At 54.5% G+C, this 55,025-nt stretch overlaps 4 protein-coding genes across 5 annotated transcripts in view; all 4 read right to left on the bottom strand.

Annotated features, from left to right (window-relative positions):
- Nucleotides 1–3,543: 3,543 nt before the first annotated feature.
- NOL12 (nucleolar protein 12) lies at nt 3,544–9,781 on the bottom strand. The gene is made up of 6 exons (XM_032416879.1): nt 9,657–9,781; nt 8,182–8,287; nt 7,793–7,841; nt 7,124–7,266; nt 5,763–5,860; nt 3,544–5,328 (listed from the first exon to the last, which is right to left on the bottom strand). Exons 1-6 carry the CDS (start codon nt 9,734–9,736, stop codon nt 5,163–5,165), a joined length of 642 nt encoding a protein of 213 aa, XP_032272770.1. The 5' UTR covers nt 9,737–9,781; the 3' UTR covers nt 3,544–5,162.
- Nucleotides 9,782–24,948: 15,167 nt separating this feature from the next.
- Nucleotides 24,949–28,172, bottom strand: LGALS1 (galectin 1). The gene is made up of 4 exons (XM_032416520.1): nt 28,065–28,172; nt 26,731–26,810; nt 25,451–25,622; nt 24,949–25,150 (listed from the first exon to the last, which is right to left on the bottom strand). Exons 1-4 carry the CDS (start codon nt 28,071–28,073, stop codon nt 25,004–25,006), a joined length of 408 nt encoding a protein of 135 aa, XP_032272411.1. The 5' UTR covers nt 28,074–28,172; the 3' UTR covers nt 24,949–25,003.
- A 9,286-nt stretch (nt 28,173–37,458) lies between these two features.
- PDXP (pyridoxal phosphatase) lies at nt 37,459–43,903 on the bottom strand. The gene is made up of 2 exons (XM_032416767.1): nt 43,314–43,903; nt 37,459–38,880 (listed from the first exon to the last, which is right to left on the bottom strand). The coding sequence occupies exons 1-2, from the start codon at nt 43,885–43,887 to the stop codon at nt 38,564–38,566; spliced, it is 891 nt and encodes a 296-aa protein (XP_032272658.1). The 5' UTR covers nt 43,888–43,903; the 3' UTR covers nt 37,459–38,563.
- Nucleotides 43,904–45,739: 1,836 nt separating this feature from the next.
- Nucleotides 45,740–55,025, bottom strand: part of SH3BP1 (SH3 domain binding protein 1) — a 13,299-nt gene continuing 4,013 nt past the window's right edge. Inside the window, exons 7-19 of one of the 2 annotated variants that reach the window (XM_032416897.1) lie at nt 54,719–54,863; nt 54,130–54,198; nt 53,879–53,969; nt 53,302–53,447; nt 52,430–52,541; nt 51,985–52,066; nt 51,815–51,895; nt 51,016–51,132; nt 49,990–50,087; nt 49,305–49,458; nt 47,963–48,057; nt 47,266–47,287; nt 45,747–45,994 (exon numbers count right to left, since the gene is read on the bottom strand). In XM_032416897.1, the coding sequence (XP_032272788.1) occupies nt 45,877–45,994; nt 47,266–47,287; nt 47,963–48,057; nt 49,305–49,458; nt 49,990–50,087; nt 51,016–51,132; nt 51,815–51,895; nt 51,985–52,066; nt 52,430–52,541; nt 53,302–53,447; nt 53,879–53,969; nt 54,130–54,198; nt 54,719–54,863 (1,330 nt within the window). In that variant the 3' untranslated portion in view covers nt 45,747–45,876. Of the gene's footprint in view, nt 46,673–47,265; nt 47,288–47,962; nt 48,058–49,304; nt 49,459–49,989; nt 50,088–51,015; nt 51,133–51,814; nt 51,896–51,984; nt 52,067–52,429; nt 52,542–53,301; nt 53,448–53,878; nt 53,970–54,129; nt 54,199–54,718; nt 54,864–55,025 lie in introns of both variants that reach the window. The other variant, XM_032416896.1, reaches the window with a different exon arrangement.

Below are 55,025 nucleotides of genomic sequence, written 5' to 3'. Positions count from 1 at the left end.
TTTTTTTTTAAGATTTTATTTATTTATTTGAGAGAGAGAGAATGAGAAAGAAAGAACACATGAGAGGGGATAGGGTCAGAGGGCGAAGCAGACTCCCTGCCGAGCAGGGAGTCTGATGCGGGACTCGATCCAGGGACTCCAGGATCATGACCCAGGCACCCTGATTTGGTTTTTGCCTCAAAAAATTGGGTAAACACTCAGAATTATTCCTCTCCACAGAATTCTTTTTTTTTTTTTTTTTTAAGATTTTATTTATTTATTTGAGAGAGAGACTAAGAGAGAGCATGAGCAGGGGCTGGGACAGAGGGAGAGGGTGAAGCAGACTCTCCACTGAGCAGGGAGCCTGATGCAGGACTCGATCCCAGGACCCTGAGATCATGACCTGAGCCGAAGGCAGATGCTCAACCGACTGAGCCACCCAGGCACCTCTGGTCAAACTGTTTTTAAATACTCTGTGAATAAAACGAAGCTAATGTTCAGGCCTTCTAGCCTATGCAGTGTCTCTGAAATGGTAAATCACAGATTTTTTCATTCTCTTAGTGATAGCTTAAATGGCACCCCCTCCAGGAAGCCCTCCCTGGCTTCCCCAGCCTTAAGTAAGGGCTCACTGTGCTGAGCTGAGATCCTGTGCAGGACTCGCATGGCTCCTGGGGTTTCTTTCACATTATGCACCTTGAGTGCACCCCTTGAAGGTAAGACTCAGCTTGTTCAGCCAGTCAGGCAGTATTAATGTCTGTACTTGCTTCCTGAGGGGGCCACCTCAATGTACCTCAACTGCAAAATGGGCTTAATGGAATTGCCTAGACTGTGGGGTTACTATGAGAACTCAATGAGTGGTATACAGTAAGTGCTCAATAAATGCTACTATCATCATCTCTCCTCCACTCAGTCCCTACAGCTACAGCTCATGAAATATAAGTCACTGGAGGGCAGGGACCACCCTCTCTTGTTCACCAATGTATCCCCAGTGACTGGGACTTCATAGGTGCTCAATAAATGCTTGGCGAGAGAGTGAATGGGTGCCTGCATGAGAGGAGGGCCTCCCTGCCTCCCCGGAGTAACTACAACAGGGTCTTGGAGGCTCCAGGACTCCCGGTGCAGCCTCCACACTACCCCTAGGGAGATCTCTCTAAAACAATCACTGACTTGCCCCTGGCAACTCCCCAGCCCCACCTCAGGGGCTCCCATTGCCCACAGGATAAGGGTCCAGGTCCTCAGCTCAAGTTTGAGGCCCTTCAGGGTCTGGGGCCCAAGGGCCTCTGCAGCTGCTTCCCCTCTGGCCGCTCCCCACCTTTGCTGACCAGGGCCCTCTACCTGCCCATCCCCTCCCTCAGCTGCCTGGCCAACCCAAGTCATCTTTCAAGATTCACATCAAGGATCACCTCCTCTCGGAAGCCTTCTTGGATGCCCTCCTCTCTGCCCTCTGGGCTGTAAGGATGTCTGCCCTCTAACACTTTGTCAAAACCCTGACCTCCAGAGGGACGTCCATGTGTCTGCCCCCTCCGAGGGATGCAAGGACCATGTCTTACTAGCCATGACAGGTAACTTCTGACATTATGTAAGCGGTGACTCGGTTTTCTCCCCTGTCAAATGGAGCTAATTCCCACTTTGCCATGCTGCTGTGAGTTAATGTGACTGGCACATGAGAAGTGCTCGATAAATTACTTTCCCATCCGATTTCTTTTGGTTGTTATTTGGCAATCATGCTGGCTAGGGGGCGAGGACCTAGCAGCATGATTGCCAAATAACAACCAAAAGAAATCGGGTGACGGGGAAGGTTTCAGTGGAGGCCCAAGAGAGATGGATATGGTGACGGGAAGGAGAAAAAAAAGAAACAGATTCGGAAATTTGCAGACAGGCAAACATGGCAGTAGGGCCAAGAAAATTCTAGAACAATTATTTCAAGGGCCATTGGGAGCACCTGTGGGGAGAGGGATTGGGTCCCATGTAATTCAGCCAGGACTGACTCAGGACCTATGGTGAGATGGGCCCTGTGCCAGGGGCAGAAACAGCAATTACTGACACAACTTCTCACTCAGAAGGCTCATGGTCTGCTAGTGGGGACAGAGGTCACTAGGTTACAATGTGTTCAGTGGTTACAAGAAGGAAACACAAAGTGTCATTAGGCCCATGTGGGGAGGGGGGAAGGCTGGAGGAGGTGGCTCACAGAGCAAGAAAGGCGTGAGCAGCCTGTGAACATCTAAAGGGCGCCTCCAACATCTGGAAGATGTCAGCTCTGGGGGTTCCAAGCCTCTGAGGCCCAGGGGACTTTGGAGAGGAAGAAAGCCTCGGCTTCCCTGGCATGGAACCTTCTCCTCTACAGCTCCCAGCCCAGGTGGGCAGCTCCAGCAGGCCTGCCCACCTGTCCCCCTAGGGAGGGCTCAGCCGCCCCAAAACACATCCTACCGGGAGAGTCTTTCCTCTACTGAGCTGAGAGGCCTTGCTCCTTCTGCTAGCATCGGGGAAGTTCACCGCAGTAACCCAGGAACAGAAAAGCAAGCGTCTGCTGTGGCTTTGGTCCCATACAGTTGGATCCTCTCCTGACAGCCCTTTCCTTATACACCCGCCTTCTGTGGGAGACTCTGCTGCTTGTATCCACAATTTTTATTTGAGAGAGACAGAGAGAGAGAGCGCCATGAGAGAGCGAGCACAAGCAGCGGGGAAGGGCAGAGGGAGAGGAGGAAGCAGACTCCCTGGGGCTCAATCCCAGGACTCTGGGGATCATGGCCCGAGCCACCCAGGTGCCCCGCACAATCCTCAATTCTTATTCGGGCACATGATTCTCCAGAATGAACCACAGGACCCAGCCTTCCCTACAGCCAGGAGCTCCCTCTTCCTCCTGTCCCTTGCCTTTGCCTTCTGCCCAACCAATGGCACAGGACAAGTGTCAAATGTTCTTAAAAGGAGGGAGGGACATGTTCTTCAACTTTTCCTCCTTCCTGCTGGCTGAAAGGCAAGTATGATGGCTGAAGCTCAAGCAGCCATCTTGGACCATGAGGTGGAAGCCATGTGTTGAAAATGGCACAAAACAGGGCGCCTGGGTGGCCCAGATGGTTAAGCATCTGCCTTCGGCTCAGGTCATGATCCCAGGGTCCTGGGATCGAGTCCCGCATCAGGCTCCCTGCTCAGCAGGGGGCCTGCTTCTTCCTCTCCCTCTGTTGCTCCCCCTGCTTGTGCTCTTTCGCTCTGTCAAATAAATAAAATCGTTTTTTTTTTTAAGCTTTTTATTTATTTATTTGACAGAGAGAGAGACAGCAAGAGAGGGAACACAAGCAGGGGGAGTGGGAGAGGGGGAGTGGGAGAGGGAGAAGCAGGCTTCCTGCCGAGCAGGGAGCCCAATGCGGGGCTCGATCCCAGGACCCTGGGACCATGACCTGAGCCGAAGGCAGACGCTTAATGACTGAGCCACCCAGGCACCCCAATAAATAAAATCTTAAAAAAAAAAAGAAAGAAAGAAAATGGCACAAAACAAAAAGCTAAAAGCCTCCCATCCCAGCCCCCCAGCCCCACCCCACCCCGGCTCCAGCCTAGTTATCTCCCTGTTAACCGCCTCTTATACAAGCCAGTTGTTTTTCAATTTTGTTTTCTATTATATGCAGCTAAACCTAATCCTTTAAGCCCCAAACCCAGGAGGCCCACCAGATGGAGAGCGGCAGGGAAAGAATCCAGGCGTGGAGCATGGAGAGAGGGGTTCTGGGGAGAAAAGGCAAGTTCTCCAGGGCGTTCTGATTCCATCACTTCTGATCCCAAGATGGGCAAAATCGCTGACTCAATCTCCTTGGTTTGCTGTAAGAACTGATGGCGCACATGGAAGAGAGAGGATGAGAATACTTGTAAACATCACGACATGTAGGTCTAAATGGTAAATGACCCCCCATGGCACCGGGGACAGGAGAAGAGACGTGGGTCAGCGGTCACAGGGGACAGCAGCAGCCGGGACCCCAGCCTGCAAGTGCACCTGCGGCTCACGTCAGCCTCAGGGCAGCCCGAGGAGGTGGGTGTCTTGACATCTGACCCATGAGGTCAGCACAGCAAAGCGCTCACACGGAGGCCAAGTAGCAGAGTTAGGATTCAAACCCAGGCCCTGCTGTGTGCGCTAACGCCTGGGGCCCAGGATGTGTTCCGCTCCCGGGGGGCCCGTGAGGGCAAGGCTCACACTCACGGCCCTGGGATAAGCACTAGAACCACCTGCAGAACTTGCTAGCAGGCCCCACCCTCTGCCCAGGATGGAGGCAGCCCAGCAGAGCGAGTCACCCCACCCCCAGAACAGGGAGGCAGCAGGAAGAGCAGGTGAAGGAGCTGAAGAGCCAGGTCACAGCGCTTCCCACCCATAAGCCCCAAGCTTTGCGTTCCCATGTCCAGGTGTGGCCCTCAGATAGGCACCAGATGGCGGGTCCGGAGGGTGACATGGGAGCGTGCCAGTCGCCCCCAAACACGGCCTAACGGAACCCCTGTTCCTGAGCCTGCCCGGTGGCACTTGCGGCTGCTCCTGGCACTGCACTCTCCTGTCACCCTGTCCATCTCTCACTGGTCCTGAGCTGGGTGGGGAATGCTCTGGAACTCATCCGCTTCCACCACTTCAGTTTCAGCTGAGGAGACCAATGAGGCCAAGAAGGGACAGACCCAAAGTCTCAGCCAGTAAAGAGCGGAGTCCAGCGCCACTCACCCCCCTGGCCCAGCAGCCTGCTTTTCAGAGCAGCTGGATGACTCTGGATTCTTCCAATGTTATGCTGGTCTGCAATCCGGGTTGGGGGGCCCAGACCTAACACTACCTGTCTCATCCCCACAGGGAAAACTGCTGGACGGGGAAGATGGACCCACCCGCCTGACGGTTTCCACCACCTCAGAAGCCTGCCCTTGGCAAGCGGCATCAGGGTCAGGGACAAACAGACCACAAGTGCACTCAGTTTCAGAAATCTGATGAAGGCTCAGTGGGGGAGACATTTGGGAAGATGCCCCAGGTTCGGCTCTGAAGGCTCCTCCTGGGGGGAGCCACCTCTCAGCTGCCTGCCCCTGCCAGGGTCCAAGCTCTGGGCCAGAGGTGCTGGCCTCCCCGCGGTGGGCCGCAGAGTCCCCACCTCGGCGCTGGGTCACTGGGCCAGCCAAGCGGAGACAGCACAGGCCCTTACAGCCCAGGCTGGGCACGGCCTGCTTCTCGGGGCTCACTCTCCGCTGTGCCGGGCTTTGCCCGTCAGCCGGCGGCGCTGGGTCTTGCTCGTACGAGTGGCACTCGGGGGCTTCTTGGTGGAGTCTTGGGCCCGTCGGGGACGCTTCCTCTTGGTCTTTTTGCGACTGTGCGCGTGCAGTGATGCCGTGAGAACGGAGATCCTGTAGGAGGTGGAAGGCTGGTGAGGCTGGGGCCGCATTTACTGTGGGGAGCAGGGCCTGGGTGCAAAGCTGGGTTCGGGGGTGACCGGCTGCCTGGCTCACAGAGAAAAGTCGGTACAGGCCTTGAATGCTGGGAGTACCAAATCCATGCCAAAGGCAGCCTGCTCTGACCCCAGAGGGCCTGCCAGTTCCTCCACTCATAAAAAGGCCCTTACCCCGGGCACTAAGGACGCCCAGGCCTGGCCACTGTCGGGGAGTGGGGGTGGGGAACGGGGAGGAGGGACACTCGATAGGCAGAGCGGAGTGGCTGCTCCAGGCCCCACACCTGCCCCATGCCACCCGCCACAGGCCGGCGAGGGGCGGCTCCACAGGCCCCATCACCACTGTCAGCCACGAGGGAGCAGTATCCTGGGGGAGGACAGACCAGGGCTCACCGCTGGGACAGGAGGGGGTCTCTGGACTTCCTGGGTAAGGCTCTGGTCGGCTTCTCCACGGAGGACGCCTCTTCCTCGGACCCGTGCCCAGCCCCTTGCTGAAGAAGCACAGGACAAGGACCATCACACAGAGCGGTAGATCGCGAGGCCTGACACCAGCAGTCATGGCTCGGTCAGGGCGGGGCATGGCCTGCAGCCTCGAGGCCTGGCTCAGGGCTCGGAGAAGGCCACGGGTGGACAAGCCATGTACCCCCCTGAAGCGGGGATCACAGGGAAGAGCTGAGTCTCACAGCCTTGTCCCCCTTTCCTTCCAGCTGTGAGCGTCTGCATGTCCACGGCAAGCTGAGGCCGGGAGGACTTACAGAAGAACGAGGAGATAGAAGAGGAGTGTGAGCTCGGTAAGGACGCCACAAAGCGCTGGCTCGGGGCTCAAGGACGCCTTCACCAGTGATAGGAAACGTGCTTTGCCTTGTGACTCGGGACACACAGGTACTGAAATGCCCACCCCACCCAGACGGACGCAACTCGGATGGAAACAAACATTTCGTGAGATGGTACTTCGCTGGGAGGCTTTGTGATCCTTCCAATGATATTCTGTTCTATTTCTTTCCTCTTTTTCTTTACTTTTTAAAATTTTTTAATTTTGGGATTTTGTTTGTTTTTGTTTTTTTTGAGAGCTTATTAGGCAGTTCTGCCTGCATAACATTTCCCCGTCACTTCCAAAGCCTCTCCCTTGCTCATATTCCCCAGCAGGTAGTCCCCCCCACTGAGGAGGAACACTGCATCACACCAACTGAAGCAAAACAACACAACATGCTGCTGCTTCACCCGAAAGCAGTGCTCTCCTCTGCCCTTTCCAGAAGGTTCCATGGCTCCCGAGTCAGGGCCCATGGAGTGCTTTTAAAATTTAGGGGGATCCCCCCCTTTTTTTTTTAAATGTCAGTTGCAATCTGTGAGTACCTCCCCACTCACAGCTTGCACACTCAGGGTTAGTGCGCACGGCCGGGCCGCGTTTTTGCTGTTCCCACGCACTGCAGTGATCACCATACCCCGCCATCTTCGGTGTTTCTTTTGGATGAACCGCTTTTACACTCACAGCAATCCCATGAGACAGGTGCCATCAGCAGTGACCCCCACAACTTACTGGTGAAGACACTTGCCCACGTTCCCACAGCCGCTGAGTCATGGAACTGGCTTCTGCAAGCCCCAGGGTCAGGGATTTTGTCCAGGCCCGGAAGAGTGCCCAGGAGGGAAAGAGCCCCTCGCACTGCAATCCCCATAAAGGGAACAGCACTCGGCACCCCCGACAAGCCAGCCTGCACCTGGGGCCCGTCTTCTCTAGGGCTGGAAGTTACACCCACCTCAGGCGGAGACAGTCCCAGCAGCCGGGCCCCCGAGAGGTCCAGGTCGCTGATGGTGGTCACGGTGACTGTGTGGTTGGGGTGGTCATACTGCACCGACTCTGTCTTGGCTGTCACCAGTCTGTCCAGTTCATCTGCCTCCTCTGCGCAAGGTGGGCACAGAACCAGCTGTCAGCCTCAGAGCACAAGTAGCCAGACTCTAACCCCCTGCCCAGCCCTAGACTGCAATGGCCCCCTCTACGCTACGGGAGAGTGTCCAGGAAGTCACCGGCTCCAGAGCCTGGCCTGCAGGCAAATGTAAGCGATTCAACTCCTCCCTTGATGCTCCGGGGAGACCTCAGACCATCTGGTTCTCATCTAGGACAAACCCTGTGTGACCCCAGCAGCTGCTGCTGCCCATTCCCCCCCCCCCCCCCAAGTCCTCCAGGCCTCAGGAACTGGGCTTTCTGCTCAGGATCGCTTCACCAAGAGGTTGGTCCTTCCTGTGTCTGATCCACTCACATTTAGAGGTTGCTGAAGACCGCCCCTGGCCCTGACATCATCCCCAAGACCCCTAGAGCTAGGGAAGTTAGCTGTGCAGCCCCCACACCTCTCCCCTTCCACCCACCAAGGGATAAATAACCTAGGCCTGTTGGCTATTCTCCAGGTCAGGGTAAAGATGGGACTTACCCAGAGCCTCCTCTCTCTCTGCCAGCATCTTCAAGTATTCCTGATGGCGCTGAAACCAAAAGGGAAGGGAACACAGTGAGTGTGGCCTCTCCAGCCAACCCCAGGCAGGAGCATTGCTCATCTCTAGGGTGAGTGAGACCATGAACGACTCCTAGTGAAACACCAGGAGATTCCATCCTAAGCCTTCCCCAGACCAGGGCCCACCATGATTCTACCTGTGCAAACTGCTCCCCAGGCCTGCCCACACCTTCCCTTATTCCTGCAGATGCTCGTATTAAGGCCATCCAAGGATGTAAATCCCTCAGGAATCAGATTTTATATACACAGACACACTCTCTCTCTCTCCTTCTCCCTACCCCCCTTCCCTCACCCATCCTCCCCCTTTGCACCTCCTCCCGGAGCTTCTTCTGCTCCTCCTTGAGCCGATGCTTGATCTCCTCAATGGCTGCCTTTTTCCGCTCTACCTTCCTCTTATGGAAGCCAGTCAGGTACTCCCTATAGGAAAGAGGCAAGGGAGAGTCGGGAGGAGACACAAGGAAAGAGAGGCTCACTCCAGGAAGAGAAAAACCACCAATACTGTACTATTACAAAAATCTACACATGGGCACCTGGGTGGCTCAGTCAGTTAAGCACCTGCCTTTGGCTCAGGTCATGATCCCCAGGGTCCTGGGATTGAGTCCTGCATAGGGCTCCCTGCTCAGCGGGGAATCTGCTTCTCCCTCTCCCTCTGCTCCTCCTCACCCCCGCCTCCGCTGCTTGTGTGTGCTCTCTCTCTCTCTCTCAAATTAAAAAAAAAAAATCTTAAAAAAAATGTACATGTGTCACCCCACATATTCCTCACAACAACCTGTGTGGTAGGTACCAATCCCTGTTTTACAGATGGGGACACTGAGGAACAGAGAGGCTAGGCTACTTGCCAAAGGTCATAGAGTGTAAGGTCAGGAGAAAGAGGGAGATGCTGCTTCTTTCCACCCACCCCCCCTCCAGGGCTCTCAGCCTCAAGCAACAGGGCCAGGTAGGTGGGCCTATGCACCCTAGGACAGGCAGGGGGCCCTTTCTATGTCGCCAGATTCCATGACCCAGTGAATTAAGCCACTTTTAGCAGGGCTTTCAAGGCCACCCTCACCCAGCTATCCACAAACTTTCCACTGGACTGGCACCCATATCCCCAGGACAGCCGCCCCCAGACCCATCAGTAAGGCCCGTCGATGCCACCCTGCATTCCCCTCCCCCATCTGATCTGGGCTCCTTCTCATCTCTCTAGTGCTGGCTGCACCATTCCCAAACGTTCCGGGGGCCCAACACTAGGCTTTTCGCTGACCCACTGCCATATGGCAAAGTGGCGCTCTGAGCAGGGGACATCTGATGGACCGGACGCTGAGGCTTAGGGGTCCAGCTCAGGGGTCCCGAGATCTGGCACCCACACACCGAAGGAGCTCAGGACACGTCTGATGAGGGCATAAATGAACTTAAGCCACGCTCATCCCATTCACTCCTCATTCATCAACAACACTGAGCGCACCGCGTGCGGCGCCGCTGGGCTGGGCCCGGGAGGTCGAAGCCTCAGCTCCGGGCCCCGCCCCCGCCCCCGCCCTCTGGCCGCGCGCACAGCAGGAGCCGGGCCAGCCGGGGCGCAGACCTAGCGACGGGAGGGCGGGGCGGGCGATTCCATTCCCCAGGCGTGGGGGTCGACCGCGGCCGCTTCCATTCCGCGGGGGGGGGGATGTCGAAGGGGAGCCTCGGGCCACGCCGAGAGGGCGGGGCCGGAAGGGACCTCTGCGTGAGCGTCAGCCGCCCGGCCTCGGCCCCAGCTGTGGCCCCGGCCGGCGGCCTGAAGGACATCAGCTCCAGCCTTGGCACTCACCGCCGCTTCTCTTCGTTGAAACTGAGAACAAGCCGCGGCCGCCGGTGGTCGCCATCTCGCTTCTTCTTGTTGCGGCCCATAGCGGTGAGGCCTCTGGCGGCGCGCCTCCCGCACGCCTAAGACACTTCCGGGTGTATCCTTTTTTAGCCTCTCGGGCGCGCCTCGCACTTAGACTCCTCAGTTCCGTTGCCCAGGCCCCGCCTTTTAAAGGGGCCGCGGAGCCCGCCTCCCCAGCCCTGCCTTCTGAGTGTTAACACTCAGATACTTGCCCCCCCCCCCCCCCCCCGTGATTCCTAACCCCAATCCCTGTCCTAGACTAGCGACGGTGAAAGAGAGGTCCCAGGGTTTAGCACGGTGCCTGGGCACGCGGTAGCCGCTCAGTACGGAGTTACTAGTAAATGACCAAATATTGCTGATCCTACTTTTGATTCTGATGTCAACTCGTCAGTGGTCTCCAAGAACACATTTCTGGCGCCACACTCCCTGGATTAGAATCCTGGTACCCCCAATTACAGCTGTGGTTCTGGACCGATTGCCTTCGCTTGGCTGCAATTACCCTATTCGTAAAATGGGGATAATTATAGTGACTTTGTAGGGTTGTGCAAGGCAGTGGTTTTCAGACTCTGGCGTTTATCAGAATCCCCTGGGGGGCTTGCTGAAACCAGATCTCTTGGCCCCACCCTAGAGTTTCTGATTCAGCGGGTCTGGAGGGAGCCCCATAATCTGCAATTCTAACAAGTTCTCAGGGGATGCTGATCCTGCTGGTCCACAGACCACACTTCGAGAACGATGATGATGAGGAAAAGTGAGTTAGGTAACATTGCTTGTAAGTAATATACGCCACACTTGTGTTTGCTACACACGCCATCTCCCCTCTCTGTGTCTCCGCTTCCCCAGGTGTGGCATGGGGGTGTGATAATAACACGTCCTTTACTGAAGACGGCGGGCATGTGAAGGCATTCTGTGAAACACCGCCTGAAGGGGAATTTTAGTAACTGGGATGGGATGCCCGAATCCCCCACTCTCAGTTCATCCCTGCTGGGGCGCTGCACGCAAGCTGCTGCCCTTGCTTTGAAGGCCTGGCCAGCCTGGCGGGGCTGGTGGTCATGACAGTGCAGGGGATGGTTCCTGTGCTGCAGGAGCTCCGTGGGGCTTCTCCAGTGCAGAGGGCTTCCCAGAGGAGGTGATCCCAGAACTGGCTGAGAGTGGGGCTGTCAGAGGAATAACAGACCCTTACGACCCGCCTCCCCCTCCATTTCTCCTTGGACAAGTGATCGGATGCCAGAGAGCAAGTAAGCACACGTGTATTGAGCGCCTACTGTGTGCCAGGCACCCAGAGAAGGGACCTACCTGTTCTCTCAGAGAGTGGAGGCAAGTTGTCCGGGCTTACAGGGCTATTCTGTCTCCCCCTGTGCTGAGGAATGTTCTCAGGGTCTCCTGTGGATTATTCCAGTGGATCCTCACAACGGCCCTGTGAGGTTGGTGCTCGCTCCTTCCTTCCCTCCCTCCTTTCCTCTCTCTCTTTCTATTTTTTTAAAGGTTTTTATTTTTTTATTTGAGAGAGAGTGAGCAAGACAGAAAGAGGGAGCTTGCAGGCATGAGCCGGGGGCGGGGCAGAGGGCGAGGGAGAAGCAGGCTCCCCGCTGAGCAGGGAGCCCGTCAGGACCCTGGGATCATGACCTGAGCCAGCTGAAGGCAGAGGCTTAACTGACAGAGCGACCCAGGCACCCCTCTTTCTTTCTTTTTAAAGATTTTATTTTTTAAAGTTATCGCTACACCCACTGTGGGGCTCGAACTTACAACCCCGAGATCAAGAGTCGTAGGCTGCACCGAGCCAGCCAGGTGCGCCCTGCTTTCATCCCTATTATACAGATGAGGAAAGGGAGGCTCAGACAGGGAAGTGGTCCCGTGAGGAAGTGGTGTATGGAGCCGTTCCCTGATTGCTGTCCTCGCTGAGCTTCCAGGCTGGCACAGAGACAGGGACCAAGTAAGGGCACAGCTGCGCCTGCAGGACCTTGTGCGGGGAGCTCTGGGCGGTTGGCCCACCCAGCCCTCGCTGCCTGCCTGCCCCCCCCCGGGGGGGGGACCTCAGGGAGCCTCATGTGCCCAAGCCCCCAGTGCAGGGTGAAGCCCTCCTGCCGGGAGACGAGCCGAGGGACTGGGACCCCACCCAGACTCTGAAACTTCACTGCAGCTCATGGTCTAAAACACCCACCGCTCTTTGGGGGCGCCTGGGTGGCTCAGTCCGTCAAGTGTCTGACTCTTGGTTTTGGCTCAGGTCATGATCTCAGGGTCATGAGATAGAGCCGCAGTTGAGCCCTGGGTCAGGTCCCTGCACAGGGGGGAGTGTGCTTCTCTCCCTTTCCCTCTGCCCCTCCCCCCATTTGTGCGCTCTCTCTAAAATAAATTAATAAACCTTAAAAAAAAAAATAACACACCCACCACTCTTTGGATTGGTTTCTCCTTGGAATCACTTTTATGTTTATTGAGCACCTACTTGATGTGGGAAACAAAGGCAGAAGAAAAGACTACTAAATTTCCTGACTACCTACAGCCCATTCACAAGTCTGAAACAGGCAGAGTGATGATATTCCTCTAGGAACTCAACTTCCTTGATGTTAACTCTCGGCTAAGGGCAAAAGGCAATCCTAGCTGACCCCACCCTACCCCCATCCTGTAAGTCTACTTTAACATATAAAAATTCCTTTAGAAATTTCCTTTATCTCTAAACCCCCAAGACATGTGTTGGCAATCATCCCCCAAGCACGTGGCCCACCAATATACATCTGAAGGGTCTCATGACTAAGGTTTTACTAGATAGTAAAATGACCTTTTCCTAACAATAGCTTGCCCCCTCAAGGTCCTGGAAGCCTTACTTCCAAAATTCCTTAGAGACTTAAACTATCCCTAACCCCCTCCCAACTTGAAAGTCTATAATGGGCCACTCCTCATGACCCCTCCTCTTTCTGCCCACGGGTCCTGTCCCCGTGCTTTAATAAAACCACCTTTTTGCACCAAAGATGTCTCAAGAATTCTTTCTTGGCTGTCAGTTTCGAATCCTAATGTCTTTCCTACATCTCTACTGTGTGCCGGGAACCAGGCATTTCTCTACATTACCTCACCTAATCCCGGCAACAACCCCACAGGGTAGATATGAGTATTAATGCAATTTGATGATGAGGCAACTGAGGTTCAGAGAGATCTAGTAACTGGTCCAGGGGCACACGGTGATGGGGCTGGGGTTTGAACACAGGTTTGACTCTGAGCCCAGTTTCCTTCCTGCAGACCCAGTGGTCTCATTCCCTATCTGCCCCAGAACTTTGCTCTGCCCCATCGTAGTCCCTCCCAGTCCTGGGGTATTGTGGGTGTTCAGCCGGCCTAGCAAGAATCTGTGGGGCTGAACGGAGAGGAGCAGAGAAAGGCAGTCCAAGAGACACTTTCTCCGATGTCCAGCAGAGGGCGTCCCGCCACAGCCAGACTTCCAAAGCTGTTTCTCTCTGGGCGGCCACTTGGGTGCCCCAGGAGAGCCTGGAGATTGGGTGTGGCTCATGGCAGCCCCCCCAGCATGTTCACTCCATCCTCCTGGGCCCTCTTGTAGAGATGTGCTCCCCAGGGGACCCACTGAGTTGGGAATCATCCACCCAAAAGGGCCCGGGTGCAAATAATGACCACCATTTTACAGATGAGGAAATTAAGGCTGGGGAGGTGGGAGAGCGCCACCCTGGGTCCCACACTAGTGCTGCTTGCCTGGAGAGTGAAATTGGCTAGGCTCCCACCCCCCCAAACCTCAGAAGACAGTGCCCTAGGGCTTGGGGGGAGCCCATTGAGGTGCTGATTCTAAGTCATCCTGAACATTGGCTCAGTTCTAGGTGCTGCTTCCCAGGGAGGTAGGGGCCCTGGAGCAGGGAGCAGGAAGCAAAAGGTGCTGGGGAATGGTCTGTGGGGTTGCCAGGCCATCAGCTCAGGTCCCATCACTTATGACAAGTGAGTATGATGGGCTGGGTTAAACACTGCCCTCTGGGGCGCCTGGGTGGCTCAGTCGTTAAGCGTCTGCCTTCAGCTCAGGTCATGATCCCAGGGTCCTGGGATCGAGCCCCACGTCGGGGTCCTTGCTCTGTGGGGAGCCTGCTTCTCCCTCTCCCTCTGCCCCTGCTTGTGTTCCCTCTCTGTCTCTGTCAAATAAATAAATAAAATCTTTAAAAAAATTAAAAAATAAAATAAATAAACATTGCCCTCTGAGGGAGTAGAGCCTGGTGGGTCTTGGAAGGCATGTCCTCTTTGGAAACCAACAGAGGAGGGGCTCATGGAGACCTCATCTCAGGCCGACTGAGTTTCCCCGAACTCCTCTGCTCGGCAGGGAAGAGGCTGTGTGCTGCAGGAGGCCTCTGGGAGCTGGGAGGCTGCGGGGCGGGGCTGGCATGTCCCCCCAACACCCCACGCTCCAGTTCCTCCTATACAGAACCAGGCCAGCAGAGATGTCTGGCTGGCTTAGTCCATAGAGCATGTGACTTTTTTTTTTTTTAAAGATTTTATTTACTTATTTGACAGAGACAGAGATAGCGAGAGCAGGAACACAAGCAGCGGGAGTGGGAGAGGGAGAGCAGGCTTCCCGCTGAGGAGGGAGCCCGATGTGGGGCTCGATCCCAGGACCCTGGGACCATGACCTGAGCTGAAGGCAGATGCTTAACGACTGAGCCACCCAGGCGCCCGAGCATGTGACTCTTGATCTTGGGGTCATGAGTTCAAGCCCCAAGTTGGGTGTAGCAATTATAAACAGACAGACAAACTTAGGGAGAAAAAAGGAAAAGAACTGGGCCAGCAGTTGTGTCAGGACCATTGCCTGAGCCCCTCTCCCCAGTGTTGGGATGAGGGTCCTGCCCAGGGTCGCAGAACCAGCAGCTTCCAGACTAGAGTCCTTGGCTGCCCTTATGCACCAGCACAGGTGGTACGTGGCCTGGGGCCACAAAGCTGGCCTGCCTGGGCAGCCCCACAGAGCTCAGCAGGGCTGGTGCAGACCAAGGAGTCATGTCATCCTACGGAACTGTCTTCCTTCCCTTTAAACTGGGATGATAACAATGAGGGAGCAGAAGGCTACCTGAAGACAAAGCTCAAGCTGACACCCTGCAACCTCCCCCCACCCCCACTCCTGGGTGGGACATGTGTGACATTCCTCCAGGAAGCTCCTATCTTAATGTTAATGGCTTGGTAGAAGAGTAAACAATCTTAACTTGACAGTGGCAAGGTCTCTTTAGCAGTATCTTGAAGGTCCCCTTTAACAATATCCTGCAGGTCCCCTTTAGCATTATCCTGCAGGTCCCCTTTAGCATTATCCTGCAGGTCCCCTTTAGCATTATCCTGTAGGTCCCCTTTAGCATTAACTTGTAGGTCCCCTTTAGCATTATCCTGCAGGTCCCCTTTAGCATTAACTTGCAGGTCCCCTTTAGCATTAACTTGTAGGTCCCCTTTAGCATTATCCTGCAGGTCCCCTTTAGCATTATCCTGCAGGTCCCCTTTAGCATTAACTTGCAGGTCCCCTTTAGCATTATCCTGCAGGTCCCCTTTAGCAATATCTTGCAGGTCCCCTTTAGCAATATCTTGCAGGTCCCCTTTAGCAATATCTTGCAGGTCCCCTTTAGCATTATCTTGTAGGTCCCCATTAGCAATATCTTGTAGGTCCCCTTTAGCATTATCTTGCAGGTCCCCTTTGATGTGGGAAACAAAGGCAGAAGAAAAACTATTAAATTTCCTTACTACCTACAGCCCATTGACACGTCCGTGAAACAGGCAGAGTGGCATTCCTCTAGGGACTCAACTGCTTCGATGTTAATACTTTGCTAAGGGCAAAAGGCAATCCAAGCCTGACCGCCCCCCCCCCCCCCCCCCCCCCGCCCCCAGGATCCTGTAAGTACTTTAACATAAAAATTCCTTTGGAAACTTCCTTTATTTCTAAACCCCCAAGATACATGTTGGCAATCATCCTCCAAGCATATGGCCCACTAATACACATCTGAAGGGTCTCATGACTAAAGTTTTATTAGACAGTAATAAATGACCTTTTCCCAACAATAGCTAGCTCCCTCAAGGTCCTGGAAACCTTGCTTCCAAAATTCCTTAGACACTTACACTATCCCTAACCCCCTCCCAACTTGAAAGTCTATAATGGGCCACTCCTCATGACCCCAGTGCGGCTCTTTCTGCCCACGAGTCCTGTCCCCGTGCTTTCATAAAACCACCTTTTTGCACCAAAGATGTCCCAATAATTCTTTCCTGGTGGTCGGCTTTGAACCCTAACGTTTTTCCTACATCATATGGCACCCAACATGGGGCTTTGAGTCCAGAGCTCATCTGGACTCTGAGCCTCGATGCAAACTTGGTGAATACTTTCTTTTCTCTTCCTTTACTCTCATTCCAGGGCCTCTTCAAGGAGTACGGTCTTATTGGAACACTTTCATGCCGATTGCTCAGGCTGCAGCCCTCTAGCCCGTGGCTACTCTACAGGGAGGAGAAAGCTTGCCTTTTGGCTGGAAGTTAGTACCCTGGCCAGGATGGTAATAAGACCCAGAAACTTGATGCCCTCTCTTACTCCTGTCCTTATACAAAGTTGTCTGTCTTGGGCATGGGACAGCCACCTAAGTCACCAGGACGGCTGCCATTCTTAAGTCTCCCTTGTGAGGTTTCCTCCTGATTGATCTAATGTGATCCATTCCACATCCCTGCTCTAGCCACTTGGAGCCAGCCAAAACTAGTACCCGATGGAATTAAAACCCAACCAGGGACCATTTTCTAGGGAAGTTGGCTGTAAGGACCACATGTGTTGGAATGTCGCTTAGATCATGATGGATTTCCATCTTTACTGTTTTCTGTCAATGTCCTCTACTAACTACTTAAAACTACAGCATTCAGTAATTTCCCCCTTGTAAAACTTTTCTAGTATTTTCCATGGGTTAAAAACAGCAGGGCAGTACGCAACCTTCAGGGCATGTGATGGCATGACACGGGTATTTCAGTCCATTCACCGGCACCCATCAGCAACGGAGGATGCGATGGGGTAGGAGAGGGACGCCGGCATCCTTCCTACGGGGACTTTTATGGCAGGAATGCCTTCACAGGAAGGCAGGATTGTGATCAATAGCGATGTCTTGTTTGAGGGACACCTCCGGTCGCTTTTGACACATGGGAACCTCTGACATATCCTGCGTGGGACGCCACCCAGGAGTTGCGGGGATGTGGTAAGGGGCCTTCTTTACTTTTCTGGTCACATGGCCTTAGTAGGCTTCTTCTTCGGTTCCCAAGGACTCTCCCTTGGGGTGCCTTTTAACCCACTGGAAACAATTTGGATTGCAAAACTTAGGAAAGGACTGAGCTCCTGTAACACAGCGTGGCCTCAGTGAGATCTATCCGTTAGATCTCCTCTGCAGGAAACAGGGCAGAATGTGTTTGCCCGAATGTGTCTGTCTAGTAAACCCCCTCCTGACGTATTGGATGATAATTATCTAAATAGGCCTCCTCCTAGTAAACCCAGGTTCCTGGAGGAAATACAGGCCATCTCAGACAAAGGGGACCCTTGACTCTCTCACTGTTCTTCCTAATAGATGTGGGGGCTTCTCCCTCACTCCCCAGTGTTGGGATGAGGGTCCTGCCCAGGGTCGCAGAACCAGCAGCTTCCAGACTAGAGTTATCCCGGGCTAATGGCTATAATTGGAGCCAACTGTGGTTAGTCTACCTCGGGAAAGGGACTTTAAGGAATATTCCCAAGCAGCTGCCAAAACTCCCTTTGTTTTGGGAAAATTCCCTGTCTTCTCCGGCCTGACATGGACTGCCTATTCCCCCCTTGTTGGTGGGAAAACATGGCGTCTGCGACTCTGTTGGAGCTGATGAGCTCTAGAACCAGGAACCCTTTCTCTGCCTTCTGGCAGCACTTGGCCTCCTCTGTCTCCCCCCTTCTGTTTCTGCACCACCTTGGGTGCGGCCTGCACAACTGGCTTCTAGATCATCCTCGGTGCCTCAGGCACCAGGGCTCCTTCTCCCTTCACCGTCAAGGAGCATGAAGAGCATCCCCTGGACCTAACACCGCCCACTCCAGATTTCCCCACCAGCGTCTCAGGTAAAAATTGACAATGGGAAGGATCCAGGTGGAACATAATTCAGTATTTACCCTAAGTTAAGTTTGTTGGTTTAATTAAGATAGACATGTCTTTAAGTTATCAGCAGTAAACGTGAAACTTTTATTCTATCGAGGTTTGCTGAAGGTCAAATAAGCTCCTGTTATCTCTGTTGCAATTTGGTAGCAAAAAGATGACTTAAAATGGTTAATTGTCTGTCTCATCAAAGTTCTCTTGGGTAATTGTTAAGATAGCTTTCAAAGTCTTTGGTAACTTGAAACTTTAAAGTTTTGCTTGGATGATAAATGGGATTAAATTCTTTGGACATCTAGGTCTTTTCCAAATAGGATAAAGTGCTAAATCATTGATTACTGAATGTAGGTTTGTCCTTTTGACTTCTTATTGCAAAGAAACTAAGGATATTTAAATCTGTTGGTAAACATGTTTTGTGCTTAATTGATTCATAAATTTGCCATCTAAAGAATTCTGGTGAAACAGTTCACAGTTGATTACTACTTAGTTTTCACTGGAGACTAAGGTTTCTAAGAGTGCAAAAATTCTGCTAAATGTAATTAAGACTGATAGAAATAAGGGAAACAACTCTGTATGTAGAAAAGTAGAAGATATGTAAGAAAGATATAAGGAATGGGAATGCATTTTTATTGAAGGTAAAAGAAGGTAATTTTGTCCTAAATGAGACTGGTTGTTTGGAAAGAAATGGCTGGGGACAAAATCTGAATGCAAAGGAAAATTGTGGAAGGTTTGTGATGGGAAATCTTTGGAATAGAATTTTAGGTGTGGTCAGGATGGACTAAGATTGAAATGAATGGATTTTAAAGTACACTGGTATGAGATTCAAAGTCTGCTTTCTCTCTGTTCAAAAAGACAAGCTTTCGGGGCGCCTGGGTGGCTCAGTCGTTAAGCGTCTGCCTTTGGCTCAGGTCATGATCCCAGCCAGGGTCCTGGGATTGAGCCCCACATCGGGCTCCTTGCTCCGTGGGAAGTCGGCTTCTCCCTCTCCCTCTGCCCCTGCTTGTGTTTCCTCTCTCACTGTGTCTCTCTCTGTCAAATAAATAAATAAAATCTTAAAAAAAAAAAAAACTTTCTAAGGTTTTAACAAAGTTCCCCAAGATTTAAATCATGAACAAAGTCTCGTTGACTAATTAGGCTTATTTGTTTGGTATGTTACATTCTGGTATAAGGTCATCATCACTCGGGGTACCTGGGTGGCTCGGTCATTAAGCATCTGCCTTCGGCTCAGGTCATGATCCTGGGGTCCTGGGATCCAGCCCCACATCGGGCTCCCTGCTCGGCGGGAAGCCTGCTTCTCCCTCTCCCACTCCTCCTGCTTGTGTTCCCTCTCTTGCTGTGTGTCTCTCTCTGTCAAATAAATAAATTAAATCTTTAAAAAATAAATTTAAAAAAAAGGTCATCATCAGTCGATGTTCTGGCTATGGAAGTGTTATGTGTCACAGAATAACTGAGTTTTCTTGTCAATCGTATCATAATGAACTCTCAGATCATTAACAATGTCCATTTCTGAGTTTTTTGTCATTTATAATTGTTCTTATTGTCTTGCAAAATGAGTTTCATCTTCAGGGAAGTTCATATAAAGGACTTTTAGGACAAAACAGGTATTCAATATCTTTAAGATCATGAAAATGAAATGGATAAGAATTTCCAGAACTAACTAAAAAGCTGCATTCAAATTAAACAAGAATTAGTAACATGGGACTAAATGAACTAAAAAGATGATTATAGTTTGGTGACTCTTGTTTGAAACATTGCTGGTTCTCTAATGTTTACTCTTCCAGACTAGGGAAACTTTTTAAGATATCTATGACTTACAGAAATGTGATAAAATATTCATTTGTAAGCAAATTAAAGCATTTAACTTTTCTACCTAAACCCTCCAAAATTCAAAAGGTCTCAGTAAGTATTCTTTCTTCCATGGCAATCATAGTCATTTGCATAAGTTCAATAAGAATCTGTTCTCCTTGGGCGCCTGGGTGGCTCAGTTGGTTAAGCAACTGCCTTCGGCTCAGGTTATGATCCTGGAGTCCCTGGATCGAGTCCCGCATCGGGCTCCCTGCTCGGCAGGGAGTCTGCTTCTCCCTCTGACCCTCCTCCCTCTCATGCTCTCTGTCTCTCATTCTCTCTCTCTCAAATAAATAAATAAAATCTTTAAAAAAAAAAAGAAAGAAAAGAATCTATTCTCCTTGTAACAGGACATCATTGGAAACATTGGTTATTTTACAAAGGCTTTGACTGGAATATCATATTTGAGAAAGACATGCATAGACTCAGATTTGACCAAACAGCTTTCAGGACGTAAAGTTGACTTTATGAAACCCGGAGCCATAAAGCGCCTTGGAACTGTTGGCCTGATACCTTGCTTAGAGTTCCCAGCAGCCTCACCAGGTGAGTAAAGAATGTCACTTCCTGGCAGGTGCAGGAACTTCAGGACACTTTGGGGGCCCTCATGAAGAGGAATCCACCCAAATCTACAGGTATTGTAGGCATGTCTGATGGCAAGTACTTGGCTTGGCTTCTGGCCTGGAGAGGCTACTGAAAGTTCGATCGAGAGATTCCTTATAAAAAGTTCCAGCAAAGCAGATTCTCAAAGATCTATATGATCAATCATTATTCTTGCTGAGCTTATGTAAATAATTAGGCCAAGTTTGTTAAAACTGTGTTTGTTTTTCAAATAAATTAGTCCTGATTTGGCTATCTCTGATTAAAAATGAAGGTTATTTTAGAGAGAAAAATTATGTTTCAGTAACACACCTTTATGGATGTTAAATTCTAGATCTGATAGTCTTTAAATCTTTGCTGCTTACCTAAGCTAGACAACTTGAGGCAAACTTCAGAGAAATTACCACAGTAGCTCACATATAGACAATCTTCTTGCTTGTTATTCAATGGGGATAATAACAGGACCCCATGGGCACATGATTAAACAGCTGGAAAATGGGATTGATTCCCCAATGATTGCGTAACTCAACTAGCACCTTGACCAATTCTATGTGGCCGGGATGATGAAATCGTTCCCCAAAAGCCAGAGCATACCCCACTCTGTAGGGTTAACTATGGGCTTGTGGAGATAATGGATGACCCCACTTTCTTTATGATTGGATTGGATGATGCACCTGGGGATGCCCTTATCTCTTGACAAGTCTTCTCCCACTTGCCAGTGATTCCTTATAATTAGGATATTGTTAACGCTGGACCTCAAACAAAGAGGTCTTCTTGATGGTTTCATCCCTCATAGTCATATTTATCCTAGAAGCCACCACTGTTGAAATACTATTGCAAACAAAGCCTTTCGCCAAGCATGTAACAGCCCTCCTGGTGGGAGCCTCAAAGCTCACCACGGGACAGTCCCTGACTATAATGACTTCACGTCAGGTCCGGAGTGTCTCAGAAACCAAAGGCCACCAATGGATGATGGAGGCCGATTTATTAAATACCAGTCTACACTTATAGATATGCCTGAAATAATACTTGAAACCTGTCAAACTTTAAACTCAGCTACCCTTATGCCTGGACCTGACCATCGTACTTCTACAGAGCATAACTGTTCAGAGGCTATTGATCTCATCTATTCTAGTCAACCAGATTTAAAAGATGCCCCTATTGAAAATGAAGATGACAGTTGGTTTACTGATGGCAATAGTTTCATGGAAAAAGGAATAAGAAGAGCTGGGTGTGCTATAGTGCTCACTCGTGCTTGGCAATTGCCAAATCTTTAATATTTTCTTTCTTTATTTTTGACAGAGAGAGAGATCACAAGTAGGCAGAGTGGCAGGCAGAGGAAGAGGGAGAAGCAGGCTCCCTGCTGAGCAGGGAGCCCGATGCAGGACTCAATCCCAGGACCCTGGGATCATGACCTGAGGCGAAGGCAGATGCTTAATGACTGAGCCACCCAGGCGCCCCTGCAATTGCCAAAGCCTTAAAAACTAATATTTATACTGACTCCAAATATGCTTCCCTAGTCCTACATGCTCACAGAGCAATTTGGAAGAAAAGGGGATTATTACCAAGCCATAACTCCCCAGGGCCTGAAATTATTACTCTTCTTAAGGCTGTACCCCTATCAAAGGAAGTAGCTGTGATTCACCTCAAAGGACATCAAGGGACATGACCTTAGAATCTAGAGGAAACAATTCAATAGACTGTGCAGCACAAAATAAACAAATGTTAAGTCTTTTATCAGTCTTAACTCCAATAAAGTCCTTAAGTCCAGGCTATTCAGACCAAGAAATGCACAGGACTGCCTTGTTAATAATGAAGGAAAAATCTTTATACCCAAAAATAACCAATTGAAGGTAATGCAGTGCTTACACCAGGCTACTGATTTGGGTAAAAAGGCCACGGAGGTGGGGCACCCGGGTGGCTCAGTTGGTTAAGTGGCTGCCTTCGGCTCGGGTCGTGATCCTGGGGTTCTGGGATCGAGCCCCGCATCGGGCTCCCTGCTCAGCCGGGGAGCCTGCTTCTCCCTCTCCTCTGCCTGCCTCTCTGCCTACTTGTGCTCTCTATCTCTCTGTCAAATAAATAAATAAAATCTTAAAAAAAGGCCACGGAGGTGACAAAAGCTTTGCTAAGAAAAATTGTCCCTAGATTTGGATTCCCTTGGTCCCTACAAAGTGACAACAGACTGTCTTTTATTGCACAAATTCAAAAGACGGCCCTCCAAAACTGAATAGCCCTCGATATTTTGACTGCAGTTAAAGGGGCCCTGAATTAGATGACTGTCTCCTAACAGGACCCAATGGCTCTCACTTGTGTCCATAGCCTCCCCCAGGCTGGAAGGCCGCTGTACTCTGGGGTTTTGCCTGGATGCACGGGCACATCGTTAAAACCCTTACCGGGCACCTGGGTGGCTCAGTCGTTAAGCGTCTGCCTTCGGCTCAGGTCATGATCCCAGGGTCCTGGGTTCGAGCCCCACATCGGGCTCCCTGCTCAGCCGGGGAGCTTGCTTCTCCCTCTCCCTCTCCCCCTGCTTGAATTCCTGCTCTCGCTGTCAAATAAATAAAATCTTAAAATAAAATAAAATAAATAAAACCATTACCAACGCAGCCAACCTTCCACATTTAAAACAGTGGTGGACACGTTCTGTGTCTCATTGGTATGACCAACTAACATCCATTTTTATTCCCTCTTTGGGACTGGAGGGTGTTTGGCACATGGAAGCTCTTAATAAGTACACGGTCAGAGCCCTAAGTGATACTCTTCAAAATAGAATGACATTAGATGTTTTAGCTGCTACACGAGGTGGAATGTGTGCTAGCATAAAAACAAAATGCTATGTATACGTTCCAGACGATCACAAAATATTTCTGGGTTTCTGACAAAAATACTCAAATTGGCTCTTTAAACAATCCCTCTCTTCCTCTAATGAGGGATTAAACTCCTGGACTGGAAAAGGATTTTTTGTCAACTATCACAGGACTCTTATTTGAGCTTCTTTTTTTGTTACACTAATCATGTTTTGCTGTTTTCTCCCATGTCTCTCCACCTGGTGTCAAGACTCCTTCACTGCCATAACTTCAAGCCAACAGATGATCTTCCCACTTAGGAAGAGCTACACATGCAGTCTCCCTTGGATTCAGCTGCCTCTGCTGTTTGTAACTCCTCTGTCTATTTAAGCCCCAACTGACCAATGTTGACCCATAGGTCGGGACATCTCTATGCCCCTATTCAGCAGGAAGAAGTTACAGAAGATGAGACCTTCCACCCTCAAGAATCTTAAAGATTTAAGGATCAAAATTGTTCAGGGGGGGAATGATGTGGGAAACAAAGGCAGAAGAAAAATTATTAAATTTCGTTACTACCTACAGCCCATTGACAAGTCCGTGAAACAGGCAGAGTGACATTCCTCTAGGGACTCAACTGCTTCGATGTTAATACTTTGCTAAGGGCAAAAGGCAATCCTAGCCTGACCCCCACCCCACACACACACCACTACTAGGATCCTGTTAAGTTTACTTTAACATATAAAAATTCCTTTGTAAACTTCCTTTATCTCTAAACCCACCAAGATATGTTTTGGCCATCATCCCCCAAGCATATGGCCCACCGATATACATCTGAAGGGTCTCATGACTAAGGTTTTATTAGACAGAAATCAATGACCTTTTCCCAACAATAGCTAGCTCCCTCAAGGTCCTAGAAACCTTGCTTCCAGGATTCCTTAGAGACTTACACTATCCCTAACCCCCTCCCAACTTGAAAGTCTATAATGGGCCACTCCTCATGACCCCAGTGCAGTTTCTGCCCACGGGTCCTGTCCCGTGTTTCAGTCGTTAATCATCTGCCTTTGGCTCAGGTCATGATGGAGCCCTGCATCGGGCTCCCTGCTCAGTGGGAAGCCTGCTTCTCCCTCTCCCACTCCCCCTCCCCCTGCTTGTGTCCCCTCTCTCGCTGTCAAAACACCTTTTTGCACCAAAGACATCTCAAATTCAATCTTGACCGCTGGCTCTGCACCCCACCCCACCAAACCTCACCTATATTCCAAAACCACAGGGATAACCTCTCACGTGGTAGTGCGTCAGGGATAGGAAGCCCACCGGGCATTTGCCATGTGCTGGGCATTGAACTTGTTCTGCTTCACGCATCTCATGTAATCTTCACAACCCTGATAGGCTACGTGCTCTCATCCCCGCCCCCCCCCGGCCCGCCTTGTAGAGGTATAGAAACCAAGGCTCAGGTCAGTTAACATGCACAAGGCCACACAGCTCGTTGCCCCCCACTCTGCAACAGATCTTTCTAGCTCACGAAAGAATGAGGAGCCCGATTCTTCTCTCCACCTCCCTCTGTACTGCTGGATACCATAGCATCCATCAGTCCCTCCCTCTTTCACCCTGGTTTTATTGATTCATCTTTTGAGCACCTGTGTGTGCTGGGGCTCACTGAGTTGGGAGCTGTTGGGAGGGCTGTGACTGGGTTTCACTGGGTTGGGAGCCGTTGGGAGGGCTGTGACTGGGTTTCACTGGGTTGGGAGCCGTTGGGAGGGGCTGTGACTGGGTTTATCAGTCACCAGCCCCCTCCTGTGTACTGAGCTCCCTGTTTGGCCCTGGCACTTAAGCGGTGTGCACTGAGGCCGTGAAGGTGAAGGAGGGGGGAGCCTGGGGAGTTGGTGGCAACCTCCTCTTCCACCCCCCTCCCCCAAACACACACACAGGCAGGTCCAGAGGGAGCAGAGGCAGCTGCCTTTATTAGGGGCCACAGCCCAGGGGGCTGCCTTTAGTCAAGGGCCAGACACTTGATCTTCATGTCGCCATCGGCGGCCAGGTAGTTGATGGCCTCCAGGTTGAGGCGGTTGGGGAACTTGAATAAGTATCCATCTGGCAGCTTGATGGTCAGTTCGGTCTCGTCGAAGGAGATGCACACCTGGGGGGTGGAGAAGGGCAGTGAGTGGTGGGGACCCTCAAGCAGGAGCCTGGGTTTTGTGGTGACGGCCGGCCGGCAGGCCACGGAACTTCCCCAGAGTGCTTTCCTCACGCAGCCTTGACCACTGCCGGCTTCACGGCCCGGGCCTGCTGGGAGGGGGGCTGGTGCGGGCTGGTGAGCACTGGCTTGGACACAGCAGGGGAGGGGAGGGAGGGGGCAGGGCGGGCCCTAGGTCTCTAGCCGCTAAAGCCAGCTCCGCCCCCCGCCGCCCCGCGCCCCTGGCCCCAGGCCGCAGCCCACCTCCATGACACTTCCAGGCAGGAAGGGGAAGGTGGACTCGCGATGCTCCACGCCCCAGGCCCCGGCGTCCCTGCTGTTACACACGATGGTGTTGACGTCCCCGAGCGCGTCGAAGCGAGGGTTGAAGTGCAGGCACAGGTTGTCGCTGTCTTTGCCCAGGTTCAGCGAGAAGCTGCGGGGAGCAGGGGGCACTGAGGCCTTCTCGGCCAGCTGCAGCCCCCTCAGACCGTCCAGTCCGGGCCACCAGCTGGGGGACTCACTGAGCGGGGAGGCTCTAGTTCTGGCCCTGCCGCTTCCTTGCTGTGTGACCTTGAGCAAGTCCCTGCCCTTCTCTGGGCCCCAGTGTCCTCATCTGCCCAACGGGGGCTGCCCCAGAGCGATCTCTAAGGGTCTGGCTGTGCTGACAGCCAAGACTCTTAGACGTTACTTTGTGTCCCTTTGGTCAAGGACGGAGAGACTCCCTCCACATGGTGACCTCTGGGAGGGCAAGTGTCCTTGTATCTCTGTACTCCTGGTGCCCAGCATGACGACACACAGTGCTCAATAGCGGTGGGGCTGATAAGCGCGTCATCATCAAAAATGCATTTGCTGAATGGAGAGATGTACCTACCTCGGAGGGTTGGGTAAGCACGAAAAGGATAGCGCACATGGCTCTTTCTAATGTCAGCTGATCATCGTCATGGTCACTGAAGAGACCCAGCATCTCACTTCCTCCACACAACCACCCCCCCCCCCCCCCCACCCCCCGGGAATCGACAACAGACTCAGGGCGGTTGGTTGACCGGTCCAAGGTCACATGGCTGCTGAGACACTCGGCAGCCTGCTGAGTGGATGATGAGTGAAGGAGGGAGGACCGAAGGAATGAAAGCTTGAGTGAGTGAAGAGCGCGGGACCGAGGGACCCCGAGGGCCAGCAGCCGGGTGGCGCCCCCATTCCCTCTCCCGGGCCCCAGAGCGGCCTCGGCTCCCTCCCACAGTGGGGGCGGGGCCAGGCAAAGTAGAGGCGGAGGCCGCAGCTGGTTTGGTTTAGGAGGCTCCGGCAGGGAGGGATGGGGGCGACTCTAGAGGGGACATCCAGACCCCGAGGTGGAAGTGACTCACCCAGAAGACGCCACCGCCATTAACCCCCTCGTCGCCGGAGGGAGGGGCAGGGCCTGGCCGGCCACGCCCCTGCCAGAGGGGAGCGGCCCCGCCGCGCCCCCCCCCCCCCCCCCCCCCCCCCGCCCCCGGGCTCGGAGCCCCGGCCCCTGCCGCCCGCCACCCCCACCTTCACCCGCTCACCTCTTGGCTTCGGGGGCCACCTCGCCCTGCACTCTGAGGCACTCCCCAGGTTTGAGATTCAGGTTGCTGGCGATCAGACCCTGCAAAGATGACGAGACCAGAGTCAGCGAGGTTAGAGGACGCAGTGCCCGGGGGAGGGGGTGGGGTGGTTCCCACCCAGGATCCTCTGACCCCACCCGCGGGAAGCCTGGGGAATCCAGGAGGCCAAGTTCTCCGTGTGGTCCCGGGCAAATCGCTGCTCTCAACCGGGTTCATTTCCTGTCAACACTACCGAGGTTGTAGAAGGCAGAATCTAGAAGTTTTTGCGATACAGCGTGGGGATTTTGGATTCAGAGTGGTTTGGGAAGTGGGGTGTTATGCTCCATCCCTTCATTTAATAGATGGAGAGAAGCGGACTCGGAGTGAGTGACACTGCGACTTGGTGGCGAAGACATTGAAGGGTCTGCCCTTCTGCTGGAGAGGAGGCGACCCCTGGGCTGGGAGATTCCCCACCATCCCCTTCTAGCCCCTCGGTACAGAGAGGCGCAGGGGTTGGAGAGGAGACCCTTAAGCGGCAAAGCCAGGCCCCTCTGCAGAAGGAAGAGTGAGTGGCCAAGGGCCAGAGTCAGCAGCCTGGCCGGCTCAGCAACAGCGAGATTGACCGCATAGCGTAACTGGTGTGAGTGGTTGCTTCTGCCAGAAACTTGAACCCTTTCCCTCGAGGCCTGCAGAAGATTCTTGCCTCCTTCTCTCCCCCGTAGCACCCAATCTCCCGGCATGGAGAATGTGTGTGTGTGGATGGGGGTGGGAATTTCCCAGCCCCCACCTGACTGGCCTGCACGGAACCACCCTCCACCCACTAACCCATGCAGGCACCCTCCCGGCAGCCTGTCTCAAGTCCTGGCTACTTTTCAGAGCTCTCTAGAGCAGAGGATGACTCTGCCCTGGCCCAGTGACTGGGGACAGCTGCAGGGGGGGAAGGGACAGGAGGCTCTCCGGGGTGAGGAGTGGGGAAGGGACAGCGGCCTGGGTATAATCAAAGTGCTTCCCTACCCCACCAGTTTGCCACACCCTTCTCTCTCCCGGTTATCCGAGAACTGCAAAATGTCAAACCTTGGCGGAAATAACTGTGCTGTCAGACCCCGGAGGAACTCAGATAATTCTTAAGCCAGAGAGGGCCTTTGGGGACCATGGCGCCCACCCCCATTTTACAGACGCGGCCACTGAGGCACAGAAGGCACTTGTTCGAAGCCACACCCCAGGGACTAGAACCCAGTTCCCCATCTGCCCCCACTCTCCCCGGCCGTCTGCCCCCACGCCATCCCTGGGCCTTGGCGCGGGGTCCCCACACTCACACAAGCCATGACTGAGGACCGGAGGATGTTCCCGCGAACTGCCGCACCAGCTGCCTCACGACTCTACGGGAGAGATGGGGCCCCCGGGCCGCTCCCACCCTTTTAACGGGACCAGGCTCCGGTGAATCCCGCCCCGCTGGAAGCCCAGCCAATTGTAAGCCAGGACAGGGATGGGGGGGGCCCACTGGAGGCGGAGTCCATGGAATTTTGAAGCCGTTCTAGAGCAGAGGTGACCAATCAGAGTGGCAAACCCCCTTCTTCCTTAACCCCTCCCCCAGGGTCCAGGCTCCACCTCCCATTCCCCTTCATCCCTCCCCACCCCCACCAAAAGAATTGTGCTGTGGCAGGGCCTGGGGGGGTGTGGGGGGGAGCCAGTGGAAAATAGTTTGAGGATGAGTTAGGCACGAGAGTTGGCGGGAAGGGGACCTAGGGCCAGCAGGCCGAGCTCAGGGGGTATCCAGAGAAGATGGCTGAGGGGAGACAGGTTCCTTCAGGGGATCAGAGCTGGGGTTCATCAGGCCGCTCCCTGCAGGGACCAGGGCGTGGCCTGCACTGCAGGCTCAGCAGAGGACCCAGGACCATTAACCCCAAGGCCCTGGCCCCACCCGGGCCTCCCCGGAAGCAGGGGTTGTGGTTTCAGCCCACGCTCCTCGCTGGTGCTAAAGAAAGGCTGGGCCAGGTGCCAGGCCTCAGGCTGCCACTGGGGCTCAGGCCTCAGGCTTCATGCCCCAGGCCTCCTGAGGGGCCTGCTGGGATCCTCCAAGAGCTCCTGCCTGACAGCCTCTGGCCTGAGTCAGGCCTGAGAGGGGGCCCAGGGTAGGCCAGGCCAGGAGGGGTTGGGGTTCCGGCTCTGTGTGCCCCCTCCCTTACACTCTCTTCATATCTCTCTCTCCAAGGCTAGGCACGGCCTTTCCTTTCCCTGTTCACTGAGCAGATATTTTCCTGAGCCTCTACTATGTGCCTGCCCTGAGCCGGCCTGTAAGGATTCAAAGAGGAACCCCATGGAGTCCCTGCTCTCAGGCAGCCCGCTGCTGGGGCAGGACCTGGCTAATTAAGTAGCATGATGCTGGTTCTAAGGGAAGTCATGAACAAGCACTGTGGTGCAATGGAGACTGTCCAGACTGTGGGCCTTTGTTTTTTTGTTTGTTTGTTTGTTTTTTAAGTTTTTATTTATTTATTTGAGAAGGGGGGAGGGGCAGAGGGAGAAGGAGAAGCAGACTCCCTGCTGAGCAGGGAGCTCGACATGGGCTCTGTCCCAGGATCCCGGGATCATGACCGGAGCTGAAGTCAGATGCTCAACCAGCTGAGCCACCTAGATGCCCCAGAAGGATGGGTGAAGAAAGAGGGCCTGGCATTCCAGCATGAGCAAAGGCTCAGATGTGAGAAAACATAGGTCCAGGGCATCTGGGCATGGCTGGAGTTTCAAGTATGTTGGGGAAAGATGGGGCATGAGACTGGGAGGCCAACAGTATCTGGATCAGGAAAGGCCTCATTAAAGGGGCTTAGCCATTGTTTTGGTTTTGAGGGTTGCTGGGGAGCCATAGAAGGTTATAGAGAAGGTGAGTATTGAGGGCAGACATGGGCTGCAGGGAAGATCACTGTAGCAACAGAGTTGAGGGTGGGTGGGTTAGAGGGGTGCTCACCTCATACCCAGGAACTAGGAGGAGAGATAGGTGTGGGGAGCACTGGGCAAGGTGGGGCACTTACTAGGAGAGATGTCACCGGGACCTCCTCCTCCACATCGCCATCTCCCTTCTGAAATTGCCAGCACTGAAGAGGGAGGAAGATGTGGACCAGGAATGACTCACACCTGGAAGCCAGGTCCTCCACTGTCCCCCACCTCCGCAGATGACTGAAGCCCACCCTCACAGAGGAGGTGTGGCGGGGAGTGCACTGGGCCTGGAGGCAGGCCCAGAAAGGAGGCTGGGCTGCCCCCTCTCCGACCCCCTCACCCCTCCTCCAAGACCAAGCCTCAGAAACCAAGCACAGCTCTTTCATTTTTCCTCCGGGGCCTCCCCTAAACCTCAACATAGGGAGGGGTGCGTGGAGCCGCTCTGGGGCTTTTCCTTTGTGCTTCCCCTCCAAGTGCCACAGACACCCTCTGCCTGAATCAAGGAATGGGGGCATTTGAGGAGTCCTGACCATGGAGCAGGGATGGTGCAGGCCCGGTCCCATCCCGGCTGTTGTTACGTGGGGCTGGCTGGCTGTTCCGGCCTGGTTGTTGAGCTCTCAGCGCCTCAAGAGCTGCTCCCGGGGCGCCTGGGTGGCTCAGTTGTTAAGCGTCTGCCTTCGGTTCAGGTCATGATCCTGGGGTCCTGGGATCGAGCCCCACATCGGGCTCCCTGCTCCGCGGGAAGCCTGCTTCTCCCTCTCCCACTCCCCCTGCTTGTGTTCCCTCTCTCGCTGTGTCTCTTTCTGTCAAATAAATAAAATCTTAAAAAAAAAAAAAAAAAAGAGCTGCTCCCATGCTTCCCCCAACCTGCAGGACAGGCCCATCATCAGGAAGTGTGTGCTGTTGGACGAGGGGCGGCTTTATTCCCCAGGGTCTGGCCGGCTGAGGGCCGGTAGAGGGGTGCCACGGCATGAATAAGCCTCCAGAAAGGCCCCTTTGGGAGTCCCAAGAGTTGGATTCTGGTCCTATCCCTGCCACGCCGTCCCCAAGTTGGCCTCCCAGTCTGGAAATTGGGGAGGTGAAACCCTGCTCTCCTACACAAGGCTAGTCCAGGGTGGAATTCATGTCTGTTGTACGAAATAGTGATTACTTTTTTCGCAGTCTCCGAAGGTTTTGGCTTCCCTCTTGTCTCTTTTCCTAGGCTGAGCTTACCTTCCTGGGGTCCACACCGCTGGGAGGTCTCCCTCTCACCCCTCCCTACCTCATCGCCAACAGTCCTCTCCTGCCTATGCTGGAGCAGGGAGTGTCTCCGGCTTCCCGTGTCCCCTGTAACAGGGACCATGGTTTTCCTGGGTGACAAGGTTCCCTGTGTGCACCCCACCCCCACCCGGTCCTCAGGGCCTCCTGGGGTGGCACCCATTTATCTGCCAGGCCCTGTGCAGATAAGTGGGCACCTTATCTCCTTGCTTTCAAACATTACCTCATTCCATCTATGCCTCCCCCAGCCCCCACCCCCCAAGCCCCCCCCCCCCCCTCCCCTCCCCCCCCCCCCTCCCCCCCCCCCACCCCTGGCTTCATGCCTGTCAACTGGAATGCACTGCACAGAGAAGCTGCTCCGGGCCCTGAAATGAACCTGACGTTAGAATCAGAAGGGAAGACAAGTCCTAATCTGGGAGCTGCCTGGGTGTGACCGTGGCCAAGGTCCTTGAACTCTTGAACCTGTTTCCAGCCTGGAAAGTGGGAACATTACCATTCACTAACAGTTGGTTGGAGGACTACAGAGGTGATGTGGGGGGGGCTCAACATTCGTCCTCTCGTGTGCACCCCCAAGCCAAGGCCCCCCCCCACGCTGGGACTCTCCTCCTCCCTCACTGCCCTGCAGCAGAGACAGTGAGCTCTCTGGAATTCCTCCATCCTATAGGCTGGACCTTGGCGGCTGCGGTGAGAAATGAGCTCAGCACCCCTACACGGGGGATCCAGGCCAGTGCGGCCCTGCCCTGCCCGCGGGAAGGCTATGCGTCCTCCAGCTGGCAGTGGCTGGGAGGGCTGCCGGGCCCACTGGAACACCATCCACACCCCTCAGCCAACCTGGCTGGCCCAGGCAGGGATGGTGGGGGGATCAGAGCCAGCTCCAGAGCCCTACAGGTCAGAGCAGGAAGGGACCCCCGACATTCCCCACCTGTCCTGCTCCCTCATTTAATGATGCAGAAACCACCCAAAGAGGCTGGTCACCTGGCCAAGGTCACACAGGGAGCTAGGGCTGACCTGCTTTCCATCTGCTGAGCCAAGGAAAGAACACTGTGGTCCTGGGATACCTGGACCTCAAAAAAAAAAAGATCTTTTCCTCTTGCTCCATGAAGTGTAGAAAGAACTGGGGAGGGGGGAGATGACCCCCAACCTCAGGCACTCTTCCAACCCCCACTTACCTTGAGCATCCGTTTTTCCCTCCTGTCTTTGCTGCGCTGTTCCACCTGCCCAGACAGCCGCCTCCCCAAACACAGTTGCCTTCTGTCACTTTTGCCTTCCCACCCGCTGTCTGTCCCCCTTCTGATTACAGGCCCTCACTCATCTTTGGGGAGCTACCTCTTCTCTCATACGAGGTCTGGGTGGGGTCTTGCCATTCATTAGCCCACTAGGGCTCGGGTATGAGTCTTAATTTTTTTCATGTTTTTCTTTTGACATAATTATAGACTCACCGGAAGCTGAGAGCTTTTTAAGAGCTTATAAAATATTTGAGACCTGAAGAAAAAAAATGTATTGGCTCCAAAATATTAAAACTGCAAAGCTGAAGTCAATCAGCATTTACGGCACTTAGACTTAAAACCTGGTAGTCATGGAGGGGCGTCTGGGTGGCTCAGTTGTTTAAGCAACTGCCTTTCACTCAGGTCATGATCCCGGGGTCCTGGGATCGAGTCCTGCATCGGGCCTCCCTTGCTCTGTGGGGAGCCTGCTTCTCCCTCTCCCTCTGCCTGCCACTCTCCCTGTTTGTGCTCTCTCTTTGTCAAATAAGTAAATAAAATCTTTTAAAAAAAAACAAAAACAGGGGCGCCTGGGTGGCTCAGCCGTTAAGCGTCTGCCTTCAGCTCAGGTCATGATCCCGGGGTCCTGGGATCGAGCCCCGCATCGGGCTCCCTGCTCGGCGGGAAGCCTGCTTCTCCCTCTCCCACTCCCCCTGCTTCTGCTCCTGCTCTCGCTAACTCTCTGTCAAATAAATAAATAATAAAAATAAAATAAAATAAAATAAAAAAATACAAAAACAAAAACCTGGCAGTCATAAAAGTGGAAACATTTGAGAACAATTTTCAAGGGTTGAATTTTCTTACTTCCAAAGTGTGTCCAAGTCTTCCTAGAGGTTGGGCACTCCTACCTTAGATCCCCCTAGTCCCATCATGTCTAAAACAAACATATAGGGGCACCTGGGCGGCTCAGTTGGTTAAGCATCTGCCTTTGGCTCAGGTCCTGATCCCAGGGTCCTGGGATCAAGTTCCGCATCGGGCTCCCTGCTTGGTGGGGAGTCTGCTTCTCCCTTTGCCTCTCCCCCTGGCTTGTGTGCTCTCTCTCTCGCTCACTCTCTCTCAAAATAAATAAAATCTTTAAAAATATATATAAATAAAATAAAAAATAAAACAAATGTATAAAAATATGTCAAAAATGTATAAACAAAAAGCCCACATATATTTAATGTGGAACTTCCAGGAAGTGGGTGCACTTTAATGTTTTCTTTTCTTTTTTTTTTTTAAAGATTTTATTTGACAGAGACACAGCCAAAGAGGGAACACAAGCAGGGCGAGTGGGAGAGGGAGAAGCAGGCTTCCCGCGGAGCAGGGAGCCCGATGTGGGGCTCGATCCCAGGACCCTGGGATCATGACCTGAGCCGGAGGCAGACGCTTAACCAACTGAGCCACCCAGGCGCCCCATTTTAATGTTTTCTATAAGGTGCCCAGGGCCTGTATATCAGGAGAGTTTTTGGCGGCGAGTAACAGAAACTCAAAGGAAATCGCTTTAAAATTAAGGGAAACTTTTGGGGCGCCTGGGTGGCTCAGTTGGTTAAGCGACTGCCTTCGGCTCAGGTCATGATCCTGGAGTCCCTGGATCGAGTCCCGCATTGGGCGCCCTGCTCAGCAAGGAGTCTGCTTCTCCCTCTGACCCTCCCCCCCATGTGCTCTCTCTCTCTCTCTCTCATTCTCGCTCTCTCAAATAAATAAATAAAATCTTAAGGGCGCCTGGGTGGCTCAGATGGTTAAGTGTCTGCCTTCGGCTCAGGTCATAATCCCAGGGTGCTGGGATCAAGCCCTGCATCGGGCTCCCTGCTCAAGTGGGGAGCTTGCTTCTCCCTCTCCCTCTGCCGTTCTTTCGACTTGTGCTCTCTGGCTCTATCTCTCTGTCAAATAAATAAATAAAATCTTTAAAAAAAATAAATAAAATAAAATCTTAAAAAAAAAATTAAGGGAAACTTTTGGGGCGCCTGGGTGGCTCAGTTGGTTAAGCAACTGCCTTCGGCTCAGGTCATGATCCCAGGGTTGTGGGACTGAGCCCTCCATCGGGCTCCTTGCTCAGCAGGGAGTCTGCTTCTCCCTCTGACCCTCCCCCCCATATGCTCTCTCTCTCTCTCATTCTCGCTCTCTCAAATAAATAAATAAATAAAACCTTAAGAAAAAATAAAATTAAGGGAAACTTTCACATAACAAGTCTGGAACGAGGAGGTCTCCATGGCCGTTAATTCAGTGGCTCCGATGAGGGAACACGGGCTGAAGACTGAGTTATGATCAATCATGTCTATGTGATGAAGGCTCCATAAAAAAAAATCCCTAGGGGTGCCTGGGTGGCTCAGTCGTTAAGCCTCTGCCTTTGGCTCAGGTCATGGTCCCAGGGTCCTGGGATCGAGCCCCGAATCGGGCTTCCTGCTCAGCGGGAAGCCTGCTTCCCCCTCTCCCACTCCCCCTGCTTGTGTTCCCTCTCTTGCTGTGTCTCTCTGTCAAATAAATGAATAAAATCTTAAAAAAAAAAAAAAAATCCCTAAACTATAGGGTTTGGAGCTTCTGGGCTGGTGAACACATCTACGTACTGGGAGGGTGACATACCCTAACTCCATGGGGACAGAAGCTCCTGGACCTTGTCCTTCACGTCTCTTCATCTGTATCCTTACATATCATTTGTTATATAATAAACCAGTAAACATAAATGTTTCCCTGAGTTTTGTGAGCTGTTACAGCAAATTATTGAACCTGGGAAGGGGGCTTTGGGAATCTCCAATTTATAGCCAGTTGGTCAAAAGCACAGTCCCAGCTCTCCTGGGACTTGGGGGGGGCACCTGAAGGGGGGTGGGCAGGGAGTCTTGTGGGACTGAACCCTTAACCTGGGGGCCCTGCACAAACTCGAGGTAGTGCCAGAATTGAATTGAATTCTAGGACACCCAGTTCGTGTCTGCCTAAAACTACAGACTCGCTTGGTGCAGAAACCCCACACATTTGGTGTCAGAAGTGTTCTGTGGCTAGAGGAAACAGTTTTCCCTTTTAGTTGGCGGAGAAGTGGGATTTGCTAGAACCGCCCAGGCTCATGGAAACATGTGGTTTGGGAAGAGAAAGGAAGGGCAGGGAAGAGGAACCTTTGATTCCTGGGTGGCCACGTAGTCACGGGCAGCTGTGCCGTACTCAGTTACTAATGGTAAAAGTTACCGATGGAATTTAGAGATGGCTCCAACTCCTGGGGACTTGGGATTACTGGACACGTAAGGAAATGCGAGCAAAAAAAAAAAAAAAAAAAAAGCCACGTATACCACCCCCTGGTCATGGTTATCTGTAATAGCTAAAATGAAATCAAGAGAGTGCTGGGTGGGACGCTGATGCTCGACCAAGTTCAGATTTCAATGAGTCTGAGCTTCAGCCCTTAGCCTCAAAGCCACCTCCATAGGAAAAAATTATGCAGTCAATAGAAATTCCCTCTAAGGCCTCTGGTCACCAAGAGGGGAGTCAATGTGGGGGACGGCAAAACCAGGAAACTATTGAAACCAGGGAGTAGAGTGGGAAGTTGTTTCATTTTGTGGATTGGTGGCATCAGCTTCCTGAAATACTACCTGGGAATCCAGGGGAAGGGCATATAGGTGTTTATTGTGCCGTTCTTGCACTTCTTCTATCCATTTTATTTAAACTTTTCTGGGGAAGGGGCGCTGGCTGGCTCAGTTGGTAGAGCATGCGACTCTTGCCCTTGCGGTTGTGAGCTTGAGCCCCATGTTGGGTGTAGAGATTCCTTAAAAATAAAATCTTTTAAAAAAATTAAAAAGTTTGGGGAAATGGCCCCCAAAGTTCTTCCCATCTTTCTGCTCTGCTACCTGAAGCAGAGTCATGAGGGGAGAAGTATGTTGGGTTGGCCTCATGGTCACAGAATGGCTGCAACAGCTTCCACACCCAAAGCACAGAGGAGTGTTTCCCTCCTCCATCCAGGGCCTTCTTTAAAAGTGAGGCAACTATTTCCAGAATCTCCCAACAGACCTCCCCTCATGTCTTAGTCAGAAGTGTATCGCAAGTCCATGGTTAAATCAATCACTGGATGGGGGGGGAGGGATCAAATAACCATGATTCAAGCTTTAAACCAATCAAGAGTCCCTCCCCAGGACTGAGATGCCTCCCCCTTCTGATTCACAGACCACCATGTGCTTCCTTCAAGGAAATCAGGTTTCTGTCCACAAGAAAGGTGGCTGCTAGGACCAGAGTGGGGCCAGGGAGGCAGGCATTCACCTCCTCCGGGGGGCACATGACCCAGGCTGGCCAAGAGCTCTGCTCTATCCCCTTGGACACAGGTTCTGAGATGGGCATGTGACATAAGCTGGGCCCACGAGAGTCAGCCCTGGGATGTGGGCCGGATGAGACAGCTCAGCTAAGAGAGATATACCTGGGGAGGGCTGGACCACCTCACAGGGGCAGCCAGGGAACTCCCTTAGGCCTTAGCCGCCTGAGCGGAGTTCCTGGCAGAGCCAGAAGTCTCCAAGAGTGAAAAGAGGACTTCAGGATGCAGCCAGGCTCCGTCACGCACTCCCTCTTCGCAGGAAGAGTCACACTGCAGAGCATCTCCCAGACCTTGCAGTCCCACCCCTCATTGCACGCTTGAGGGAAGAGGTTGAGCAGGAAGGCCTTGTGCAAATTCCTGTCAGTCAGGCCTGGAACAGCCGGGGCCTCTCCCCACGAGGCTGCCCTCAGCCAGCTCACAGCACCCGGGGTGAGGGGTGCCTGAAGGGGGGAGGTGGGGCCGCAGCATCTCACCTGAGCTCCAGGAGAGCCGGGATCTCTTTCCCCTTCAGTCTTGGCAGAGTGGGGGCTGCAGCCTCCTGGATCAGCCAACATAAGTTCAAATCCGGCCTCAGGAGATCCCGCTTTCTAGATGTGTGCCACTGGTAAGTTAGACCCACGTTTCTGGAGCATCTTTTTTTAGGTAGTGGGGCTTGAACTCAGGACCCTGAGATCAAGAGTCAAAAGCTTAACCGACTGAGCCAGCTAGGCGCCCCCTAACACTGCATTTCTGATCCTCATTCCCCAGGTGGTAAAACGGGCCGAGTACTACAAGCTCGCCGTCTTCTGAAGGACTGAAACAAATTGGTATTTAAAGCCCCCATGAGGCACAATGTGCCATCGGGTTAAGGTAGTAAGTTCTACACACAGAAAATGCTCTGGTCCTGAGGTGGGTCATTTCACGCAGGGGAAGGGTGCACCGGGCCAGTTCTGTGGAGACTGGGCGCAGGCAGGGGGTCCTCCTCCCGCCCCGCTGCCCACACAGACTTGAGCCCACACAGACACTCCACTCGCACTTTATTAAGTACGGGAGGACTGGTTACAACAGAGGTGGAAGCGGTGGGAAGGGCCAGCCCCCACTCCCACCGTCACTGGCACACGATAATAAATAAATAAATAGCTGGGGGTGGGCATGGTGGGGGAGAGGTGGCACAGCAAACACGGACAGCACAGGGAGGGACACGAAAGCCCCGCCCTCCAGAGCTGTGGCCACCACCAATGCTGGCCTGGTACCATCAGCAGGGAAGGGTGGGGGCTCCACTATGGAAGCCCCCAGAGCCACTGCGTGGCCCCCCGGATCACTATCTTTGTGGAGGAGGGGTGTCTTCAGCCCTTGGACCCTTACTTATTGACAGACATCTGGACCCCAAGCTGGTCCAGTCAGATCCAAACGGTCAAGGGGCCACTGTCTCTGACTTCTGGATTGTTCTCCTCAGGATCTAAGAGACCAATGAGTCATCATTACTCCGTGTTCTGACTGGTCTCACTCAGGACCAAGGACAGGAAAGGATCATTGCCACTTAGCCTTCTGATTGGTCCACTCTGGCTTCAGAACATCAAAGGGTCACTGTCACTTTAGGTTCCCAATGAAACCCCTCAGGACAGACCCATCAATGAGTCACTCTTGCTTAGCCTTCTGACTGGTCCATTCAGGGCCCAGGAGGGTTTGTGGTTACCTAGGCCTCTGATTGGTCAACAGGAACCCAGGGCCAGGGCTCCAGGGGCAGAGAGAGCTCTAGAGGCAATCCCCACCCCCACCCCGCCCCAGGAGGGGCTAGGGGATTAAGTGTTCAGGGTTGGGGGAAATCTTCAGTGGGCATCAAGGCCCAGATTTCAAAGAGGGGAGGTCACAGGGGAGGAAATAAGGCCACCTGGCTGGGTCAGGCCAGGGCGAACTGGTGGGGGACGGCGGACCGCTTCTGGAACAGCAAAGAGTGCCCAGCCACCACTGGGAGGGGATGTGAGGGCCCTAAAGCCTTCCCTGGGTCCCAACCCCACCAGGCTGCAGAAAACAGGGCCCAGGAGCCTGCAGCTCTTGGCCCCTTGCCTCCATCTACGGGATCAGGGTGGGGTAGGGATGGGGCTGCAGTGCCGGTCACATGGGCTCAGTCCTCCAACCCCTCCATCAAGTCCGCGATGCTCTCCACATAGTAATGGGGCACGAGGTCGAGCTGGCCAGATGCCAGGTAGGCCTGGGCCTCCTCCAGGCGGGAGACGCCTGTGAGCGTGAGCAGGGTGGTCATGCCACAGCGGTGGCCGAAGAGGATGTCGGTCTCCAGGCGGTCGCCCACCATGAGCGTGCGGGCGGGGTCCACGCTGAAGTGCTCGGTGATACACTCGAACATGTAAGGGCTGGGCTTGCCCACCACCAGGGCCTGGCGGCCAGAGGCTGTCTCCACGGCAGCAGCCAGGCTCCCGGTGCCTGCAGGGAGATGGAGACGTGGTCAGTGCTGAGTGGCAGCAGGGGAGGCATCCCGGCTCAGATGCTGGGCTTCCAGGGAGGCAGCTTGGCGTGGGGGGGGTTAGATTAGGCACTGAAGTGAGTCAAAAGTCTTCCAAGTCTTATTGTAGTGGTTACAGGTACAGAGCCTGAAACCAGAGGCCTGCATTCAGACTCTGTCATCTCCACCCTTCTTAGGCAGGCCATTTCCCCTCTCTGTGCCTCAGTTTCCCCATCTCTAATATGGCCCTGTAGGGGCTGAATGAGCCACACTGTGTGTAACTGGGCCTGGCTCAGTCAGTCCTTGGAACAGGGGGATCCAAGTCAGGCCTACCTTCAAAGACGTGCTGCGGCACTGCAGGGGCAAGCGCATTGGGAAACAGAAAAGCAGATAAAAGTGCCTGGGAAGCAGATAGAAGCTGTGGTTACTGCTGCAAGACTGCGGGCTCCTGGCAGCAGGAAAGGGCACAGCCCTCTCAGAACGCGGCAGGGCACAGAAATGTTCGCGCCTCGGCCCCAGTCAGCCTCGGCGGCCGGGAAAGTGATCACAGGGAGAGAATTCAAGCCGGAGACAAAAAAGCTACATGCCTAACGATGTCCGTGGCCGCAGTAACTATAATAAGCAAAACTGTGAATGCACCCAAGTATTTAACAATAGGAAGACTGTTTAGAAACGGACAGCCCTGACTCTCAGCCCAGGACCGTCCTGCCCCCCCAAACAATGAGTCCACTGTGTCCGTCCCACAGGCCCGTCTTTGTGCCGCAAGGTTCGGCCTTCACGTTAATGTCCCTGAACAAACGATGATGATGATCACAATTTACTAAGCACATTCTAAAGTGCCAGGGGCTGTGCTGGCTGCTCACGGAAGCCCATTTTACAGATGAGAAAGCTGATGCTCAGTGCCATTAAGTAACTTATCCAGGGTCGCACAGCCTAATAATGGCAGAGACAGGGTATGTGTCAGGTGGGTCTGACCCAGTCGTGCACTGGGCCAGCTGGTACTGGCTTGGGAGTGCTGAATGTTTCATTTTCAGGAATTCTGTGAGCCCGTTGTTAAAGCCACTATGAAAAAGTCAACTTATATGAACTTACGGTCTAATTATGTTTAAAACAAAGGTAATAAATTCTCAAAGTTCATTACTTCCTAATTATTTTGCCATTATCTGTGCTCTGGAGATTATTTACATCTATAATGATGGAAATACTATATAATGGTGTGCACAAATCTTCCCAACTCCACGTTCAGTGACTTGATGTTGGTAGCGTGAACCTTGCTATGGTGGGAGTATTTACACCACAGAGATTGGGAAATGGTATAGATCACCCCCCCCCAACCCTGTTATTAAATCAAAGCTACAGAACGGAAGAACGGGCACAAATAGCAAGAGTCCTCAGCCTGGCCAGCCCCCAGACGAGGAGGAGGAACTTCCCCAGGGTCACGGGATCAGGGCAGAGCTGACCCAGAGCAGAGCAACGCTGCTGCGAGGTTCTTCCTGACATCTGACCTAGAGCTTGCTTGCTTGTTTTCTTGATAACTGGGTAGGGAAGAAAAGCCATTTGCCCTGTTGGTTAAAAATTCCTTCCAGGATGGGAAGGGCTCAACTGAGTCACCCCAAAGTGTTTTTCTCCCCTCCAGAACGGTCTCAGCTGCATCAGCAACTTCCTCTCCCACCAGGACAGAGCTGATCACCCTTCGCCCCCCATGTCCCACTATATGCACTCAGCTAATATTTACTGAGGCCCAACTACACGCCAGGCACTCTGCTAGGCACTGGGCATACAGCAGGGCAGGCGGCACGGATCCCTACCCTAGCGGCGTGAGCATCCTAGCAGGGGCGCCGAGGAACATAGCTCTGTCCTCAGACCACTCTTATGCCACTTCATTTAACGTCCTATAATCCGGGGCGCCTGCGTGGCTCAGTTCAGTGTCCGACTCTTGGTTTCAGCTCAGGTCATGGTTTCAGGGTTGTGAGATGGAGCCCCACGTCCAGCTCCGTGCTCAGCTCAGAGTCTGCTTGGGATTCTCTCCTTTTCCCTCTCCTTCTGCCCCTCCGCCTCTGCACCATTCCCTGCTCTTATGCTCTCCCTCTTTCTAAAATAAATCTTTTTTTTTTTTCCTAAAGATTTTATTTATTTATTTGACAGAGAGAGAGACAGCGAGAGAGGGAACACAAGCAGGGGGAGTGGGAGAGGGAGAAGCAGGCCTCCCGCGGAGCAGGGAGCCCGATGTGGGACTCGATCCCAGGACCCTGGGATCATGACCTGAGGCGAAGGCAGACGCTTAACGACTGAGCCACCCAGGTGCCCCTAAAATAAATCTTAAAAACAAAAAAACCCAACATCCTGTAATCCAAGGCTGACACATGTTTTGGTGGTGACATATTCCTCAGACAGCAGGCACTTCTATTTGCCAGTTCAAGTGGCTGCCATGTGGCAAGAAGGTAAACACACAATTTAGGAGACCCACAAAGGAGGCATTGGGGTGAGAGACTTGCATTCTTTCAGATTTTATGCATATCGGGGCCTTTATTAATATTTTTATACCACTGTTTCAAAGCCACACCATTCAGTTGTGTACGAAGACAACAGCCGTGTTGTAGCTAAGCCTCTACCTCCCCCTCTAGGTCGTGGGAAAGATCAACAGGGCCTGCGACACAGCCAGGTGGGGGCAGAGGCATATAGGCAGGGCCTGGCCTGTCCCCAGCTCCTCCACACCACCCTTCCTGAGTCCTAGAGGGCCTCTTAATCCACAGCCTTAACCTGAACTTTGAAGCCTCCAGGGAGAAACTCACTTTTCATAGCATGGCCCAGGACAGGCGGGAGCTGCTGCAGCCGAAAGCCCTGACCAGAGCCCTCAGTTTGGATTTTTGTGGAAACTGGAACATGCAGCAAGTAGGTCTGCAACAAAGCGAGGACAGAACTAGCCTAGAACTATAGATTCCCAGCCTGGAATCGGTTCTGCCATGGCCCAAGCCCTTGTCCACGTTTCATCCCCTACTGCCCTGTCCTGCAGGATGCCTCCTCCAGGAAGCCTTCCCAGATCCCCTTGGCTCTACGCCCTTCCTGCCACCCCATCACAATACTGTGTCTATTCCTCAGTCAATACCAGCCCCGTTCCCCCAGGATTTGGTATCAATGACAGTCTAAATCAGTGGCCAGGGGCGCCTGAGTGGCTCAGTCGGTTAAGCGTCTGCCTTCAGCTCAGGTCATGATCCCAGGGCCCTGGGATCGAGCCCCGCATTGGGCTCACTGCTCAGCGGAGAGCCTGCTTCTCCCTCTCCCTCTGCCTGCCACTCTATCTGTGCTCTCTATCTCTCTGTCAAATAAATAAATAAAATCCTTAAAAAATAAATAAATAAATAAATCAGTGGCCATCAAGGAGGGAGTGAAGGACATCTGTCCCCACCCTCAGGCTACTGACTGGGGTACTGACTTGTCCACTCGCACTTAGCACTGGCAGTTAGCTTCTGCTACCATCTGCTCTTGACTAACTCAAACCCTCCAAGATGTAGGAGCCTCCACCTGCTCCTCCCTCCTCTGCAGGCCTGAATACCCAGATGACAGCAGTAAAGGGTGCCTTGGATGGGGGTGGGGTGGGGGTTGGGGTGGCCACAAGAGGGCCACGTTCAGGTCCTCCTGCTCTTGGGCAGCTCAATTCCCCTCTCTCAGCCTCAGTTTCTTTAACTGAGAAATGGGACATCTCCAGAGTAATTTAGAAACTAAGTAAGAACAAACAGCAAGGTACTTCATAAAGCTCTGTAATAACATAAGAGGGCTCTGGACACAACCCACACCTACTATGTGCCCGGCAGTCACTCTGATCACTCTCCCCTGGGAGGAAATGGCATGGTGAGCCTTCCCATTTTACACCCAGGACAGCGATGCTCCGAGGTTATGTAACTTAAGATTACTGAGCCCTGGAGCTGGAACTGGAACTCAGGTCAAACTCCATCCACCTCCTATGCTCCTCACACACCCGCCTACAATCGCCAGCTGCCAATGGTGTTCCAACAGCTCAACAGGGGGAATAATCCTTCCAGGCTGTTTCCAACCCTCCGACCTCAACCCCTGATTGGAGAGTGGGACAAAATGACAGCGGCCGCTGAGGCGGGTTCAGGAAGGCCGGGGCTGGGAGTCCGCCTGCAACCCCCTGAACCACAACGGGCCTCTGTTTTCTCATCTGTTAAACGGGGGCCCTACTAGTGCCCCTCAAGTGGTGGCAGTTTCAAGAATTACCAGACGTGGCCATGACAAAGCTCGCCTGGGCTCTTGCAGGGTGGGAACCGCCCTCGCATCTCTCCGCGTCCCCACCTGTCACCTGGAGACACCCCTTCTTCGCCCCTCTCCCCTAGGCGTGGAGGGGAGAGCGCAGGTCGCCACCCCACCTCAGTTTCCCCGCCAGCCCCGCGCTCACCGGGGGTCCGGCTGCCATCGCTGAGCGGGTGCCACGGGTCGCGATCGGTGGCCACGAGGAGGCAGTCGGGGTCGCGCAGGTGCGCGCACGCCTCGCTCAGCTTGGCGAAGGAGAAGTGCTCGTCGTAGCCCACGAGCACGGCGCGCACGCGCGGGGCCGCGCCCGGGTCCTCGCCGGGGTCCCCCGCCAGGCGCAGCCCCGCGGCGCGCAGCTCGGCGCGGAGCCCCTCGCCGCCCAGCACGAACACGGCGCCCGGCGCGCCCGGCGGCCCGGGGAGGCGCTGGCGCAGCAAGCGCGCGGCGCACAGCGCGGAGCTGAAGACCTGCTCGGCGCGCAGCCCCCCGAAGCCGAGGCGCGCGAAGCGGAGAGCCAGCTCGGGCCGCGCGCGCCGGCTGTTGTTGCTCACGAACAGTGCCGCCTTGCCGGCCCGCGCCAGCCGCTCCAACAGCTCTGGGGCGCCCGGCACGGCGCGCTCGCCGTTCCACAGCACCCCGTCGCAGTCGAACAGGATCCCCTGCGTCCGGCCCAGCACGTCGCGCAGGGCCGCGCCGCGCAGCCGCTCGCAGCGCGCCATGCAGCCGGCTGGCCGCCCGCACCCCCGCGCCGCGCCGCTCTCCCTCTGCGTGCACGGCGCGCTTGCCCTCAGCCCGCCCCGTTCCCCGCAGCGACCAATCGGCGCGCCGGAAGGGCCACGGGGCGGGGTCACGGCCTGGTCCGCGGGCCAATGGGGGCGAGAAGAGAGGAGAGGAGCGAGGCCTCTACCTAACGGAGCGGGGAGAAAAGGGTAAATCTCGGCCGCCGCTGAGGGGAGGAGACCAATGAAGACCTAGCCTTCGCCCCGCCCACTAGCTCTGCTAGGCCAGTCGCCGCCGAGTTTCAACCCCGACTAGCCAATTAAAGGATGGACTGACGTTCTTCTTGGCCAATGAAGAGTTACGAATAGAAAATCTGGAGCGATTAGCCTCCCGTGCGCTCCCCAGCCAATCGGAAGCTTAGGAGAGCTGGTTGCTAGGAGGAAAACAGATGCTAAGGGAGATGTTGCCTTTGGGTCAAATCTCATTGCCCTCTGAACCCTGGACGCTCCAGTACTGAGCAAAGTCCCGAGAAGCGTGTCAGTATGATGATGGGAGAGAGGCACATAGTGTCTTCTCGAGCGCGGGGGTCCCTGGCCCAGACCAGTCGTTCTCCACGCTGGCTGGTAGAGTCCCCTGGGGAACTTATATTTTGAGATTTAATTTACATACAAGTAAGATGAGCAGATCTTAAATGTACGGCTCGATGACTTTGACAAACGCTTTTTAAAAATACCAAAGCGTGGCTGCACCCCAGAGATTCTGATTTAATTGTTTTGGCTGGGGCTGAGATATTTTCGGTTTTTGTTTTGTAATTACCCAAGGCCAGGGTGGAGAGGCACTGGGTGGCCAAGCTGCTAGAGGCAGCCAGTCACTAAGCACCCTGGGGACTGAAGGAGCCAGAGCAGTAGCCAGTTGCCCAGGGCAGCGATTGGGGTGACTTGGCTGCCTCGGTCCCCACCTGGGGAGGCATGTGTCACAATTCCAAGTTGTCAGCCAACTTCTGAGAAGGCGCTGAAGACCTGACCTCCAGGAGCAACCAGAGCTCCGAAGACCTGGGGAAAGCCACCCTACTCCGTCCCCCCTCTCTGAGGCTCAAATAATTCCTGTTCCCCAATGCCCTGGCCTTTTGCTCCTGTCTCAGGTAGTCTCCTTAGCTTGGAATGTTCTTCCTTCTTCCCTGACTTTTTCACCTCGTCAACTCCTAAAAGCCTCTTTGAATCACCTCTTCCACGAAGCCTTCCTGTGCCCTCCACACACAGTCTGGGTTAGCTTGTCAGCCCCTAACTGGCTTGACATGGGTTCCCAGTGCCATTACACTTGATTCTGATTGTCAGCTCTCCTGCCTATCTGTTCCCAGGAGCTCCTTGAGTGTAGGGCTGAGCTGGGGGCCTGGCCCAGGGTCCAGCACAGAGCAGCCACTGTGGTTTGCAGACGGATCCAGCCCTGCAACTTGAGTAGCCTTTCCTGCCTACTCTGAGAACACCAGGACTTGGGGGAGCTGACATCCACAGCGGCTCTTAGAGGGCGCTTCTGTGTGCAAGGGGGGTGCTTTGGTCTTTACAGGAATGTCTCATGTAATCCTCAGAACACTTCTGGGGTGGAGATGGCTGTACCGTTTCCCGGATGAGGAAACTGGAGCACTAAGAAGTGAGTTGCTCAGGCTGTGAGGGACAGGCCCAGGCTCTGGAATCAGCGAGAGCCGGGTCCTGATTCCATGTCCACGCCTCACTTGCTGTGTGCCTGGCAGGTCGCCTTCTGAGCCTCAGTCTCTCCTCAACCAGTCAAAGGTAATGGGACTTACTTCCCCGGGAGAGGATTCTATGGAAACCATGCATGGAAAAGCAAAGTGGAGAGCGCAGAGTTAAGTGCTGAAAACGCTGGCCCTTTTTCTTTCAGACAGGAAGAAAGGAAGGAGGCAAAGAAGAGGGAATATCTTCCCTTTCATGCAAGTGGCTTCTTTATTTGGAGGGCAGAAAGAAAAAACCCAACTATAATTGGGGCAGCTGCTCTAGTTTTGTCCAAAATAATTTATTTACCAGCCTTACAAAACAATCTGTTGGCAAGAGAAAAATAACAGTCCTGTAGGAGCAGGCAAGCCCCTCCCTCCTTCCTTCCGGCGGCTCCCCGGGGACCCTGCCAGAGAGCTGCGAGTCGGGTGAGGGGTCCCCAAGCCCAGGGCGGCTGCAGAGGGAAAGGTCTGGAGGTGGAGGACTGTCCTGAGTCCTCCTTGCCATGGGGGCCGACCCAGCGGGCACCGAGGCACTTGTAGGCAAAAGCTGGAGGCCCCCACCCCGGGGAAGGGTGAGGGCTGTGTCCTGGGCGGACAGGTGGGAGGGAGGAGATGCTGAGGGGCTGTTGCAGAGGGGCAGCCCGCTCAGTCGGTCTCTGAGGCAAGGCTCCTGGGCCGGGGTTGAGGGGGGATGGCTGGGGGAGTGGAGGCCCCGCCCACAGCCTCAGGGGCCCCGCCCTCCTCTGGGGCCGCCCCCAGGTCCACCTGCGCAGGAATGCTCAGAGCAGGGCTGGGGGAGGCCGGCCCCGGGGAGGCGGGGCTGGGGGAGGCTGGTGAACGCCGGCTCTGGCGCCGGGCGGGCTGGGGAGGATTGGGGGGCAATGGGGGTGGCACTGTAGGGGCCCGGAGGTTGCTGCCAACCAGACGGCGGGGCAGAGCCTGGGGGATCACAGGGCTGCTAGAGCCAGGGGGCAGGAGTGGGGCTGGAGGGGAGGAGCGCGTGCTGGAGACCTGGGGGGGCGGCATGTGGGGCCGGGCTGGCGCTGGGCGCTTGGCTGTGGAGGAAGGACGGGGCAGTTAGGCATCCACCTCAGGACCTTTGTATCTGCCATTCCTTCTGCCAGGAATACTGTTTCCACGGTTGGCTCCCCATCACTTAGGCCTCTCTCCATGGGCCTCACCCCCTCAGCTAGAGTGCCCCTTCCCCTGCCCTGCTCTAGGCACTGTCATATTTTCCTGTTGTATCTTCTTCATAGGACTTTCTGCCCTCTGAAAGGAGCATGTCCGTTTTTATTTTGCTTGACTCCCTGATGAGAAGGTCAACGAAGTGAGGCCATCCTACGTGAGGTTGCCCTAGCACAGTGTTGGGGGCACGGAGTGGGTGTTCAATATGTATTTGTTGAACAAAGAAATGCTAGCTGTCCCCCCTGACTCTGGGGTCTTGCTCACCTCTCAGGAGCCCACCAGAAGCCCCCCACCCTAGTTTTCAGAGATCCCACTGCACATTCCAACCTCATGAGGTGGCTGAGGGCCCAGGAGGCCTGACTCTGGTCCTAGCCTCGCCTCCACCCACTGTGGGTTTTGGGCAAATCACATGCCCCCTGGGGCCTCAGTTTCCTCATCGGGGAGATGGGATGCAAGCCTGGACCTCCCAGGGCTGGCACGAGGACCTTCGGGCACTTGAGGTGCTATGCTCCAGTGAGCACATATCCCTAGACGCCCCATCCTGCAGGAAGGTCCCTCTGTGATTTGTCAGCTGTACCCCCCAAGTAGAAAACTCCAGAGCCTCTTGGGCTGGTTGGGCCCTCCCAAGTGTCCTGGTTCCTAGTGGGGACTCCCCATCTGAACCCTGGGCCTTCTCACCTGCTTGGCTTTAGGCCAAGTCAACAGGTACGTGCACCAAAGGGGCGCAGGGGAGCCCCAAATTTCTTCTCACCACCACCACCTCCCCCTCTTGTTGCCCTTTGAAGCCTCCACCCCACCTTCCCTCCTCTTCACTCCGCTCTCTGGACTTCTGGAGGGGCGGGCTCCACAGCCCCCCACCCCCCGTGATGCCTGAGCTTCATCAAGCATGTACCGTGTGCCAGGTGTGAGTCAGGCGGCACCATTTCACAAACAGCCCTACAGAGCAGGTGTGGTTATTGCTCCATGACGCAGAGGAGGAGGGGCGGACATGGTGCAGTCACCTGCCCAAGGTCACAGATCTGGAATCTGAACCCAGAGCGTCAGGCAGCAAACCTGTGCTCTTGGCCACCTGGATTTCTGGCCTCGCCAGCTATCTGAAAACATGGGCCCTCTTCCCTGCGCACCTTCTTCCCCCTTCTCTCTCCCCACCGCCAACTTACTTCTCCGAGCCATGTCCTCCGCTGGAGTGGCTGCCTCCGAGGGACTCCCACTGACCTTGGGGGAGCCTGGTCTGGGGGACACCTCGGACTCTGCCCTGTGAAGGAAGGAGAGGGTCAGGGTCAGGCTTGCACGCCTCTCAGGAGTCTCCTGGAATCTTGGAGAGACTCCCAGCCAATAGGCCGAGTTTGGGTTCTCCCAGGACTTGTCCCCCGCCACCTTGTGGCGGGGCCTGGGATCTGTCCCCAGGCTGCCCCCCTCTCCCCAGAAGATGCTTCTGGCATTGGCCAGGGTTTGCGTCTCCACTGAACCCCTGGCTTCCGTGTGACCCTGCGAGAGGGTCCGTGGATTCCTGTGGGCCAGGAAGGCAGGTAGAAAGCAGGGCCTGGGCTTTTAACGTCCATCTGAACCTCACTGGATTTTCTGGCCACTAGAAGCCTGACAGTGGATGAGAAGCTGAAGTGGGGGGGCATGGCTCATTCCTGGCTTCCTCCAGCTCTTTGCTCAGTTGGCGCCTCCTTAGGGATCCCCACGCTAAAGCAGCTGCCCAGTCCAGCCCCCTAACCTGCTCTCTCCTCTCCTATGAGGGCACGAGTCACTTCCCGGCACGACAGTATCCATCTGTCGGCATGCTTGGTGACTACCCGCCCCGGGAAAGCAAGTGCTGAGGGCCGCGTCTGTCTGTCTTGCTCATCTGAGGAAAGTCTGGGGTTGGGCCCCGGCTGCGTGAAAGCAGGCTATGAATGCTTGGTACGGAGCCATGGTACCTCCATGGCACACGGAGCCTTCCAGATTGAAAGGATCAAAGAGAAGACTGGAAGGTATTTACAAATTCCAGCTGACCAGCCCCCTCCTTCCCTGAATCCCCAGGGCCTCAAACAGTGCCGGGCACACAGCAGGTGCTCAGTAAACAGCCACATAACGAACAAGGGAGCACATCAGAGGCTGAGAGGAATATTGCTTCTGAGTCTCCACCGCAGCCCCTCCAAATGGGGAAACCCGGTATTTGGGATGAAAATACAATCATCAGGGGCGCCTGGGTGGCTCAGTTGTTAAGCGTCTGCCTTCGGCTCAGGTCATGATCCCAGGGTCCTGGGATCGAGCCCCGAGTCGGGCTCCCTGCTCCGTGGGAAGCCTGCTTCTCCCTCTCCTACTCCCCCTGCTCATGTTCCCTCTCTCGCTGTGTCTCTCTCTCTCTGTCAAATAAATACGTAAAATCTTTAAAAAAAAAAAAGAAAATACAATAATCGAATTTCCTAAAATCCTACTGGAAGCCCTGAGATGGTGCCTCAGGCTGATGTCTTGGGGCAAAGAGGGGCATCAGTCATATCCGTCAGTCCTTACCTTTCCTTGGTAGCTGCTGAGGCCGGAGCTGGAGCTGGGGCCGGAGCTGAGGCGGCCACAGCAATCGCTGGAAGCTCCTCAGCAGCTGGCCTGTTGCTGACCTTGTCCTGGGGGCCAGGGGCTGAGAACAGGCCTGACACGTTGAAATTGATGTCTGCAGACAGAAGGAAGCAGGTCTTAACTTCCAGAACCTCCGCCAGTGTCAGGACCACTTTCCCTTTCCCCTGACATTCCGCTCCCACGTGAACCTCACAACAATCCCACAAGGTAGGCAGGATCATCCCCATTTTACAGATGAGACACTGAGGCTCAGAACAGAGAAGCAATGTGCTCCAGGTCTCGTAGTGAGTTCGTGGGGCTGGCAGGGACTGAAGCTGAGTCTGGAGGGCGCTGACTTGGGCAGATGAGGGTGCAAAGAGACATGTTCACAAAGGCAGGCACTTCGGGATGCCTGGGTGGTTCAGTCGGTTAAGCATCCACCTTCGGCTCAGGTCATGATCCTGGGGTCCTGGGATCGAGCCCCGCATTGGGCTCCCTGCTCAGCGGGGAGTCTGCTTCTCCCTCTCCCTCTGCCCCTCCACCCCTGCTCTGCTTGCGCTCATGCTCTCTCTCTGTCAAATAAATAAATAAAACCTTAGAAAAAAAAACACAACAACCCAACAAAAAACAAAGGCAGGAGCTTTACCTTCGGGGAAGAGGGTGTCTGTGTTCTGTATCAGAGCCTCGACCACGCCTACTACCTGGATGGAGGACACTGAGGCTGCATCCAGCTGGGCCTGGTCCCTGGGGAAAAGGGAACAGAAATGAGCTGCCCATTTCCTAAAGTCTTTGTGACCCCAACTCTCTTTTCAGCCCAATCGCATCAAGTGCCTGTTCTCAGAAAGCTCACAGACGGGGGCCTGGGTGGCTACGCTGGTTAAGCGTCTGCCTTTGGCTCAGGTCATGATCCCGGGGTCCTGGGATGGAGCCCCGAGTCAGGCTTTCTGTTCACTGGGAAGTCTGCTTGTTCCTCTCCCTCTGCCCCTCCCCCTCCCCTGCTCGTGCTCTCTCACTTTCAAATAAATAAATAAAATCTTTAAAAAAATAAAGCTCACAGACCACCAGTGGATGGCCAGTGTGTTGCTCACATGCCCAATGTTCCCCCTCCTTCACCCACGACAGGGCATCACTAGGCAAGATGGTTCCCTTTTCCTCACAGTTCTTGGATCTAGGGAGCCTCTACGGAGTAATCGTCCTCAGCAAATGAATGAAATCTTTTTGCCATCTGTGGCCGAGTGCATTATAATGACCCCTCCCATACCACACACAGCACTTTGCAGCTTATAAACCATTTCTCCATTCATTATCTCATCTGGTTCCCAAAGCAAAAAGCCTCAAAGTTTGTATAATTTCTCTCCAATTTACAGGTGAAGAAATGGAGGTCCAGAGAGTGACTTCCGAAGGCATTTCTGAAAGGGCGAGGGGGTGAGGCTAGAACCAGATCTCTGGACTCCCAGCCCTCCAAGCACCCCACTACCACTCTCACCCAGGACGCCTAGCTCCAAAACCCTGTGGGGTCCATGTTCCCTTTGGGCTACTCCTCACGGCAAGCCTTGAGACTAGGAGCTGCTCAACCCACTGCAAGGATGGGGAGGCTGAGGCCCAGGGGTAAAATAAGCAGCAGACAGTTGGGGTGGAGACTGCCCCCTTCCCTCAGGCTGCAGCCCCTCACCCTTCTTTCTCGGGGGGCCACAGCAGGTTGGGCCCCAGGACGATGGCGATGTTGCTGGGCGTCATCTTATTCACCTCCTGCTCCTCAGCCAGCCGTGCCAGGAACTTCATCAGGTACCTGGGGAGGCAGAAGATGGGCTTGGTCAAGGACAGGGCCACGAACACCCACTGATGCCCCTGAGGCCTGGGAATTTCTCAGCCTGGGGTTTCCCAAGAGTGGCAAAGGTCCCCCTCAGGATGCTTTAAACTTTTTTTTTTTTTTTTTAATTTGTTTATTTATTTATTTGGCAGAGAACGAGAGCGAGAGCGAGAGTGAGCGAGTGAGCACAAGCAGGGGAAGTGGCCGGCAGAGGGAGAAGCAGGACTCCTGAGCAAGGAGCCTGATGTAGGACTCCATCCCAGGACCCTGGGATCATGACCTGAGCCGAAGGCAGACGCTTAACGACTGAGCCACCCAGGCATCCCTAAAATTTTTTAATAGTTAAACGAGCTGACCTGCTGAGCGCCACGTGTATGTCAGGCGCTGAGCTAAGCTGAGAATCTCCCTCCCTGCCCTGCGGGGTAGGGACTGCTGTGCTCTGTTCCCCAGTGAGGGCACTGCGGCACAGAGAGGTCAGATCACCTGCCCAGGGCCACACAGCAGCAGAGGTGGGACTTTCAAACCAGGTGGCTTGGCTGCAAAGTTCTAGGTGTGTGTTTAGGTCAACGTCTAGTATGAAAAACATGACTAGCACATCTTAGTCATGGTTGGTGTGGTTTCGGAAATCTTGCCTACGACAAGGGGGCGGGCTCAGGCTCACCTGAGGTTGCTGAGGTTCTCCTGGGGCAGGCGGATGCACACCTGTTGGAGGGCCGACAGCCGGGCCCCTGGCTCCTTCAGGCTGGGGAGGGGGAGAGACCTGGTGAGCCAGTCCAGGGCCCCAGGGTCCCACCCCTGCAGCCCCGCCCTCCCCAGCACCCCCCACCTCACCTGGCTGCCCTCATCCAATCGTCATAGAGGTCAAAGGTCATCAGGGGCTCTGGCAGCTCCCGCAGATAGGACTTGAGGGCACCTGAAGTGGTGGCAGGGGTCTCGGACACAGTCCCTGAAGCTCCCACCTCCACCCCGGTGCCCAGCGCTGTCTGTCTGTTAGGAACCAGGCCCTTGTTCACACTAACATGACCAGGTCTGATCATTTCTTTGGGCCCTGGGCCTTTTGAAGAAAATGATGATGTCTAGCGGACTTGTTCCCAGGAAAATGTACTTGCACCGCAGGGGGTTCACCATGGACCCCCCCCTTTACTGACCCCTATGTCTCCCGAGGTGTCGATTACCAGGCCTTCACAGACAAACTATCATGGGAGCGTTTCACACAGCTGCAGGGAAGGGATTCTCGGGGGAAGGCCCTCCTCCCGGGGCTCCTCGGAGCAGGCACCTGCCACGGCGTGGGGGTCGGAGCAGAACTCCTGCAGGCTGCGGGGGTCCGAGGCCATGGTCTGCTTGAGGCGCTTCAGCACCGAGGCTCCGGCCGCCAGACGGAAGAGGCCCTGGGGTGCGAGAGGAAATGGGCAGGGGGGTCACGGAAGGGTGGGCAGGGGAGGAGGTCCTGGCTGGGAGGCCCTGGCTCGCTCGGGGTGAGTGCCCGGCCCTCACGGGGCCCGGGGCCCCACCAGTCGGATGGGCAGCGTGGGGGCCACGGTGTGCACGGCTGCCCTCACTCTCAAGGCCTAGGATTTGGCACAAAGTGGGGAGTCTGGGAGGAGCTGGGAAAGCGGTGGGGAGACAGGTGTCCGGTTAGGAGTGGGAGGGAGAGAGGAGGCCCGGAGGCGCTGAGAGGAAGCCCAAGCGGGTCTTTGAGTAGGTTCCACCTCCTAAGGGTCTGTCCTCAGGAAAGGAGCTGATGGACTAGCGACAACCTGGTGCACCGGACGGATGCGGGCCGCCTGCAGTAGGGACCGCACGGGGGTCCCAGGCTTTACTGCCACCCTCTCGTGTGCCTCTGGGCACGTTTTCCTTGTGGCCTCCGTCTCTCCCCTTGTAAAAGGGAGCCGGTGAAGGCTCCCTGCAAGGGTTTCTGGGATTACTAAATGGATCAAGAAACGTAAAGGCTTTACAGCACAATGGCTGCTTCACGAGCATCCCTAAGTGGGAGCTGGTGTCCGTTTGGCAACAGGAGGCCGTGGCCTCTAATGGTGGGGCCTGGGCTCTAATGGTGGGATGACAGCACCAGCACGGGGCAGCTGGTGGGAACTGTGGACAGAGGGAGGGCCCCAGGGCTCCTGCCCGCCCCGCCCCCGTGGGCCCCACCTCTTCCTTCATGCCCTCAGAAAGCAGCATCATGACGCAGGCCTCAATGGGCAGGGCGATGTCCCGGCCCAGGTCTTGCAGGTGGGTTGCCAGCGACACCCCATACACCCCAAAGAAGGGGGCGGCCGTCATCGAGGGGGAGGGGTCTGCAGGGACGAGACAGATCAGCGGCCCAGGGTCCTCCCCTCCCTGGCAACCAGGCCAGGGCACCCCCGGACATCCGCGAGGGCTACTGCTTTGGCCAATGGTACCACCTCCCACCCAGCCATCCGTGCCACATATCCTGAAATTGCCCAACATCTCTCTTGAATCCACTCACCTCCACCGTTTCCACCCCAGTGCAGGCCGCCGTCCCCTCCCTTCTGCTTCCTGAAGGTCTCCTGACTCCTGTCCTGCCCCTTCACTCCATCCTCTACCCAGCAGATGACCTCTCTATCACAAATCTAATCAGAACTAATCTGCTCAGAAATCATCCATGGCTCCCTAGGGCCTTTCAGGATGGAGTGCAAGCTTCTTAACATGTCCGGAGCAGGGCTGGGGTTGGGGGTGCAGGGCCAGGCCCTGCCTCTGTCCCCACCTGCTTGGCTGTGGTTCTCCCTCAGCTCAGCCAGGGCTGTGTCCAGCGAGCTCAGAGACTTGCGATGGTAGTCAGCTTGAATCTCCATGAGCTGTGGAGACAAGGGGGCACCCCCAGGGGGAGTGAGGGATGCTGTGCCTCCCCGGAGTCCATAAGAACACGTCCCTCCCTCCCACATCTGGAAAGGTGTCCCAGGGCCCCTGGTGTCCACCCCTGAGTCCCAGGGGCTGGAACCCAGTCTTAGGACTCACGTGGATGAAGTAATTGGCATATGTGTCCTCCTTGGTGGCGAAGTGGTATAGGTCGGCCAAGTACTCGTCCTTGGAGACAGAAAGGGGAGGGCTCACACCAGTGAGGCTGGGGCCCAGCGGGGAAACTGAGACCCAGGGTTAGTGACTTGTCCAAGCTCCACGTGGAGAGCCCCGGTCAGTTCTCCTCTCTCTGGCATGGTTTGCACTTGGACACGGCCCACAGGAACCCCTTGGAACTCCTGAGGGGCTTTTTACAGCTTCTAGACCTCATCTCTGCACCTCACACCCTTAGCACAGTGGCTCATGTCATTTACCATTCATTCCTCGACTCACCCAGCAACCCCGCCAAGACCGTGGCCAACAGACCAGGCCCCTGCCTCCCAGGAATTACGTGTGGTGTAGACAGAAGAGGCTACGAGCTCGGACGCTCAGTGCCTGGATTCAAATCCTGGCTCTGCCGCTTCCCGGCCGTGTGGCGTTGGGTGAGGCACACCACGCCTCCGAGTTTCAGCTTCCCCTCCTTGAAATGGGGACAGGACCCGCCCTTGGCGCCCTCCTCCCACCCAGGGAACTCCAAGTGCCTGCTCACCTTGCACTGCTCCACCTTCCTCTTTAGCTCCTCCTCCTCCTCCTTCAGCGTCTCCACCTTGGTGGCGGTGGCCGTGTGGCTGTACCCGCCAGCACCACCGCCCAGGCCCTGACCGCAGCCTGAGTTCTTAGCTGCCTGAGTGAGCCTGGCAACGATCCCAAGGTGGGGCGGTCAGTGTCCCCCCACTGCCTGTCCAGAGCCAAGTGTCCCCTCCGTATGCCTGACCACCCAGGATTCTGGGATTTATGGATGAACATCCCAGAACCCCACTTGCCCGGGGGGGGGGGGGGGGGGGGGGGGGGGGGGG

This window comes from Phoca vitulina, unplaced genomic scaffold (assembly GCF_004348235.1).
Source record: "Phoca vitulina isolate PV1807 unplaced genomic scaffold, GSC_HSeal_1.0 scaffold19, whole genome shotgun sequence".
Taxonomy (NCBI): Eukaryota; Metazoa; Chordata; class Mammalia; order Carnivora; family Phocidae; genus Phoca; species Phoca vitulina.
The sequence above is the reverse complement of the archived record's forward strand: the minus strand, read 5'-3'. Positions and strand labels throughout refer to the sequence as shown.

Coding starts and splice junctions, on each gene's coding strand:
- NOL12 (XM_032416879.1), bottom strand. CDS start 9,736: ATGGGCCGCAACAAGAAGAAGCGAGATGGCGACCACCGGCGGCCGCGG. Junction 7,842..8,181: donor AGAAGAAGCTCCGGGAGGAG/GTGCAAAGGGGG, acceptor TTTTGGTTTCAG/CGCCATCAGGAATACTTGAA. Junction 7,267..7,792: donor AGAGAGAGAGGAGGCTCTGG/GTAAGTCCCATC, acceptor CACCTTGCGCAG/AGGAGGCAGATGAACTGGAC.
- LGALS1 (XM_032416520.1), bottom strand. Junction 25,623..26,730: donor GTGGCCCCCGAAGCCAAGAG/GTGAGCGGGTGA, acceptor TGCTCCCCGCAG/CTTCTCGCTGAACCTGGGCA. Junction 25,151..25,450: donor TGCCTGGAAGTGTCATGGAG/GTGGGCTGCGGC, acceptor TCCACCCCCCAG/GTGTGCATCTCCTTCGACGA.
- PDXP (XM_032416767.1), bottom strand. CDS start 43,887: ATGGCGCGCTGCGAGCGGCTGCGCGGCGCGGCCCTGCGCGACGTGCTG. Junction 38,881..43,313: donor CGATGGCAGCCGGACCCCCG/GTGAGCGCGGGG, acceptor ATCTCCCTGCAG/GCACCGGGAGCCTGGCTGCT.